Raw genomic sequence first — 72,089 nt, forward strand, 5'->3', positions numbered from 1 at the left:
CATATATTGCTCCAAATATATGCATGTGGGTTCCGAGAATTTAGTATTAGAACCAAACATAACCATAAACTTTTGATGAAAAAATATTGTTTATATACTTTTTAATTTATCGTGCTAATAATCAGAACTAATGCCAAAACGGATATACCTGAATTTATAATTATTCTAGCCAAAATAGATATAAAATCTGATTAACTAAAAGTATTTTGTTCATTCTTAACCTTTTAAATTCGTTATCAACTTTTAAAATCTGAAATCCCTTTTAATTTTTAAGTCTTACTTTAATGTTTCTTCTTTATTAACCCACTTGTGCGGGCGTGTGCATGTGAGTGTTGCATGTGTGTGAGCAGATACAAGTGATATTTTGATGCATGTAAATATTTTATATTTATTTAATATTATGTTTTTTAAATACAAAACTTTATTTTTTATGAATATTTGATTTTTTAACATATATCAAATAAATGTAAATTATTCTACCATTATTCATATAAATAATTATTACATATTTAACATGTGGTTTCCGAGAATTTAATACTAGAACCAAACTTAACCATAAACTTTTGATGAAAAAAGTATTATTTATATAGATTTTAATTTATCATTCTAATAATATGAACTAATGCCTAAACAAAAACGAATATATCTGAATTTATAATTATTCTAACAAAATAGGATATGAAATCCGATTAACTAAAAACATTTTGTTCTTTCTTAACCTTTTAAACTCCTTATCAGCTTTAAAAATCTGAAATCCCTTTTAATTTTTAAGTTTTACTTTAATATTTCTTCTTTATTACAACACTTGTGCGTACAGACATGTGTATGTGAGTGTTGCATGCGTTCGTGCAAATAAAAGTAATATTTTGATGCATGTAAATATTTTATATTCATTTAATATTTTTTTAAAATTCAAAAATTTATTTTCTATGACTATTTGATTTTTTAACATATAACAAATAAATGTAAATTATTTTACCATGATTCATATAAATAATTATTACATATATAACATGTGGTTTCCGAGAATTTAGTATTAGAACCAAACTTAACGATAAACTTTTGATGAAAAAATATTATTTATATAGGTTTTAATTTTTAAGTGTTACTTTAATGTTTTTTTCGTTATAACAATACTTGTGTGTGCATGTGCATGTGAGTGCCTGGATGAGTGCATGAATGGTGCAGATAAAAGTGATATTTTGACGCACGTAAATCTTTTATATTCATTTAATATTAATTTTTTACATACAAAAATTTATTTTTTATGACTATTTTATTTTTTAATATATATCAAATAAATGTACATTATTCTACCATTCTTCTTGCTTCAACCACCCTTCCGACAAGCCTCCGCCTAGTCTTGATGATTTTTGAAGCTCCCAAGTTTCAAACTAGAGCTCTGGATACCACTATTAGAAAGATAGAGAAAAAGGGTTTGAGCCTATTGCACAGAACCGAACGGTCTGAGAATACCTACATTGAACGCGACTTCATCCCAAAAAATGAACCAACAAAGTACTATTACACCGAACCGAACAGTTTGAGAACCCATTAAATATAATCACTCTTTAATTATCTCATATTAAAGATTCCATAAATTTTTAGATACATAACTTTTGTAATAATACTTCCTCGTTTTTAATTTGATATAACAGTAATAATCTTTAATATAAAATTATTTATAATTAGAAGATTAATGTTGATATTTCTGTCTATATATTGTGTATGTCACAATAGGTTTACCCTATTTTAATACTTAAGGGTCGAAACATCTTAGATGTTATATTTACATAATTTTCTTTTACTAATTAAAAAATCCCTTAAATGTAAAAGACGAGCTTGATTTGGCCAATTAACATAGTTACAGAAGTTGATTGAGTAGGATAATTAGGTAAAGGGTGACGAAGGGAATAACCTATTAGATTGGTGCCTTGTATGACTAAGAAATAACTCTATATAATATTTCTAAGTTGTAACAGATGACACAAACACAAACTATTTTAATCACTTCAACAGAGCTGGCGAACCTTTAATATGTGTGGACCACTATATAAGGTCATCTAATGTGAATAGTTTATGAATATATAAAATAATAATTAATGAAAGGAAAAGAACTTACCATCTTGCATGCATTTATAGGTATGATGTGATAGCCATTTCATCAGTTTTTTGGTCTCTCTTTTTATTATTATTTTTCGTTCATGTTTCAGACACTTTATATTAATAATATCCAGTTTCACAAAGTTTATTCTTCTGTTTAGTAAGAATTCCACTATATAAACTACCTGTTCAAGCATTCCCCAGCTTTTCTCACGCTTCTTCACCAATGAAAGTTGCTTACAGATACAGATAGGTAAATTTCCAGCACAATATTACAACCTCTGCCATATGCAAACATATGATCAACCAAAAAAAGCTCATTTTATATATACACCTCCAAAAAGCTTATATAACTGATCTCAACTTTCTTTTCATTTTATCAGTAGCTCTGAATGAGTACCTTTCTCTTTCTCTCTATGAAAACATAAAAAAAATAGACATAGATAATTTCACACATCAATTAAAAATAAAGTCAATTTACAATATATAAATTTATACAAGCTTAAAATTTATATAAATTTACACAAATTTAAAGTTTATTTCTTAATACTATTGTTTCAGTAGGGTTGAGATCCCTAATTTAAAGCATTCGAAGTTATCCGTTCCATCCCTCAAGTTACGCTGCTCTCTCTTTTCTCTTTATCCTAGCAATGGGGGTGTTTGCAGAAGACACTTTGCTCAAGTGCCTTTCCTGTACAAATATTTATAAATATTAGGATGAGCTTACCATTAGGTTTGACTCATTAATTATTAATAAATGACATTATTCCTATTAATTATTAATAAATAACAATTATTTCATTAAATTTCCATCCATTACTCAGATTAATCTCCAAATTGGTGGACCATTGTTAGATCTATTATTCAAACTCTTATTGGACCATCTATTAATATATAATTTTACATGATTTTACATGATGTACATGTATCAGAATAGGAGATGTGTTATGAAAATCCGACGTCAATTAGAGATAAATTCGATTTATTGTATAAGTGAGTATAGTCTTTATATTATAAATTAGTTTTATAAAGATGAGATAGAGTTAAAATTCAGTTATTAATAATATATATATATATATATTTCTTTTGTTTGGGTAAGTATCATATTTTTTTATGTCTGAGTAATTGTGAAAGGTTACTTTGTAAGGGTTGAGTTACATTTAGCCTAAGCTAAAGGTGGATAAAAGTGTGAAGAGTTGCAAAAATCAAGCAAAACAGAACAGAAGAAAACCAACGTTTGGTTCACGCTTATAGGTAAAATATAAAAAGGCATGTGTAAGTGTGGGTGTTGACATGTGTGTTTTGAATTTTGTGAGTGACATTTAGTCGTCGAGAAAGACAGAGAAATGAGAAAGGTGTCGATATGTGTTGAAACATCATGGTACTGGTGCAAGAAGAGCAGCATAAACTATGGTTAGTTGAGTGTTAAAGAAAGGTAAAGAAATGGAAGACAGTATACTGTTGATGGTGATTAAAGAATTATTAGTAAAGTTAATGAATAGAGTGTGGACCAGTTGGAAAAAAAAGTGATCAAGTTTGAAAATAGCATAGCATGTGAAGAGCAGCTATTGCATCGAAGGAAGCACGATGGTGCATGTTCTGAGTGTTTTAGAAGGCGCTTTTCACTGAAAGTGCTCACACATCTCTTGTCTTCCATGGAAAGCCAATCCAAACCTTTCAAACTTATCTTAATTAATTCAAACACCATTACCACCTTATTATTTTAAGCCCTAAACAACCGACCAAACTGAACCCTTCATGTGACAGATTATGATAGATTTCGAACCTTTCTTGTCATCATGCACCTGCTTAAATATTGCTACTTTAATTAATTCATTAATTATTTCATTATAACTCTTTTTATTAGATCAAGTTTTGCAAACATTGGTGCCATAATGTCAACGATTTTCCTTCTCTTTCATTGGTGCCTGCATGCTCCTTAGTGCCAATCTTAACTTGTTCCCATTATCATGTACTTTCAATTATTATTTTTTTTTCTTCTTCTTCTTCTTGGTTTATTTAACTATGGAGTATGCTTTGAATTTGAATGCATTGAACTTTTCTTGTGTAAGGCCTCATTTATTGCCGGGTCAACATTATTAATGAGCCTTGCTGTTTAAAACCTTATCCTCTTTGCAGATTCAATCTCTGCAACACAGCCAAAACTTAAAATGCTGTTTTTAGTTTTGTTCTTGCAAAAAACAAAAAAATTGAGTTTTACTTTGGTAATTTGTGATAAAAATTTCATTAAATAATGTTAATGTAAGTTTTACCCACTAAAACTCTTAATCTGATGGCAAAATGTTATGACAAATGCATATATATCTAAGTTCTGTGTTTAGAAAAAAAAAATCTCTTTATTCTTTTGTGCTTACACAATCATTCAAATATTGGTCTAGAATAATAACTTATTACTCAAACTCTCTTTAAAGGTGGTTTTTCAATAAATTTAAGGCCTATTTTAGTGTTGTGTTTGCTATTAGGGCATCATGTAGAAATATATGTTTATATTTAATTAAACTTATTCGAGAAGGAAAAATTAACAGTCCAATTTTGAGATGTTAATAATGTAAAAATTTTATAACATTTTTTACTAATTAAAAACTGGTTTGGATATAAACTTTTAAAAATTAAGCTTTAAAAAGTTACCAATTTATAACTACACAACAATATTATAAAAATGATAATTTTAAAAGAACATCGTTTAACGTATAACTTAGTGTCTATATATATATATATATATATATATATATATATATATATATATATATATATATATATATATATATATATATATATATAGAAGATTTAATGATGATAGAAATCAAAATTTTATATGAAGGAATCAAATTAACCATTCCCACATGTATGTATGAGAAGTAAATATATGGTTAATCAAACATATTTAAACTATTATAGTATTATAGTTAAATTAAAAAGTAAAGAATCTTCACAATAGGAGTAAGTTCGTCTGTGAAGCTCTCATATATAATTCATTGGACATAACAAAAAAAAACCACCGTACTATGTTTGAGGTATCGTAGTTTATGAAAAGGAGTGGTAGTGAAAAATATAATATATATTCCTTTGGAGATGAATTTTATATTTAGATTGTATTCTTATATTTATATAAAATAAATAATTATTAATATAGGGTGATTCGCCTAGGAGAAAAAAAGGAAATAGTAGGAAGCTTAAAGAATTTAGTTCCCACATATTTGGAAGTGCATGCAATTATATAGTTTAGAAACTTCTATGGGAAATTTGAAAAGTTTAGTAGTAATTAAATTGAGGTTTGTTGGAGCTTAGGGAACTTATATATAATAAAGGATATATTATAATAAAGGAATGTTGCAAGAACACATTGGTGTTTGATATTATGTATGAGAAAAGGAATTGTCTTTAAAGAAATATACACACTTGAAAGAATGATTACTTAGAAACAAACATGACTAGGTAGGGTTTGTTTAATACAATATTAATATTCTTGTTTAAGCTATCAATAAAAAGTGTTTTTATTTTTATTCAATAATAAATGTTTTTGGGCATTAAGATTTGTATTTTGGGAGGAATCATTGTTGGTAGAAACCTTAAACAACTCAATAGATTAATGTGTAAGAGAGTAGTGAAAGTGTCACAATATCCGCATTTGGTAATTACTTTAAAAACATGTGGATTAAGCAACTTGTGATATAAAATCCACTCTTAGCAGAGTATGTTTTATTTGATTTGATTTTTTAATCTCTAATTTAATTAATAACTTAGAGATTGTGAGATAGATATATCTCCTTTTATATATCATTCTTGTCCTTCTCTGTCCAATCAAACTAACTTAAAATAAGGGTTTAATATGATTTATAGAAGTTAATCATCTAAACATGGATTAGGCTTGTAAATAAAGCGATTAATTAACCATTTCATAGATATCAATTTGGTTGAGTAAATGTGCAAAACATTTATATATACAACCCTAAATTATGGAGTTTCTAGATGATTTCAAATCATTTAATAGGGTTAGGGTTGTTATACTTAATTTAATATTTTGTAGTTCCATAGTTTTTTTTTTCCTTAAAAATGTACATTATTAAGTTAAAGATAAAGCTGCTTACAAATTTTTAGTATATTGGAACAAATTATTGATATTTTTACTCTTAAATTATATAAATTTTGTGAACAGCTTATAATCAGGATTTCTAGAGAAATTTTTAATCACAAAATATTTCCAAATTAAACAAAATTAAAAATTATATATAATCTTTCAAAGAGAGATCATAGTAATATATTTATATAACAATAATTTAAGATTGGTTTTTTTTTTTTTATATTTTTTCGTGGACGACGAAAAAAATCATTACAATTTATTGAAATGCTTAAAGTTGAATAGTAAAACTTTAGTTATTAATTCAATTGAGGTGCAGCTAGCCTATCTAGTTAAAATTCTTAGATTTAGGGTTTTCTTATAGGATATCCAAATTTGTCTAGTTAAAATTCTTTGGTTTCTATATTCTCAAATTTTTCTAAAATCATTAAATACTTTTTGAAATTTGACTAGAGTAAAAATCTAAAATTTAATCTCTTTTTCTTATATTTACGTCTTCACAATACGTATCATTATTCTCAAAGTGTTGTACAACACACACATTCATAATTTTTCTTTTACTTTTCACTCTCTTTGTCATCTTGCACCCCTTAAAACACTCTTTTCCTTTTTCACTTTCACGATAGCATTTAGATATTTTACTCTCTCCACACGTTACACCTTATTTGCTCCAACATCTTTTTTCTCTTTTTTTAACACGACAAGATCACTCCAAGTAATCAAGTCCATTTTTTATTGTTTATTTGAGGATAGTATTCTGATGAGAAATAAATGTGATATTTGAACTAGATGTTGAAATCCATAGTCGATTTGGGAACGAAAAGTGGATTTAGCCTTTAGGTACCAAATTTGGAAATTATGTTAAACAAATATTTGAATTTAGAAATCCAGTTAAGAGATTGGATTTCAAAATCCAATGTAGGGAAAGTACCACATTTCTTAGGTGTATTGTTTTTAATGTTTATTTGAATTTGTTTGTTATAAAAATGACAAGAATACGAGGTGCCTCTACATACTAGGTTCAAAGTTCTACACAAGGTGAGGTGAGGCTAGAAGGAGACCTATGGCATCAACTTATAGATGGGTTATTTTGGTGAAGTTAGAGAAGCTACAACGTTAGCTGGTATTGATGTTGATGATCAATAAGAAGATGTTAGTAAGCAACACAAGGATGTTTTTCACAAAGAAGATGAAGAAGTTAAATATCTTAGAGTTCCACACGACAATTCTTTGCTAATAAGTTATGTTGATCACGTTGCATTTGCATTGTGAAAAGGAAAAATTAGTAATGTTTTTCTTTTCTTCTTTTTATGGTTGATGGTTTGTTTAAATTTTATGGTGGGAGATAAAGTTGGTCTCCTATGAAAAAAAAATGAAACAAATTTAGAACATGCATCTTGTTATTCATAATTATGTACTAAAATTTGGTTTAATACCTTTATGTGATATTTCGTACGATTATGCTGATAAGGAGTTGATATAGGTGTTTGTTGAGAGATGACATAGAGAGACAAACACTTTTCATGTCCTTGTTAGTGAGATGATCCCCACACTCGATGACATGTCGTCATTCTTATATCTGCCTAGTGGGACAATTTTGTCCGAATGAACTTTTAGACTTTGAAGTAGCTTTGAAAACTATCATGGACATTTTGGACGTAGAGTGAACAAGGGTTAAATCTAAGCTTAGGTAATGTTGTGGTCCCTATATAAGACTGAGTTGGTTGAGAGATATATACAACTACTGTCGTGAGAACCAATAATGGGATTATGTTGCATGGACCTATTTGTTGCATCTTGCTAGATGCATAATTTTTGCGGATAAGAGCACCACATACATTTATGTATCATATTTAATGCACTTTAGTGATCTGCAGTCATGTGATAAATATGTCTGGGAAATTACTGCACTTGTCTACTTCTACGAGCATTTCGTGACTTCCTAAATCGAATTTCCAAATCTAATGAGTTCTTAAACTGGATTTTCAAGTTTAGTGTGTTTCTAAATCTAATGAGTTACTTAATCGAATTTCGAAATTCAGTGTTTTTCTAAACCGAATTTCAAAATCTAGTAGTATCCTTAACCAGATTTTGAAATCCAATAACTTCCTAATTCAGATTTTGAAATTCGATAATTTCCTAAATTGAATTTTGAAAACTAATACATACTAAAATCCAATAAATTATTTAATCGGATTTCAAAATCTAGTGTTTACTTAAGCTCAATTTCGAAATCCAATTAATAATTTTATAAATTGAAGTTCAAAATGTGACACATACAAAATATAATAAAAATAAATATCAAATTCGATCTATTCTTGTTGAAAAATTAAAAAAAAAAAAACATATAAGTAAAGAAGAATGAAATGAATACATACTTCTTTGTTTCGAAGTTTCAAACGAATGAAGACGAACCAAAATGAAAAAACACACACAAATTTAATTGAAAGAGAAAGAAAGTTAAAATTTAAGAAAAGAGCATTAAAGTTGCTTCTGAAAGTGACTTAGGAGGGTCAAGATTAGTAAATATAGCACGTTCTGCATTAAATAGATTTGGTAAACAATAATTACCACTTACCTAATTAATTTAATATATTTTATATAGTCAGGAGACATATTTAGAATCGCAATAAAATTTAGAGCTGCAGGAAGAAAAATTAGAGATAAAGCGACCTTAAATTTTGAAACCCTTTTCATGATGGGCCAAAGGCCTGCCATCTACTTATTTCTTTTTGAACCTTCGTAATTTCAACCTATATTCTAATAAAGGTAATTTCTTCCTACACCTGCATAACCTATACTTTCTTTCTGTAGTCCAATAATTTTTTTCATTTTCCCCTTTTCGAATTATATAATTTCAAACCATTTTTTGACTTCCAAGTAATCAAAAGTTATTCTTTCTCTTAAAAAATAGTTTCAATTTACATAACTCCGGAGTTAAAAATGATTTTATATAATGTAATTTGAAAGTTTTTTTTTCTTAAAAAATTTCCAATTAAATAATCCAAAATTTAAAAATGATTTTTAAACTGTACAATCTGAAATCTATTTTTGAAAAAAAAAAAACTCTTTAAGTTGTAGAAATCAAAAGTTAAAAAGTAATTTTCGGATTGCAAGAGAAAAATGAGAAAACAATTATAGAGGTTGAGGAAGAAACTTATGTGCAGGAAAACAATGTTTTGTATTTCGAATTTTATTTTCTGAAATACAAAATAAAAAATTCATTCGAAATTGTATAATTTAAAATAAAATAAACTTTAAATACAAAGTAAAAATCTATGTTAAATCGTATATATCAAAACACAATCTATATTTTGAATTGCACATTTTATAATACTAAAATTTAGGGTATATGGAAAAATGAATGGTAGTGCAAAAAGTAACTGTCTCCTTGTTCATAGAAGTTATTGGCCCAATAAATAAAGTATTTACTAATTTATCGTGATTGGTATTACTTCCTGCGGCTGGTGTTTTTTATTACTGGACCCTACTAAACAAGTGAAATACCACAAATAACCTTTTTACGTTTTTTACTTTAACCCTATTTTTTTAACCGTTTAATATTCATCGAGGCAGCTGCAAAGTGCATCTCCTCATCGAGATAGCTTTTTTTTCTTGCAGCAGGGAAGAGGTACTGCTCGCGCAGATTAGTCATTGGAGCAGAGAACAGCAGCAGTGGTGGCTTCCTTCCGGCGTGCACACGGTGGCTTACTTCACCGGAGAGGTATGTTGTCTTCAAAAAGGATGTGCAGGAAGAAAGCCCAAAATATGGCCCAAAACATTCAATCTTGGGTTTTGTTTTCTGTACCCAGTGATTACTAGTTGCACTCTATGATTTTTAAAATTATATTTCTTCCTTTCATAATATATTTTAATGTGACTGCTACATTACGCAATTTGAAAATTTTTCCGGACAAGATTTTCAAAGTAAGAGGACTACTCCTTCCACCATCCCACATTGTTCACTGTACTATTATATTTTTAAAAATTTTAAAACTATCTTTTAAAAAATCATATATCTCTATTTTTTTTTTGAATGAATTTTAAAATTCGTTGAAGAATTTTTTTTTAACAGATTTCAATATCCGTTGTTGAAATCCGTTGAAAAATTTTCCAAAAACAGATTTTCGATATTTATTTAAAATATTTTTAAAAATTTTAACGGAAAGGAGCAATATGAAGTAGTGTAAAAAGTAACCCTCTCAAATTAAACTTCAAAACAAACTTTTGGAAACATCATTTGAAAAAAACAATGACATTGAAAATGGAATCTAAGAAACTGTTTTTTACTTCTCGTACTCCCACAATTTCTTCATGCACTCCCTGAAATTTTCAAAATGCATTTTTCTTTCTGAAATAGTGACCTCTAGATTACATGGAAGTTTTCCGAAACAAGATTTTCAAAATTTCTGAAATAATATTTTTGGAATAAAATTTATGAAACAGAATTTTTGGGATAAATTTTTCAAAATGTGATTGTTAAAATGGAATGTTCAGAACGTATGAGATCTGTTTTGGAATAAATTTTTTTTCTGAAATTCATAAAATGTGTTTTGAAATGTATTTTCTGAAATATTCATACATAAATATGTTCTCGAAATTATTTACCAAAACACCGTGAAATATTTTTCTGAAAAAACTTTCGTTGTTTGAATTTTTTTTTTTCTAGTATTATGGAGGCGCAGTTAGTAATCAGGGGTGCAGAAGCATTAGCCTAAGAAATTGTGATAAGGCGACTAATTATTGATATATATATTATGGTAAAAAAGATATTATCAAATTCACAAAACATAAATAAGTACTTTGATAAACAAATTTTTTAAGTTTATTTTATACAATTTTGATTTATTTTTTATTTTTAAATGTGTGTCAGAGGACAGCCTATCATTTTCCTTTTCTCCAAAACCATTATATCCATAATTTTTCACCTCAAAATGTGTGAAAACTCATCTCCTAAAAATGTACTCATATTTTTCATTTCCTACTTAAATATCTATTTTTTATTTCTATATCTGTCCTTTCATTATCTTATAAATTTATTATTTGTTTTTTCTCTTTAATTATATATATATATATGAATATTCTGAAGGTTTATAAAAGAATTTCATTTTAAAACAAGAAATCACTTAATTGATAAAATAATTGTTTTGGTATACGTATACTCTTACATTCCTTTCCAAATTTTACGGTATTCAAGATAACCACAATTATTTGGAGTCAAAACTAGATTTTTTTTAATAATTCATAATGTCAATAAATATAATTTTTAAAATTAAAAGGTGTATCAATTTAAAATGGATGAATAAAAATCTAATTTTCTTCTTGATAAGAAAGAAGTTTGTGTCGTGTAAATCTCTCATTTTACAATGGACAATGATATTTTAACAATTTATTTTTAACAATTTTTTGACAACAGGACACGTGTTACAATTGTATTGATCTGTTTAAATTTATTCTAAAAGAATATTTGAAACGGACCAATAATAAATTATACATTGTCAAAAAAAGAGTTATTAAAGAGATTTTTTGCTTCCAAAGTATATACAGAAGAAACAGAAACAGAAAAACAGTTGAAACTCTAACTTGCAACTCCATTTCGCATCATGCATCGAAATTCTTCAAAATCTACAAAGCCATCTCCGTTCTTATCAATAGCTTTGATCATTCGTTTGCAGTCTCTGAGGCTGCAGTTTTCACACCCTAGATTGAAGAGAACTCTGTGCAGTTCCTTCGCTGAGATGAGGCCATTCTTGTCAGTATCAAAGACAAGAAAAGCATCCATCAGATAACCATTAATCATTTCTTCTTCTTCCTTTTCTTTCTCCATGCCATTCATGACAACAACCATGAACTCATTCAAGTCCACAAACCCATCTCCATTGAAGTCCAACACTCTCACCATGCCTTCAGCTTCCTTTGCAGCAGTGCACTTGTTGTATCCAAGGCATGCAAGCACTTCACTTAGCTCACTGCTTGAGATCTTCCCATCCCCATTAGAGTCAATCAGCTTGAAAACTTGATGAAACTGAGAGGAAAGCTCCATGTGAAGGAAAGAAGAGGTTGTTGACAAGCCAGAAAATTTTCTCTTGATTCTTGGTTGCTTCAACATAGATTTGGCCTTCCTGAGAAGAAAGGTGAAGAAAGTAGTGAAGGGTTGCAACATAGTTGATAAAGAGAGATTGAAGATAAGAACTGTGATGATATATAGTTGAGTTGAGCATATATGTGTAGTGTAGGGTAGGGTGACTTTATTTATGACATACCCTTTTGTCACCTTGTCAATTGTATAACACTTTGCAAAAGGCTGAACGAACCCTTTCTGAGACAAAACATGGGGTCTGCATATTCTCTTCTCTTTCTTCTTTGTGTGTTGCATCAGCTGGTTTTGAAACTGTGGTTGATTAAACCAGACACAACAGCATTAGATAAGGATTAGAAAAGTTATTAGAGTGATGAAGGTCTTGATTGGTGGCTGATGTACAAAAGTCATCAAGTATTATTATCATCAACGTATAATTACTATGTGCTACCAACTTTCGCTTTCACAGGCCTACAATATCTGTTGTGGTTTTCGAATTAAATTGACCAAGCATTTCTCATTGCTCACTGTGTATTTGGATTCAAGAAGACAATTTAATCATCTTTTGTCACCAACTTGTGTTCTATGTTATAAGCAGTATTATAAAATGGTTATTTTGATTCTTAAAGTGACAGGTTCTGTTATTCAGACCAGTTACTAAAACTGAAATATGTAATGGAATATAAATGGTAGAATGAAACACTTTTATATTCATTTATTACATAATATAAATATAAATTAGTTATAAAAGTATAAAGTTTTGTATTTTTTAAGAAAAAAAAAATAAAAAGTAAAAAAAAAAAGATAAAATGTAAAAAAGTTAGGTGTGTCACGTAATATTTTTCATTGTAAAATTAATAAATGGTTTAATTATGTTTTTTGTGTGTAAAATATAAGAAAAAAAATTGTAGTTTTGGTTGCTCAAATTTTAAGACTCTCTTTGGTTCTTTTAAATTTCATGAAAATATATGAAAATAAGATCAAACATTGAACACTAATTTTAAATCTTAAAAGACTTATATATCTTAGTTTTTTTTTAAAAATTAACTAGAATATTTTTTTTCTCATTTTGAAGAACTAAAAAAGTTAAAATTTGAACAACAAAATCATAGTTGTTTCAAATTTCAGAAGTTTAAAATATAATTCAATCTTAATATTATATATTACTTATTTTTGTCTTCAAATATTTCTAATGTTATCATTTTATTCATACTTTTTATTTTTAATCAATTTAGTTTTTATTTATATTCGAGTAATTATTGAGAATTACATTATCATGGATTAAAATATCGGGAAAAGAAACTTGTTTCCCTGATCTTTTAGTTCTTTATGGTTGCATTTATTTTGTTTATTTTTATTTCAATAAGATATTAATCATTCAAATTCAAACAAGAATAAGATTGGTGTCGATTCTTTTAAGGTAATTTTCATATAATAATATCCCACCTGGTAGTGAGAATGAATAGAATGAAATATTAATATTTGCAATTGCTATTCCCTTGTATTATTAGCATGGCCGGCCTAAAACTGTTGTATATAACATCAATCATAACGAGTTAATGAAAGAATTTTATTATTATTTATATTTTATATTTTAAAAATAAAAAAAATATAAATCTATATAATATGGTCCTCCTCAAAAGTCACTTTTCAATTTATAATTGATTGGTACTTTACATTACATTATCTTTATATTTTTGTTAACTTGTATGGGAAGTGTTATTTATATAGATGAACTTTACCCATCAATAGTTCAGCTAATAAAGACATTTAGTTTGTGGTATCTCTCATAAATATAAGGATAATGATATTTTGACAACACTTTTTGACAACTTTTTTTATAACGGGACGTGTATTATCATTTTATTTTTTTATTTAAATTTATGTTTAAAAAATATTTAAAATAGATCAATCACAAACTACCATATATACATTGTCAAAAAGTTGTTAAAAAGAGTGTTGTTAAAAGAAGTTTTTCCTAAATCTAATGATATAACTAAGACAAAAAAAAATAGTAATGAAATATGTCATCATTTAATACTCTAACTTTTCAAAACAGAATTTTCCTCTTTTCTGAAATGATTGATTGAGGATAAGTTGTATTGGTTGAACTCCAATAAAGGTATTTGTGGAGTTCAATGAAGAACGAGAAACATGACTACTCAAATATCCTTAAAGTTGATGTTAAAGAGTAACATGCATAGTTTACCTTCAAAGTCTTTATAGATAAAAATGTTTGTTTGATACTCTTCCTAAAAATACATTCATTTTACACTCTTTTTAATAATATAATAATATGTATTATACTTTTAAGTTAAAAAAAATAAAATAAATGTAATTAAAATATTATTATTTTTTAATGTCAAATATGTAATTTTCTTTTTCATATAACCATCAAAAATGGAAAAAGTTTATTTCACATTCTTGTTTAAAGATTCGAACATATATTTTGGAGTAACCTAAAATCAAATATTAATATTTTTAGTCAAACATTCTCGTACAAAAAGTAAAACAAATAAAAAAGGTAAAAAAAATATAATAAAATCATATTTGAAAATCTTAAAAATATGCTAGTTAAAGATAAAGATTTATAGGTCAAGGAGATATTACACATATTATAAAACTATCATTACATACCACAATCATCTATAAAAGAGAATCATTTTGACTTACATTAGGAACATGTGTCCTGATTTCGATTGAAATGAGTGAAACATCTTGGCGACAATAATTTGACAACATATAGTTAGACACAATCAAATATTCTGTCAGATATTTTATCATTTATAATTTTTGATTTTCATGATTCATAATATAATTTTTTTTGTGGTGTAATGTTATAGTAATTACTGTAATTATTCATTAGCATCCTATTTAAGAAAGTATTTATCCATATTTAAACAATACATGGTGAATGCATATAAACACATTCAGTACCATTTTCTATCTTGGTATCAAAGTTATCAAGCAAACAACTATTGACCCATAACCACAACCATCCTATCATTTGCTGCCAATCAGAAAAAGGACATACCTCCTACAATCTCAATCAAGTTGGACAGAGACAATTATCCATTACGAAAATCTCTAGTCTTACTAGTAATCAGAGGATGTAAACTTGATGGTTATATACTAGGAACAATAAAATGTCCAGTCCAATTCATTGTTGTAGAGAACATGACAATAAAAGACAATCCTAATTGTGAGGATTTACAAGCCCAAGGTCAAGCCATCATAGGATGGCAGATGAATTCTATGTCAATTGATATTGCAACTCAATTGCTTCATTATGAAACATCCAAACAACTTTGGGATAAAGCTCAAAGTCTTATGGGTGCATACACCAAATCCAAAATCCTTTATTTGAAATCTAAATTTCACAGCACGCGTAAATGAGACATAAAGATGGAACAATATCTTGGCAAGATGAAAAATCTTGTTGACAAGTTAAAGCTAACAGGTTCACCAATCTCTAACTCTTATTTAGTGATTCAGACACTAAATGGTTTGGATTCTGATTATAATCCAGTGGTTGTCAAGCTGTTTGACCAAATTAACATTAGTTGGGTTGAATTACAAACTTAATTGTAAACCTTTAAAAGCATATATATTAGATCAACTCAATAATTTCAACAGTTTTAACCTAAAATGTCTCTGCAAATTTTCTTCCAAGAAGGAGTCTAGAGAAATAGATTTAGATCCCAAGGTGATTGGAGAGACTGTAATTTCAGAAGCATGAAAGGTAGCAAAGGAAGAGGTACAATGTTAAAACCAATATGTCAGGTATGTATAAGGATTGCCCACATTGTTATACAATGTTATTATCGATTTAATAAGTCCTATACAAGAAAAACTAAATATGTTGAAAGTGAAAAACTAAATCTGTTGAAAGTGAAAAACAAGGAACACACAGTGCATTCATAGTTTCACTTTATCAAGGTCAAGATTATGAATGATATTTTGACATGGAGCCAACAACCATGTGATTCACCAAAGTGACAAAATTCAGGAACTTGGTGAAAATAATGGTATGAATTATTTACTTGTTGGTAGGTGTAAGATTGGAAGTAATGGCCTCATGATCAACCAAATTGAATAATCTTCATCTGCATAATGTTCTTTGTATTCCAAAAATCACCAAAAATTTGCTGAGTATTTCAAAATTGACTGTTGACAACAATATTCTTGTTAAGTTTGATGAAAATTGTTGCTTTGTGAAGGACAAATTGATAGGGAAAGCTCTTCTAAAAGGGGAACTTATGTATGGCTTGTATCAACTACGTGACAATAAAGACTCTTCTAAAAGAGGTATGGTCTAGAAGTGAGGTAAATCTTTCACACCTGATAGTTTTTGGTTGTGCTTCATATACTTTATTAGACTCTAAGAGTAAAGAAAAATTGGAACTTGAGGCAAAATGATGTTATTTCATTGGTTATGGATCTGACATGCATGAGTACATGTTTTGGAATGACATAACAAGAAAATTACCAGTAGAAATGTTACTTTTAATGAAAACATAGTATATAATGTCAAGACTGCAAAATCCGTAAATGAAAATAAACAATCAAAGCAAGTATCATTAGAAGAAATTTTAGAAAGTGATGTAGTTAACAAAGACAAAAATTGGAGGTAGAGCCCGAGTTAGAACTTGAACACATAGTAAAGTCAAAAACTCTGAAAGTCGTGATTAGAAGATCTAATAAAACAATTGTACCAGCATAAAGGTATTCTCCTTCATTACACTACTTGTTTGTTAATTCATGTTGTTGAACCAAAGCATTTTGTTGAGTTTATGCAGGAAGATGAATATATTAAGAGGGAACTAGCAATGAAAGATGAAATAAAGTCTCTTTAGAAGAACAAAACATGGTCTTTAACCAAGCTACCAGGAGGAAATAAGGTTAACCAAACATATAGGTTAAAAGATGAAATAAGGTTAAAAGAAGAACTAAATGGAAATAGAAGATATAAGGCTAGACTCAAAGTAATAGGATTTCAATCGAAACAAGGAATTGACTTTACAAAAATTTTCTCTCCTATTGTCATGACTACCATTAGAGTCATTTTAAGTATAGTGGTTGTAGAAAATGAGTAGTTAAATGTCAAAACTACATTCCTACATGGAGATCTTGAGGAAGAAATCTGTATGGCACAACTCGAAGGTTTTGAAGCACAATGCAAAGAGAATCTTGTATTCAAAATTCATAAAAGCTTGTATGGATTGAAACAAGCACTGAGGCAATGGTACAAGAAGTTTAATGAGTTTATGACAAACTTGGGATTTCACATATGTGAAGAAGATTATTATTCTTAGCAAATTTAATGTTGGAAATGTTAAAACTAGGAATACACATTTGAAAACTCACTTTAAAGTTTTCAAAAGGATAATTTTTGATGAAGAAGTAAATTACATGTCTAAAGTGCCATATGCATGTGTAGTAAAGTAGGGTTTCTATTTAATTTTGGAAAGGAGCATTGGGGAGGTGTGAAATGGATATTGAGACATTTGAAGGGCACTTCAAAGATGAATTTGTATTTTAGAAGAAGCAGTCTCACTTTAGAAGAATGCAGACTTAGGAGAAGATCTGGATGGTAGAAAAGGCTTACATTTTTACATTGAATGGTATAAGTATCATTGGAAGTCTAAACTTCAAGGAAGAGTCTCCCTCTTAACCATTGAGGTTGAGTATGTAGTTATCTCAGAAGCAACAAAATAGATTACATAGTTGAAGAACCTTCTAAAATAATTATGGAAAGAGAAATATGACTCTCTATTATTTAGTGACAATGAGGGTGCTATATATCTTGCTAAAAATCCAATTCTTCATTTTAGATGCAAGCACATTGAATTGAAGTATCATTTTTTGAGAAACCTAATAAATGATGAAGACTTGACTTTTTCAAATATTCCAAGTGTAGAGAATCCAAATAATATGTTAACCTTGTTAGAACAAATAAGTTGAAGATTTCTATTGCCTCAACTAACATTCAAGAGTAATTAATGATGAAGACAAGTATACTAGGTAATAACGTAAATCAAATTTCAAGAGAGAATGATTAATATTATGGAATTTGATTTAGTCCCACATTATTTAGTATTGTGAGATGTTCTTCATTTTCCTTTATAAGCAACACTATGTAAGATTTGAAAGATACACACAAAAAATGAACATATTTCCTAATGTAGTGTGAACATAAATATACACACACTAGTGCAGTCAGGGGATACGACACCGGTTATTTTTGCTAATAGGCATCGGTTCCTGAACCGAAGCAATAACATTTTATCTTTTTAAATATTTTTTTTCGCCGGACTTTATACCTCGGTTCCTTGGTGAACCGAGGTCGTTTCTCCCACTCTACTGCCTCAGTTCAAGCTCCAATCGAGGCAGTAAGGTCCCTTTTTTTTTTCTTCTATAGCCAGCCTTTATGCCTCGGTTGATGACTGAACCGGTGCCATAGGGTTACTTTCTGCCTCGATTGTGGCATGAACCGGTGCATATTCCCCTGTTTTTTTTTAAGAACAGGTCTGTTTCTGCAACATTCCCAACTGCAGAAATAGACCTACATATAATTTTACAGTCAGAACAATCCAAAATAATCCAAAAGCATATATTTTGAATGAAAATTATATTAAAACACACATACATTTAATGTAATAAAAAATCAACTTCTTGGAAGCATAAATCAATCCAATGTAATCATAAATCAATCCAATGTACAAAGTTAAAGTAGTAATGATGTACAAAAGCATACAAAAACTTAGAAGCATAAACTTAGAACTTACTATATCCTAATATGTACTACATACTATTATATAATTGAGTTACATATTTAGCCAGTGTTTTCCTCACGAGTTTAAGTGTCTTCTCTGGAATTGGAGCAGTTATATTGAATTTCTACATAGAACACAATGATTTCAATTAGTGCATATGAAATCTAAACTATAGAGAAAATAAAATTCAAACCTAAATATTACTGTTTCCCATCCACTAGTGTAATGTGCACGAATAGTGGTCATCATCCAAACATGACATAGTAACCACATTCATATGACCTCGTTTGTCTATTACACTACAATATAACATCATAATTATAAAATTTTAAGTAACATCATTGGAATGGTACAAAATGTAACAAAGTATGGACTAAAATACCAAACCTTAAGAATACTATTTAATTATATATTTCTCTCTCATAATAAATATATATAAAAAAGTTTAAAAAGAAAATCATTAAATTACACTGAAAATGTGGTCCTTGAATAAAAACATTTTATGAAGAATAGTAACTTTTGTGAATTTCAATATGTAAAATTGTATCTTTTCTTGGCATTTTGGATGACTTATAACATTGCTTGCAAAGTATGGGAAATGAAAAACTCATACACTTTGATATTGACAAAACTGGAATAGGGCACAGTTGGTTTGACCGTGGATCAAAACCACATATTTAATATTTAAAATTTTGAGTTATCTTTCCCACAAAAGCATCTAATAAATCTATTTCTGTGTGGCTGAAGCCTTGCTTCTTGCAGCATGTCTATAATTTATTTTTTAAAGAACTGTACATCCACTCTTTCCAGGCCCACTTTCCACTTCTTCATCATCTAGATCATTCCTTTTCCTTTAATTCTTTAATTTCTCCAATTCTTTATTCTGTACATCCACTCTTCCCAGACCCACGTTCCACTTCTACTTCATCTAGATTTTTCCTTTTCCTTTCATTCTTTTATTTTGTTACCTTCTTCCATCTTTCAACACATCACGTTAAAAATCATTATTTATTTTCTTAACAGATATAACATCACTAGTAACATTTTATTTTCTTAAAACAAGTTATTTCTTCTCTTTGTTATGATATCCCAGAGCACAATACAATAGCATCAGTGGTAACAATCAAGAATTTCTCAGCTACACTCATCTATAAAGTTAGAAGGCTTTTCAAAATATTTACCTCGAAGGAGAAGAATCGGCTGCAAAGAGAAAGATGAACGCGAGAGCAACACGGCCAAAGGAAGTGGTGCAGCAGGGGCAGAGCAACGGGGATGGAGCAGCGGGGGCGGTGCAGCAAGGGTGGTGTGGCGGGGGCAGTGCAGCGGCTGCATCGACAAGTCAAATTGAGGCACCAACGTGAGAAAGATGAACGCGAGAAGCACCAATGCGGGATGCACCTTGGACGTGAAGAACACGAGAAGCACCAGTGAGAGAAAAGCTTCGCCGCCGCTAGGGAAGAAGAGCCTAGGAAGGTTGCGAGAGGAAGTTCCAAAACTACGAGTTTCGTAAGATAAAATTTTTAACCCTGGGTAATTAAAACCATACTATCTCGGTTATACCTTCACCTGAGGTAGTAAAGGATTACATGCCTCAGTTAAACAGAGCACCCAATGCCTATTCCCAAAAAAAAAAGAATAAAAAATCTGAAATGACTATATGCTTTGGTGATCAGACATGTCAGAGGTTTGCAGAAGACAGTACATCGGTTCCCTGCATAGTCGAAGTAGAAGGTTAGTTATATGCCTCGGTTCTGAGTCAACCGAGGCAGTAAATCATGTTCAAAATCCTATCAGGCAAAAAGGTCAATTCTAGAGGGACTTTAGGCTTCAGTTATGAGTTTAGCCAAGGCAGAAAAGCCTTTTGACACCGGTTCCAGCATAACCGAAGCATATAAGTTCCACGAAACTATCAAAATGCCACCGTGTTTATATAGGTCTCTGTTTCTCTTAATCTGGGGCCTATTATGCGAGTTTAAATACTGTTTTTTTACTAGTGACATTGGAGGCCGAATCACGTTAAATACTTATGTTGTTTATTTTTATCTCCTTCTGTTGAAGTATAATGTCTTTATTTTATTATTAATATTATTTATGTTAGGGTTTTGTTAGGGGCTTCCTGCCCTTTTATCTTTCAGACTGTCTTCTATAAATATAGTAGTAAGTTGTATCAGACTTCCTTAATCAAAATATAAGACTTTTCATTTTCTCTCAACTTCAAGTTGGTATCAAGAGCTAGAACCTTGTGTTTTCTTCATCTATCGTCGGTGGCATCGTCTCTCTGTCATTTTCATTGTTCGCTCCACTGTCCGCCGCCGCCCAACGTTGCTTTCTCCGGTGAAGTCAAGGGTTAGGTGCGCCTTGAGAAGCGCAACCCAACCTTGGTGGTCCCGTCCTCCGAAGCCTCCACACCAGCCGCCACGCACCGCTTCTTTCCGTCCAGTCTCGCTCGCATGTTTTGTACGCACCGCCTTCCCGATGTCAGAGTTACATCGCGTCACTGCAGATCGTCTCGTTGGGGCTTCTTGAGTGTGTTTTGGTTCCTGTTTCTCCGTTTCGTTGGCTTGGGCTCATACTTAGGGTTTTCTCCCTCACATTTTTGAGACCCTAAGTCCCATTTCTTCTCACAGTTTTAAAATGGCTTCTTCTACTAGAAGTAATTCCTCTTTATCTGCTACCCTTATCATTACATCTACAAAACTGAATTGGAAAAATTATTTATCATGGTCCTCTGTTGTGGAATTGTGGTTTCTTGGTCAAGGACACCATAATCACCTTAAACAAGATATTTCTATGGTCCCAGATGAAGAAAAATCCCAGTGGCAGAAATTAGACTTTCAGTTATGTGCTGTTTTGTGGCAATCGGCTGAGCAAGAGGTTCTACATATCTTGAGACCCTATAAGACATGCTCCTCTTTTTGATAAAGGGCCCAAGATATTTTTGCTAATGATGTGAACGTCTTTTCGATGCAACCTAAAGAGCAACTTCTCTCAAACAAGTCAACCATGATATGGTTTCCCATTTAGCAAAAGCTCGGGCTGTAGTAGAAGAGTTAAAGAACTTCTTTGTAGCTGATTCATTACAAAATATCAACAAAAAGCTTGACAAGTTTTACATGGTCCTAATTTCGAAAATTTTACACTCTGATTTTGATCATGTACGTGATCAAGTTTTAGCTGGTGATCAAATCTCGTCGATGGATGACTTAGTTACTCGACTCCTTCGGGTACCTACATTGGTAAAAGATGAGAATTTAAGTGATGCTATTGAAACATCAACAATGGTGACACCACGAGGAAGAGGAGGAGGTAGGAGAACCACGTCCTCAATGCTCATATTGTAAGAGAATGGGTCACACCCAAGTGTCGCAACCGGGATCGTGACGGGACGGCGAACCAAAAACAAACAGGTTTAAGAAAAGATTTTGGGAGTCACTACCATAATTTATTCTGGAAAAACTATGGAAAACCATAAAATAAGACATGGTCTACGAAAAATAGATTTGAGGTTCGGGAATCAATTACGCGGAAGGAAGGTATTAGCACCTTACAACGCTTGCCCAAAAGTAGTACCTTTAATTAAATGTATAAAGTTGATGTGGTTTTTCAAAATATTTATTTTTCCATAAAAATAATAATATAAAGAAACTATTAAGAAACAAAAAATATTTTTTGTTTCTTGAACCCGACAAGGATTGATCTTGCTCCTATGTATATCCATTTTAAAAAATCATATTTTTCTCTTTAGAAAGAAACCGATGCAGCAAATTATATCAATATATTATTTTAATTATTATTTATCATTATTGGCCTAATATTGATTCAAATTATTACCATATTAAACTAATATTTTAAAATTACGTATACATTTTTTAAGGAAATTAATTTGTTATTTTCTCCTTCCTTTTTTCTACCCATCATTAACTATTATTTTGTTATTCTTTAATTTTAATTATTTACTTTCCGGACGAAATTGGGTGTTGACACCAAGATAAATGTTATTCCTTGCATGGCTTTCCAGACAAAGCTGCTCATGTGTCTAAATCTGATAATTCAGAGTATAGAATTTCTGATGAAGAGTACCAAGAGTTTTTGAGGTAAAAGTTTGAAAAATCTTCTAATTTTGGCCAATCTTCCTTAATGTCAAATGTGTCAACTGTTTGCATCTCTCAATCTGTGGAAGGTCATAGTCCATGAATTCTTTACTCAGGTGCCTGAGATCATATCTCTGGTAACATCCCTTCATTTTCTTCCATGTCCTCTCTAAAAACTCCTCATTTCATTACTATTGCTAATGGATCCAAAGTTGCATCTCAGGGGATTGGCAAAGTTTCCTTATCTCCTTCACTAAAATTGAATTATGTTTTGCATTGTCCTTACAATTTAATTTCTTTGAGTCTATTGACTCGTTCCTTAAATTGTTCTGTAACCTTTTTTGCTAATTCCTTTGTTATAAAGGAACATGGTATGGGTCGTCTGATTGGAGAAGGACATGAGTCATGAGGACTTTATTTCTTAAAACCTAACTCCTCAATTTTCTGTTTTGCAGCTTCATCCCCAAAACTTTTGCATGATCGGTTAGGTCACCCAAGCTTATCCAAGTTGAAGATGATGGTTCCAAGTCTCAAACACATTTAAGTCTTAGATTGTGAGTCTTGCCAGTTAGGAAAACAAGTTAGATCTTCCTATCCTAAAAACTTGGAGACACAATGTAATTTTGCCTTTTCAACTATTCACTCTAATATTTGGGGACCAAGTCGTGTTACTTCTTTTGGTTTTAATTATTTTGTAACCTTCATTGATGAATTTTCTCGATGTACTTGGGTTTGTTTAATGAAAGAGAGATATGAACTTTTGGCAATATTTGTGTCTTTTTTTAATGAAATTAAGAACCAATTTGGAAAGACAATTAAAATCCTCAGAAGTGATAATACTAAGAAATACTTTTTTTGCAACATTTTCTTCACTTTTATCTTCTCAAGGAATTTTACACCAGTCAACATGTCCCCACACTCGACAACAAAATGACTTTGTAGAGAGAAAGAATAAACATCTCATTGAAACTGCACGTTCCCTGATGTTGAATACTAATGTTCATGTTCATCATTGGGGTTGTGTAGTCCTTACTGCTTATTTTCTGATCAATAGGATGTTTTCTTTCTCTCTTGAGAATAAAGTACCTCACTCTGTCATTTTTCCAAATGACCCTCTTTACCATGTCTCTCCTCGTATATTTGGGTGTACTTGTTTTGTTCATAATGTTTCTCTAGGTCTTGATAAACTCTCTGCAAAAGCTATTAAGTGTATCTTTTTGGGACACTCTCGCCTTCAGAAAGGGTATAATGGTTATTCTCCCTCAACCAAGAGGTATTATATGTCTGTTGATGTCACATTCTTTGAAGATACATCTTTTTTCTTGTCCTCTATGGAGGACCGTTCATTTGTTCAACAAATGTTTCTTCTACCATCATGTGATCCCTTAGTTACTTCTACTTCTTTACCTCAAACTTGAAATGCAAATGAAATTGTTCCTCCACCTCTTCTCACATATCAACGTCGGACACAATCTCAAACTCAAAACACTGAAGATCCTTGAGACTCAGATCCTCCTTCATCAGATTCCCAAACCATGGATCCTTCATCCTTTTCACCCTCTCTTGACTCAGATAATAATTGGCCTATTTCCCTTCGGAAAGGTATTCACTCTACTCGTAATCCTTGTCATGTTTATAATTTCTTGAGTTATCGTCATTTGTCTCCTCCATATTTCAACTTTGTTTCTTCCTTATCTTCCATTAAGGTTCCTAATAATGTTCACGAGTCACTTGGTCATTTTGGATGGCGACAAGCCATGATTGATGAAATGCACACACTTGAACACAATGGTACTTGGGACCTTGTTCCTCTTCCTCCTGGTAAGAAGCCTGTTGGTTGTAGATGGGTCTATGCTATTAAGGTTGGTCCTACCGGTGCAACCAATCGCCTCAAAGCTCGTGTGGTAGCTAAGGGATATACTCAAGTCTATGGCCTTGACTTTTGTGATACCTTTCCTCTTGTAGCTAAAACCAATATTGTTCGTATTTTGCTTACTATGGTTGTCATTCGTCATTGGCCCCTTTACCAATTGGACATTAAAAATGTCTTTCTTCATGGTGATCTAGAAGAAGAGAAATACATTGAGCAACCTCCTAGGTTTGTTGCTCAGGGGGAGTCTGGGTTAGTTTGTAAATTACATCGTTCCCTCTATGGCTTGAAGCAATCACCTCGAGCTTGGTTTGGTAAATTTAGTCGGGTTGTGTAGAATTTTGGATTGAAACAATGTGAGGCGGATCATTCAGTATTTTATAGCAACCCTTCTCCTGATAAATGTATTTATCTTATGGTCTATGTTGAAGATATTATCATTACTGGAAATGACATCACTAGAATTGTTTAAATAATGATTTGTTCAACCACTTTCAAACCAAAGATCTGGGTCGGCTAAAATATTTCCTTGGTATTGAAGTAGCACAATCAAAGGAAGGTGTCATCATTTCACAAAGAAAATATGATCTTGATATTTTAGAGGAAACAGGCCTGACAAATTGCAAGCCTATTGATAGTCCTATGGACTCAAATCAAAAGTTAATGAAAGACCAAGGTGAACTTTTCTNAGACCCAGAGAGATATAGAAGGCTTGTTGGAAAACTCATCTATCTTACCATAACAAGACCTGATCTTTCTTATCCGGTGGGAGTTGTGAGTCAATTTATGCAAAATCCACATGTTGATCATTGGAATGCAGTGATTTGCATTCTCAGATATGTAAAAGGGAACCCAGGACAGAGATTGTTGTATGAGGACAAGGGAAGCACTCGACTTGAGGGATATTGTGATGCAGATTGGGCCGGTTGTCCAATTGACAGAAGATCTACCACATGATATTGTGTTTTACTTGGAGGGAACCTTGTATCTTGGAAAAGTAAGAAACAAAGTGTTGTTGCTCGATCTAACTACATGTGAACTTGTGTGGATTAGACAACTCCTTCAAGAGTTGAAATTTTGTGAAAATAAGCAGATGAAGTTGTACTGTGACAATCAAGCCGCTCTTCACATTGCCTCCAATCCAATGTTTCATGAAAGAACAAAACACATAGAGATTGATTGTCATTTTATCAGAGAAAAGTTATTGTCAAAGGATCTTGTTACTGAGTTTGTCAACTCTAGTGAACAACTCGCAGATGTTTTGACCAAATCTCTAAGGGGACCTAGAATTCAATTTATATATTCCACACTTGGTGCATATGATCTATATGCTCCAGTTTGAGAGGTGTCGCAACCGGAATCGCGACGGGACGACGATCCAAAAAAAAGAACCATTTTGAAAAAGAGATTTGGAGTCGCCACCATAGTTTATTCTGGAAAACTACGGAAAAACCATAAAATGATAAGGCATGGTTCATGAAAACCAGATTCTAGGTTCGGGAGTCGGTTACATGTAGGGAAGGTATTAGCACCCTACAACGTCTGCCCGAAGGCAGTACCTTTAATCAGATACGCGAATATGATGTGGTTTTCAAAATGTTTAATTATCCCCGAAAAAGAATATATAAATAAGCAAAAGATATTTTTTTATTTTTTTGAAAAATTGTTGAGAAAATTTGTTTGGAAAAGATTTGGATTTTTGGGAATTGAACCTAACAAGGGCTAGTCTTGCTCCTACGTATCTCCATTTTTGATGAAGAATCAAGGATCACGTTGTTCTGGCCGTGAGATCCTTTTTTCTCTTTCGTGGTGATGATGAATCAATGGTGGTGGTGAACCTCTAGTGCTCAAGCTCTTTATGACGAGGTGCTAGAAGTGGATCATGTGGTGAAGGTCCTCTCTAGGGCGTGGTAATGAGATACCCTCCAAGCTTTCTAATGAAGCCAATTCCCTCTCTCCCTCTCTGCTTTTTGGATCATCAGAACGTATCATCTGACTTGGGATTCCTTTCTTGTCTTTTTCCTTCATGTTTTCACTCTATCAGCTGGTAGAAGCTTGTTCAAAAAATCCTTCCCCTTTGATGTATGTTTGTTTGTGCTTTGTATTGCAGGAGAGTTGAATGCGTTGTGTTGTAAGGAAGCTTAATTGGTGCTTGGTGATTGCGTGACTGAGAGTATTTATGTTAGAATTTTGTTAGGAATTTCCCACCCTTTTATCTTTCAGAACTACTATCTTTTATATATATATATATATATATATATATATATAAATTAGTAAGTTGTATCAAACTTCCTTAATAAAAAAATATAAAACTTTTCATTTTCTTTCAACTTCAAGTCCTTATATTGTCACCTCCATTTGATTTTCACTCATAATTAATTAATGTTCTTTCATGATTGGAATCCACATATTTACAAAGCTTAAAAGATTTCAGGTCATCAACAGCTTGTTGCATGCAAATAAATAATACATATAAGTTACTACTTAGTTGTGTTTAATAATTCTGTATGCATAGTTTTTATTTTATATAAACTACTTTCATAATGACATCTGAGTCAACAATTAGTTGAACCTACGCCGCAGGAAAAATCAGATTATTATCCCACCCGGTTTTGTAAACACTGTGTACAAGTTGAAGGAGTCACTCCGTAAAATTGAAAAGCTAAAAAGCTTTTATGAAGGGAACGTGTTACCTATTCCAGCAGAAAACTTGGACCACCATGCCATATAATAGCACAAACTAATCTTATAATTTTATAAAAACCAGATATCTTTTCCCTCACGAGGTATAAGATTTCTTATAGATTTTAAACATAAATCATTTATTAAAATAAAACAAATTCAAATGAGAGACAACTATTAATTAGGACTTCCCCTGACAGTATATAATGCTGCAAAACTAATTCTTTTTTTCTAAAAAAATGAATAAAACGTAAAAAATACAACATTGAGACTCATGGTAATACAAATCAATTCCGACTGGAGAAGTTAGCTTCTAAAATACAGAAGTTAGGAAGGTGTGGCTAGGAGAAAATACTACTACGAACTTTTCATACACTGTCATGGTATATTATTGACACGTAATCCAAGGCAAAGGAGAGCAGAGAAAATTATGAACAGAAAGATTTAAACAAAAAAATCGTACATCTGAAAATTCAGGGTGAACTTTACCACTATGATCCATCAACATGACTGTAGCAAAACAGGACCAACTGATAAAGTAAGCATGTCACTGAGAGCAACCTGGACGTCCTTGGACCCATGCTCACAGCTTATCAAGCTAGAAATAAGAGGGAAGAAATGAGACAGGTTCTTCTCAAAGGAAACATCTCCCAAACTACAAATAGCGTGCAGAGTAGCCACAACGAGAGGTGAACGAGAAGCCAATTCTCTACTCTTCCCGGAGCCCAAGGGAACATACCAACGTGGCGCTCGACCATGAGAATATTCAGATTTTAGTCCAAAACCTGCAACTTCAATATAAAACTCCAAAACCTCTTGACAAAGCTGAATGAGATGAGATTCGACCTCATGCGCTTCATAACTAGTAGGCTTGTCAAGGACAAGGGTTTGTAAAAATGTAAGGCAGATCTGATACGATTCATTCTCAAGCCGTAAGAGTGGAGGGTCTTGCATTTGACTCATAGAACCAAACTCTAGGAGCTTTGAACGTAATATGGCATTGTTGTTAATCTGATGCGCGTGTAACGCTATTTCGTGCAACGCATCAAATAGGACTAGCATGGCTTTTGCTGAAAGGTGAGAACGATACATGTTATAGATCTCCGTCACCGCCTGCCAATTTCAAAAATGAGAGTTAATATCATTTTTCAACATTACATACATAAATTTTGACTGGGACGCAATAGGAAGGACACAGGCTCCCATCAGGTGCATAAATTAGTAAGGATTTAGTGTAACTTTTAATAACAAATCATCTTAACCAAGCAGTCCCAGACCTTCTGAATAGACTAAATACCACAGCAACAGCACTTGGGCTTCCCCCATTATATCTTTCTACTCGGCATTCTAATATATTTTGGGGGAACAGAATATAAAATTACCTGAATCAGTAAAAGCTGAACAGCAGCTCGACACTTTGCATCAGTTAAATGAGCATAAACACCACGAGTCCTCAAGTGTGCTAAATTATCTGGGAAGCCAGATTCAGCAAAATCTCTATCATCAGCGATTGAAGCATCCTCGTCACTTCCAGTTAAGTCCTCGATTTCCAGAAACAAAAAGTTAGGAAGTGTTGCCTTTGCTGCTGCTTTTAATGAGAAAACTACTTCTAACCACTTTTCATCAGAAAATAGCTCCCCCGAATGAGTCATCAAGCGAACAAAAGCCGCAATACCAATGCCTGCAAGGCTTTGATGAGGACGATTTATGAAATTAACCAGGAGCATCAGCACCTTTCTCAAAAGTGGATTGACAGTGTCGTAGAAGTTAACAAAAAGATCTACAACCAATTGGAGGGCCAATGTGCATGTCTCGTAAAGCCAGACATCTTGATCAAGCTCACCATGATCCGCCTCTTCTTCATTGACTGGTGAACTACTTCCTGAAGGATCAATACCATGTCGAACATAATCGAATATTGGAAATAAGACAGACTCAAATACTCTTTCCCATAAAGTTAGCGAAAAGAGATGGCCATAGTTACGTAAGGTTTCAAACAGGACTTCCAAGGCACTCTTCCTAATCTCAGGTCTTGGGTCAAAGCTAAGCTCAGACAAACCTGCAGAAAATAAGCAACAAATAAGTATATATCTGTAATAGCTAAGCTTCTTAAGACATGAAGCAAGACTATAGCAAAGGAAGCACTAATCATTTGACAATGATATGCAACATAAGTTTGTTACTTTTTCCGTTATATTTATGCCTAGATAAACTTCATATAATGCCTTCACCTGCCAATAAAGGAAACCAGAAATAGAGATGATCATCCTTGTCAGCAGCCTCTCCATTATCATTTTTCCCCTCCTTTGCTGTTTGAAGTGAAGATGGGGAAACCTTTCCAGAAAGTTCCTTATCCTTATTCCTTGATGATGAGCCAAGGTCCCCCGCTGCTAGTTTTGTTGCACAAAATCGGAGAAAAGCAATGGCATTTAGGCTAATCTCTTTATTGAATTTACTAGTGGTAAACGCAATTAGACAATTTACACAGTCTGTGAAGGTTGTAGTTTCAGTCTCAGTGATGTAAGGGAAGTAATCGCGAATAATCTTCTCAATAATTTCAAAAGCCAAGAGTACAATGTTTTTGTGGTCATCGTAAGCTGCTGTTGTGAATACCTGAAATCAGGTCTATGAGCAATAAGTACATTAGATAAAAAAAATTCAACAAACATTTTGTTAACTGAAGCTCTCTATAGACAATAAGAGTTTATCAGCTATACCATGAACATGCTCTTCCATCCTGATTTGACATTGTTGACACGTGATAGAACCATTTGAGAGACACATCTGATAATTAACTCTCTAATTTCAACCGCGCTACTCTTTCGCATAACAATGACAAAAGGCTTCATAAATTCATTTTGAAAATTATAATTAGCCAGCTCTTCCCGCTCCAGAAATTTCATTGACAACTGACGCAAGGAATCCATTGCAAAAATTGCAATTGAAAGGTTTGCTGAACAGCCAATAGTTACAAAGAAATCCGAGAGAACATGCCAGATGCTTGACCACACAAGCCTTATGCGGTTCATATTGTAGTGCCTGTTATATAATAATCATGTCAAATAGTATAAAAAACAGTATATAAAAATCAATCAATCATGCAAAACAAAAAAATCACATGTTTCATGCTCTGCCCAAACATTTGTTTTCCAAATCAATCACACTTTCCCACCTTGATCTTTGGGCACACTTATAATGTCCTTCTTTTCAACAAAATTAAGCACTTTATCCCTTGGCTCACCATCTGAACCAAAACTAAGCGTCAAAACACATAGGTGACCTCTTGACATGCAACCTCGTGATATTTTATCAGAGTTCAACAGAAAATACAGTTCAATTCAACAATTTGCTCAGGCTACAAAAATGCGAGCAAGAGAGTTGGGGATTTAATCAACCAAAAAGGGAAAAACAAGTTGCCAATATGCTCAGTTTATAAACAATAAAATAAATATTGTCCAGCACTATTAACTATGCTTCTCTTGTAGAAGACCCCAACCAATGAACCCCATGATCCATGAGAAGTTAACAGTTTAGATATAAGACAAAGACGTAACATGCTTGAAGTACTAGGTGACAAATACTTACGCAATCTCAACAATCTTTGTAAGGCTAAAAACACGTGGATCAGATGGAGATCTCAGTTCCTCCATGGAGACCTTGCACAGAGCCTTAACAAAGTCTATTATGGCCTCACTGTTCAACTTCTGACTCCGAGTGAATATACGGCTCATTTCAGAGTTTCCAACTTGTTCCAACATATTTAAATTAGAAACTAGATTGTTCACCTGTTCTGAAGTGACTCCAGAACCATTACTACCAATTCCAGCACTATCATATGAACCCCGCATCAATGAAGCAGCTGCATACTGCATTCTCCCAAGTCCCTTCTTCTTCAAAACAGGAAGAATGGTTGACTTCGCTTGCTTTGTTTTTTCTGAATCATTCTGAGGAAATGCAAAGAATGTGGCATCTGGTGGAGCCCCCTCTCCAAGAAGATGTAAATGCTCAAACCGAGAAACACAAGTCAATATATGTTCCCAAGCTTCTTGTAAGTAATTTCCATCTTCATCAGCAATAACAACTATTGCCTAGTAACAAACAGATGGTAAGTTTAGTCATATAACGTAATCATTAAAACCTGAACATTGAGTTCAAGTACCACGAATACATTATCCATAACTTAAGAAAGATCCAATAAATAATGACTATAATATGCCTTTAGACATTGTTCCCAGAACCATTTTCAGCAAATACAACAAACCTCCACAAAAATATTATGTTAATTTGGTAATTATCATATATGCAGAGACTGAAGTCAAAATGCAGAGAGTGTAGCTTTGGACAGGATAAAATCATGCACTAAAGGGAAAAGTGTACGTATGAACTTGAAATGATAAAAGATGCTATGGCAATGTAATAATATACCAACAACGATGCATTTTGAAATGGGAGACTACGAGTATGAAGCAACATAACACAATGAGAATTGCTAATTGATAATCACTTCAGCTTTCATGTTGTTCATAAGTCAGGTAGAAGATAAGTTAAACTTTACCAACCTTAATTGCATCTATATTTTTTTGCTTAATGTCAGCTGGTGAATGTAGTGAGGTAAACTTTGCTAACGACGTCACAAAAACATCTCTGTGAGTCGTCATCGACATTACTGAAGTAACATGAATAGCATGGCGGAAGCCTTCAAGACATAGAGATATTAAAACTTCATCGTCACTTTGATCAAGAGGAACACTAAAGGCGGCTAACATAGGTGCCCAGCACACCTCAATCATGAATCTCAGGATTACAACATCTGTAGCAGCATAATAAATTGATCTGCAAATTGCAATTAAATGCATATCAAATAAATATAAAAATAAAATAAAAAACCTACGAACTACTTTTGTTTAACCAGTCAACTTAAAAAATTAGCAAACAAGTGATCTAACTGTCATTAAAATATTAGAGAAAAAGAAAGAGTAAAAAAATTGGCGAAAATTTTAGCTAGATACACCTCACACTTCAAACAGACATGAATCATGTAAAAAGCGGTTAACTATTGGATATGCCAGGATCCATAACAGCCTCTAGCCAACAGCAGATTCTTCGTATCAAAAACAGCAGGTTAAATGTTTTGCTCAACCTGAGAAGATTTGGAAAGCAAATTATCACTTCCAGAGAGAGGGAAAAATACAAACATACTCAGATCTGCGAGCTTTTTCTTTGAATTGTTCTTGCATATGACGGATAAGATCATCACTGGTCTCCAGACTCTCTTCACGTTTACGGATCACAATATTCAATATACTATCCAAGCCTAAGAGTCGATTAGGGCTCACAACCTGTTTTTGTTGAGGAGCCTCGTCATTTTCTTTCATTTTGATTTCATTTCTAGATATTCTGTCAAACAAGGACTTCAAGTATTCCTCAGGAAGATCTTTTCCATCATCAATGCCACGATTATTTCTTATGAAATCATCAGGAGACATCTGCATAACTCAACAACCAAAAAGAAATTAAGCCATTGTGACTGTCATCATTATTTGTATATCATTTTACGAACATAAGAACTGTGACCATACCTTATTCTTCACCATGGGATTGTGAGCATCAGTATTAAGCATTATAACAGAATAGGCAAGGACATAAGCAGTGTCAGCACTAGAAAAGGCCTTTGGATTACATTTGCAGTAACGTTCAGCAAACTTTTCCATGATCCTATCAATTTTCTGTGCCTCACCAGGCAGTCTAAATCCTTGAAGAAAGACCCTGATTGCCTCGTCAAACTCCATATCTTGAAAGTTAAAGGAATCCACATAGGCATGCATTACCTTCAAGGCTAACTCTTCTCTTTCTCCCAGATAATCACCAATCCTAGTCTTGTTCAACCCAGATGCTTCTTTAAGAAAAGCAGCTATATCCTTTGGTGAATCACCCACCTTGTTGGCATTGATGAGAAATTCAATTCCTTTTTCAGGCCTCCTATTGAAAAGTGATATACCTTCCTGCCATCCACTTGCATTAGCTTCATTTTAAAAGGCCATAGCAAAAAGATATAATCTGTTTATCGGTAAAAAAAACTTGTTCATTTATTTACCTGGAGTTCCAGTTTATAAGCCCGGCGTTGCTCAATATTTGAAACATCAGAAGCATCATTGGAGACTTCTGATTGAGTGTCAGATCCATCTGGAGGGTCTTCTCCATTCCCATTTACCATGGTAAAACCTCCAGTTTCAGGGCTGTCATCCAAAGCTTCAACTTTCTTGGCTGAATGAGAATCAGGAATGCGCAATTGTTTGTTCATCCAGTCCCCCATTGATTTTAGAACTGCAATCAAGCCTTTCATGGCTTCAAGTTTTAGTGTTGCTTCCTGGGGTGGCAAAAGCGTGCTTGTTACACCAGGGGGCACACCTTGAGCAGTTTTAAGGAGTCCATTGACCATCCTAGGAGGAATATAACAACTAGATATAAATTATACAGTGTATACTACGTGACAATGAAGACAACCGTAGCCACACCAGCATGACCGGTGAACAGTGTATGATAAACAATCCAACACAGAAATGCTATTAAACTAGATATCAATATTCAAAACGTGAAATTGCACATATTTTTAATGTAAAGCAAAATAACTATAAAATAAATAAAATAATAAATAGCACACCTCTCAAATATGTTTGATGAGTTGACATCACAATCATAGTTAATAAATATGTCAACCAATATCTGTGAATCAACGCAAAGCTTTTCCAGAAATCGAAGCACTATCATCTTCTGCTGAAAATTAGGCTGAGAAACATTTTCTAGGACCCTGAGAACAATCATAGGGAAAAATACTCCAATTTCTGCTTTCAATCCAGCTCTAAATCTTGACACTAGACTGATAAAAATGGAGCATGACAGCTGAAATACAATTAAAAGAGTTGAAGCACTGTTCTTCAACAAGGATAAACATAAGTACTGTTTGATGGCACCTAAAAACCTGCCCAAGCACAATCAAAATTTAATTATCAGTACTATTTTTTGTCATTTATTAAAATTAGATAGAAAACAAAACATAGTTTCAAGTAGTGCATAGAGTAGTATCTATCTTAAATTCAAGAGTCCAAAACAAAAAGATTATGTCAAAATACAGTGATAATCCATACTAAAATAGTATAATAGCAGAAGATGATGCACGTGCAATTCATACACGGCAGGTGCACTAATACTAGTTTCTGATGAATCAGTTATGAAGACAGAAGGGGTGGGTATTCAAACGTATTTTGGCACAACAAAAAATGTTAAGCTAAATTAGGAAAAAAGTATGCATGGTCAAAGTTATGGCAATACAATTGTTTTTTTAACTTAACAGGCAGCTAGCTACAAATAGAGTTTGCAAAGTGATAGGTTTAGTGGCAAGGTCTATGTTAGAAGAAATAAAGGTAGTAGGTCGTTATAACCTCGTACAGTTGTGTTGTATAACAAACTATCATATATAGTATATGTTAGGGTTTTGTAAGGGTTTTTCTTTTATAGTTTTGTGTAAAGGGAAAAGTCGGGAGAGACAGGTTCTTTCAAAAGATCTTGAGTGTTATACGTGGTTGTTCTTGTTCTTACCACATTGGTAGAACAACTGTGTTCTGTTTTCTAATAAATCATCCAAGAATCTGTCTTGGAATTTTCTAGTAATTATGGATACTTATCAATTGGTATTCAGGGCTTCTTTCTTGGTCCCATGGATAGAAGAATTCATGCAAGACCGTGAAAGACAGGAAAATCAGAATCATGAGCGCTTCCAGCGTTTGGAAGACATGATTAGAGGGCTCACCATGGTGGTAGAAACAATATCTTGCAGTGCTAACAAGGGAGAAACTGTTTCAGTGATGCATTCCGGCAATGGGTCACGTTGGGAGGAAGAAAAAAGTATACAGCAGTGTCTTCCTCAAAATGGAGAAAACTGGACATCCTTATTTTTGCAGGAGAAGAGGCTTATGGTTGGACTAACAGACTAGAAAGATATTTTCGATTGAAAGAAGTGAGGAGGAAAGAATACAGGCTGTCATAATTGCTTTAGAAGGGAAAACCTTGAATTGGTTTCAGTGGGAAACCTGCAATCCAAATCCTACATGGGAGGCATTCAAGGTGGCTGTTGTCCACAGGTTTCAACCAACTATGCTTCAAAACCTCTTTGAAATTCTGATTGCCTTGCAACAGACAGGTTTAGTGGAAGATTATACTGAGCAATTGGAACAATACGCTGGGTTCTTAAAGGGGATTCAGCAGGATTATTTGATTGGCATCTTCTCGAATGGGTTGAAGGAGGATATCAAGGCTGAGGTTAAGTTGTATGAACCTAGAAATCTTGTTGATTTAATAATGAAGGCTCAAATGGTGGAAGAAAAGGTCTGATAGTGACTCAATAGGAGATGGAACAATAAACCCAACAAACAACAAACTTCGTTAGGATAAGCTCTAAGTCATGACTTTAATACCATGTTAAGAAGTATTGAGGAACCAGAATTAAAGAGTATGCTATATATCCTTATTTGGTTTGATTGTCAAGAGTTGATGGAAAATATTCAAGAAGATAATGAATGGAAGAAAGAGATAGAAGAGCTACAACAAGGAAATAATGATAAGGCCACTAGGTTCACATATAAGCATGGGTTGGCAAGATGATACACAAGAGAAGATTGGTTGTTGCTTAGGAATCACAATGGATTCCAAGGTGTGTAGAAGAGTTTCATGCCACTCCACAAGTAGCACACTCCCATTTTTATTGGAAAGGGTTGAAAAAAGATGTTCACAAATTTATCCAAGCCTGTGATACTTGTCATATGTAGATATACATAACTACTTCTCCTTGAGGATTATTGCAACACGTTCAATTCCTGAGAGAATTTGAAGGATTTAAGCATACACTTCAATGCATGACTATTGAGGGGATTCAAAGAAATATTAGTAGTTGTGGACTGATTAACTAAATATAGCCATTTTGTGGCACTCAAACAACCCTATAATACTCCTAGAGCAATTCCTGAAGTTTTTGTAGAAGAGAAAGTGAGGCTCCATGGCAAACCTATTTCAATGGCAAGTTATAGGGATCCATTGTTCATTCAATTCATTTTGGAGGTAGTTTTCCAAGATGCAAGGGAGCATGTTAAGGATGAGTACAACATATCACTTCATACGGATGGACAAATGAAGTGATTAATAGATGTCTTGAAACTTATTTATGGTGTTTCATTACAAACTAACCCAAGGAGTGGGTTACATACATCGCCACCATGGCTCAAAATTTTGGTTCAACACTGCATTTCATGAGTCTACACACCATTTTGAAGTTGTGTATGGCTGTCAATCTCCTACGATAGTGCAAGTTGTACAAAAGTTGTTAAAAGAGAACTCATGGACAGAGATGAACCTTTGAGGCAATTAAAGAAGCATATTGTTAAGAAGTAGACTTTAAGCCTAACTCAACCCCAAAAAACCGACTTGTAAGGTAAAGTTTGCATCTACTTGGACATCCAACACACCCCCCTCACGCCGAGGTATATGTATCTCGAGCGTGAAACTGGACATTAATGAGTAGTCCGATAACGGTCAAATAGCAGATGGAACAATATACCTAACAAACAACAAATATTGCTAGAATATGCTCTAATTTGACTCTGATATCATGTTAAGAAGTGGACTTTAAGCCAAACTTAACCCCACAAAACCAACTTGTAAGGTAAGGTTTGCACCCACTTATATACTATATATTGGTCTTATTTCTAGTCGATGTAGGACATCCAACACATATATTAATGGCACAAGATAGAATGAGGGCGCAAGCCAATAAAATCATACAAAGAGGAGTTTAAGGTTGGTGACATGGTTTTCCTTAAGCTCAAATAGAACCATCAAAACATTCTATGAGAGTAAAATAAGCCCCAAGCTAAGTGCAAGGTATTATGTCCCTTTTGAGATCCTAGAGAAGATTGGAGAAGTTGCCTATCATCACCACATGTTCCATGTTTCCTTACTCAGGTGACTATGAGGCAAAAGATGGATTACATACCGGACTAGAAAATGAAAATGTGGAAATCATTGAGCCTTGTTCAATATTAGATTCAAGAAGCATTATGAAGCAGGGGGAACGAGTTAACCAGTGGTTGGCTCATTGAACATGGAAGATAGTAGAGGAGGCCATATGGGAGGATGAGATTTCTTTAAGAAGTCAATTTCAAGGATTGAATGTTGAGGACAAGATAGTTTATTCAAGAGGAGACTATCCCAAAGAGTTAATGGTCTAGTGGGCCTTTAGCCAATGAATTGAGTCACAAGTCAAGACGGGGAAGGGTGTGTGTGAGAAAAAAAGTAGGGATAGTGATGTGAGATGACTAGGAAGAGTAGTTAGTAAAGGAAAGAGAGAGAGAGAGAGAGAGAGAGAGAGAGAGAGAGAGAGAATATTTTCCGTTATTGGCATCAAGTGTGGGGAGTGGGGGGGTATTATGCTTTCCTACTTGTTGGATAGAAAACCTTGTTGGTTTGCCCTAGAGGAGCCTAGTCTAGGCCGTAGGATTCTTCATCCTTCTGTATTTCTTTTTCTTGCAATCAAACAGAATCTCAGAGTTATTCTATTTCTTTTGCTTAATCTGTGGTGTGGATCTGTATTAGTATTCACATGATTGAGAAACTCCAAGAGTGAATACCGGTGGGAATTCTTCTTTAATCCTATTAATATGGGAATGAAGCCAAAAATGGAACAATCATTTTCAACTAGGAAAAGGACCTTTATCATTGTAGTTTGCATTGCATTCCAGATAATAAGTTCTAAAGGAGGGGAAATATCTTGAAGGATCAAGATATATCAACAACAACAACAAAGAGTATACTGTCCATGCAAGTATCGATGAAGTATCCAAACCTATGAATCACAAATACTTTTATGATGACAATGATTTATAATTTTTTTATTTTGGAAATGTCCAAGAAATATGATTGGTTATTTGGGTTAAAATCTTTATCGACATACAAGTGTATCTTGCTCTACCTTCTTAAAATCTATTCTGGGCGAGTTTAAGTACAGTTATAATCTGCCATGTCAAAATTCTAAGACTTTTATGATGACAGTGATTAATAATTTTTTTATTTGGGCAATGTCCAAGAAATATGATTGGTTATTTGGGTTAAAATCTATATCGACATACAAGTGTATCTTGCCCTACCTTCTTAAAATCTATTCTGGGCGAGTTTAAGTACAGTTATAATCTGCCATGTCAAAATTCTAAAAGACTTTCATCCCATAAAGCACTTTGTTATAATATTGGTGTCATCATGTTTCTAAATCCTTAACTTTATAACGTACAAGCAAGAAAGTAATTGTTATGACTTAAGTTCACTCCCAGACAGAACATCAAGACAATGCAATGAAGTCTGCCCCTTCATTACTATGTTCAACACAGAAAATTCTCCGTCTGCATCTACCAGCAAAAATAAAATAATACACAATACCTGAAAATGAATTTCAGTAAAACGCAATACCTGTCACTAGTCCTGAACACAGCACCAGCATTCTCCAGCAAAATCTTCAGCAACTCCAGAGCCACGATCTTCCCCTTCATCAACTGCGGGTCCCCTACCGCCTCCTTCGGAGGCGTCTTCATGGACAACTTACAAAGCGCCCTAAACACCAAAAAAGCATCTCTCCTCAACTTATTCCCAATCTGAACCTCTAAATCATCGTCCCTCTCCACCACTTCCCCATCCACAAGCTCCCCCTTCCGTCCCTCTAAAGCCGTCTTATACATACTAATCTCCCAATACTTAGCATCCAACATGTCTTTATCAGTAGAATCCAACAAATCAGTAGGGTTCGTAGTCTCCACCGTGGTGGTCTCAAACGCACCGTCGTGCCCACCTAGCAAATTAACCTTCCCGCTCGGGGCCGTAGGGTTCAAAACGCCGTCAATGTCATGCATTATCTTCGTTATAAAGCCCTGCACAAACTGCGTCATTGAATTATCTTCATCGGATTTCTCCGCAGGCTCCATCAGTTCCGCCACTACGATCGGTTGAATAGGCACAGTCGAGGAATCCGCCTCCATGCGACGGAACACGATCACCAGCATTTGGACCAGCGACGCCTTCGCGGTCGTCTGATTCACCACATTCTTGCTCACTAGATATATATCGTAGCAGGTTCTCACAATGAGAAGCAAGGAATCACCGTGGATGCGGAGCGAAATTGACGTCACGGCTGAGAGCAAAGTCTTGAGGACCAGCAACTCCATCGCATCGTCGCCGAAATCGTGGCATTTGCAGACCGATTCAATGAGCTTGGACAGGAGTTTCGCCTCCGGCGCCGCAGCACCGGAGGCCGGCTCCGCCTCGCCGCGTATGAAGCCATGTGCAATGAGCTTCTGGATGGCATCGACCGCGGGATCCGCGATCTTGAGGACTCCGGAGCCGGCAGCATTGACGAGAGGCATCAGGATCGACTCGGACTCTGCCAAGGAGAACTCCAACGGACCTCCGTCATGGAGCGGACCAGGAACGTCCGGTTCATTGTCGGAGGGAGATCCCGGCATAGGAAAATGCTGGTGCTGGTGGCCGAGCCTCTCAATGACGGATTTGCACTCATGAGTGAGTTTGGCATGCTTCCGCCACGACGCGTTCTTGATTATCTTCTCAAGCGCGGGTACCACCACCAGCCTCAGACGGGAATCGGCTTCCGAAGAAGCCATTCCCGAACTCGGAGCGAGTTGCGACTCGGCTACTTCGCAGAAGTTGAGATCTTTTACGAGAATCCAATGCGGACGCGTCTACACTATGACGTCGAAGCCATGAGCTGCAAATGTTGAACGATCTGAATTTCAGAGAACGGAAAATGTTACTTGATGTTTGAGCTTCTCAAATCGTTTTTGGGTATGGGAGGTTCTCACTCTCAGCATGAATTGACAAAAAAACCCTTCGTTAGTTATGATGTTACGAGTTGATTGGACGGAATGAGAGGGAGATCGAAAGGGTAGTTATGTGTTTTCAACTATCTCAGATCACCGGAGACGTTGAAAAGCTTTTAATTATTGTTCTTCTATTCTTCATTCTTGTAAGGATAATATTTTATATCAGGATTCTTTTGTCTTTAACTACTTTATATTTACATTAAAAATTACTTAATAATATTTAATCAGGTTAAGTATTATATTATAATTTTGAAAAGGTTGTAAGAATTGAATTTGAGCCCGCCACCCTAGTACAAAAAGTGTCTGCAACATTTTGATATTTGAGAATTGGTAATAAAATTATTGGTGGAAAAGCTTCATGATTATGTCAGACAAACAAATTATCTATTGCTGTCAAAAATGACCGGACAAAATATAATTTATATATATATAAAAATATAAATATATTATCATAAAATTTTAAATTAAATAATATAACAATTTCTTGCATGAAATATGGTTAATATTTTATTTTCATTGAATTTATGAAAATATCCTTTTCGAACTCCCATAAAAAATGTTTTACATGTGTATATTTTCATTCCTCTGTCTCTTTCCAACATCTGATCAAAAATTGATATTTATATTTTTCTAATTAACTTATTCTAACTTATTTTATATTTCAATGTAAAAATATTATTTTATTAATGTTGAGAGGGTGTAAAGGGTTGATTTTTAAGCAAACTTAGCCTGTATTTCTATTGGATTGTCTTAGAGGGAAACAAGTAGAAGGAAAGTGAGAAAAAGAATGAATAAAAACCTAATCAAAAAGGCTATATATTTTCATAAATGAAGATATGTGTAAAGTAAGAAATAATATATTATATGTAAAAGTTAACAAATTATTTATAATTTTAAAGTTAAAGAATAAAATAATATAATAATAATACTAATAAATTTAAAAATAGTAATAAGAGTAAATTATAATTTTTGAATAATAATAAATTCTAATTTATTATTTACTTAAACTAATTTATAATATTTTTTCAATTTTTTTTATATTAATAAAACCAATTACCCTCTCTACAATCTGTTATAAACTTCTTTTTTTCTTATTTTTTCACTATATTTTTTTATTCAAAACAACTTCACTTTTTTTTTCTTAAATCTATTGATTTTGGCTTCCTAAATCCATGCAATCTAAACACATATTAATGTTTTTATAAAATGTGATATTATAAGTATTTAAAATTGTCTATTACCTGTAATAATAAAATGCACTAATTAAATGAGTTTCAAACGCGTTTCTCAGTTAACATTGAAGCAAAAATGTGTCAAACAGTGTAAATAATCTAAATGCTATAATGAAACGTGCTTGAAACAACAAATAAAGTTAAAAAAATTTGGTAAAAAAAACTAAAACCAGAGTTTTCTAAAGTTGAAGGACTGAATTGTACCTTAATTTGAAAATGGACTAAAATCAAAATCGTCTTACACTAAAAACATATTTAACCCTAAAAGTAACTACAGATAGTACTTTTGGATTTTTTTTTTATAAAAATATGAAATTAAAACTTCAATTGATAGAGGTTAAAATAAAAGTTTATTTGACTCAATAATTAATTTCAAATATTTACATTTAGTTTAATTAAATTAAATATCTTAAATTATATTATTTACATAGCCAAACCCATAAGTGTTTAATTCTTAAAAGTTAAAATTATAAAAGTGACATTTTTTAAAAATCTCTTTGTAAAATAAATGAACTATTATCAAATCATATATAAAAATTATAATAACATTAAAATTAGTGTAATATTAAATGCATATAATATACATATTGAATAATAATTATAATGAAAGGATGGAAATATACTATTGCATTTGTGAAAATAAAATTATTATTATTATTATTATTATTATTATTATTATTATTATTATTATTATTATTATTATATATATATATATATATATATAATTTTTACACAAATTAGATATTTATTTCTCTTTCAATTTTTTGAGATGTTTTTTAATAATAAAACTGTGATAAAACTTCAGACAATAAAATGGGTAATACCGAAAATACAGTAATTAACTCTAATCATATTTCTTGGCAAACTTGAAATCAGAGCATTGATGTTGTTTGTGAGGACAAAATCTCTCCTAGCCCTCGATTGGAGGACTTGTTCTAATACACCCAATAGTCACACATTTTTTCTAGATCAATGGCAGTTTAAATACCTCTTCTTCCTTTAAGCCTCTAAGATGCATTTAATAATCTCTTGTTCTCCACATCTTTTAACATGAACTGGTAATTAGGGACATGCTTATTCATCAAGGGATCGGGTTTAGGTAATTTAGTGAGAGACGTTGGCATTAATGCACAAAGAAGAATTCTTATATACATGAGAGGGAACTTTATGAAATTTAACCCCAACAACATATCCATCTCATATAAATCAACCTCTGTTCATCTCTGTGCTCCTTTGTCATTGATCAATTGCATTTTTATTTTATTTATTATTTTTGCCAAACCCAATGATCTCTTTTTATTTTTAAGTCTTAATTAATCTTGTTATCACACAACTGTTCAGCGCCGAGAGTCCTCTGGGATACGATACTTGGTCTTACCATTTTATATTACTTGTGCGACTCGCTACACTTGTCGATCCGTCCCAACAAGTTTTTGGCGTTGTTGTCGGGGACTCACGGTTTAAGCTATTCTATTTGTGTGATTCTTGATTGATTTTGACTTTATTTTCTTATTTTTATTTTTTATTTTTCAATCTTTAATTTTTTTATTTGAGTTCTATTTTGTTTATTTTTATACTAACAATATTTTCTAGAATTTTTGTGCAGGACACAAGACTAGTAGCAGGCCTCACAATATGATCTAACAGGATGCAATTCTACCAAGATAATTTCAACCACTGGTGGGAACCTTACTCAAGCACAAATCAAAGTCAATATGGGCAAGTTGGTGGACTATTCACTAGACCACCACAAGCTAACAGTGTCACAAGGCTTGAAGAGACCCTCTAGTGGTTCAAGCAGGAATCTCTCTCAATTCAAGAAAGCACTCAAATAGCATTCGAAAGGATGGAAGCACAGTGCAACTTCATAATTCAAGAACTGGATAATCTTGAAAGTTATTTGAGAGATGACCCTGGTAAGGAAGGTAGAGATGTTGTCATTGAAAGTGGCAAGGTGTCAGATAAGGAGAGAGAAAAAGAAGAAGAAAGAAAGAGGATGAGATAAAAATAGAGAGAGAAGAAGAAGAAAGTTTGAGTGAAAAGGAGAAAGAGGTAGAAAAAGAGGAAGATGAGAGCGAAAAAAAGAAAAACCTGAGTGAAAAAGAGGGAGAAATAAAAAAAGAGAGGGAGAGAAAAGAAGAGGAGAAAGAAAAGGATGAAGAGACAAAGGGAGAAAAGGAGGTTGAAAGAAAAAAAGGAAAGGGTGTCTAGAAAACCTCTGCCTTACTCAAAGAAACATCACACGAAGAAGATAGACAAAAAATTTGAGCAATTCATGAGAATCTTCAAGATTTTGAAGATAAAACTTCTTGTGAATAGAAAACTGCAACAAGCTCCTGGTTATATCAAATTCTTGAAGAAATTCAACATAATGAAGAAATTGCTCAGAAAAAGGAATCACTTAAGACATAGGGCAGCTGCATGTGATCAAGTGTCTATTGAAGGATGCTACTGATTGGGTCAAGCTAATGACATTAAAGAAGCGCTTCCTGGGAGGCAACCCAGTGTTTTGATTTGTTTATCCTTTTCTTTATTTTATTTTTTTTAAATTCTGTTTCTATGTGATTGTTTGAACTGAATGCCTAAGGGGTGGGAAGAGATTAACTGCTTAATTTGAGTGTTGTGAGAGTTAAAGACAGGGAACTCGAAATTTTAAACTAAACCTGAAGACTCCTGGACAAGAAAACCCAAAAATAGGGCAAAAATCAAAAAGGGAAGAAGTGTCACTTGACGCCCGGGCAGCCACTTTGACTGCCCGGGCGGCGACTGACGGGTGTCGCGGCCCATACAAATTTGATTGCAATTCAGAAATGCAGTATAATGCTAGGGAATGACCCCTAGGTCGTCTCTCAAGGACCAACTGCGGTTCAGAGTCAAGTCTAACACGAAAGGGGGGGTTATGAAAAGTGTTTTTGTAGTGAACACGGAAAATTTAAAATTCACGCTGGAATTGGACAACTCTGACCTTTGCTCAATGTTTTATCCATAACTTTTTCTACAGAGCTCTAAATGAGATGAGGTTTTTTTTTCCTGGAAAATAGACTCAAATATCTTTCATTTGACATATAAAATGTAGCATTTGGACCTCTGGTGTGGTTGCAGTTATTTTTTTAAAATCGAGTCCAGAGAGTGAAAATGCTAAACCAAATACTAGACTAAACAAATATCTAAACACAGGTAAATTAAATTAAATGCAAAACTAAATTGAAAAAAATAAAAGCAACTCAATCTACTATAAACTAATTTAAAACCAAAGAAATAAGCAAACCTAAATTTTTTTTCCTACCAATTTACGTGACCTTCCTTGCTTTTGAGGTAAAGAAAATGAATTCCACTCTTCTTCCAAAGATTCAACGTCAGCCTATTTTTCATTCAATGAAAATTAAGTGACCCGTGCCTCCCAAGTGAAATTGAACCTGTGAGGTCAAGATGTGCTCTTCCCGCTGGATGTGACAACATCTCCTACTACCTAATCTCTTCTTCTTACTCAATGGCTTTACGGTGTAGCCCATCAAACAAAAACAGGCCCTCCTTTTGCCCAATAAAAAGAAGAAAAAGAGATATCCAATGTTTGCAACGTGTCTTCCCTGCACACCTACTCTCATTCTTCAATTGAATAAAGAAAGGCATTGTTATATTTTTCTGCCAACCATCCATTCACGTAACTCCTCTTTATCTTCTCTTCATTCTAAAATAATAAAAGCCTAAAGACAATACCACACTACACCTATGGCTGTTTTACCTATTCTATAATAGAAGTCAAAGCATCACATTGAATGAAAAAAATGAAAAATAAACTTGAAACCATGGCCCACATCTTCCAGCCGTTCAACTCTAATGCTATGGATGTGACAACACATTGNTTTCCATGAGATCACTTCTTCAATCATGTGATTTTGCTGCAGCATANCAAACAATTTCANCCACCACAATGCTATATTAAATAAAAGAAAGTGCTTCTCCAAATGTATAAGTTGATGTGACCGTATGATGAGCATTGAAGGCATGAATCAAATAAGAAATCATCTACAATCAACTTTTTAAACTACCAAGAAAGAAAGTGAGCCTTGAATTCAATTGTAACACCGTGTGCACATAAGAAAAAAAAAGAAAAATTGTTGCTCTATCATTCAACCCAAGTAACAGCATTGCAAGAAGAAAAAGAGAAAAAATATATTCTATTCATTCCTCCAAGAATGCTAAAAACCGTGAGCACCATCAGCATTTTTCACAAAAAAAAACGTTGCAGCCTCTGGATTTCCATTGCAAAGTGTATGACGACTCAATACCAAATTACCGAGAAAGAGAGAGCCCTCCTCCATGTGACGACTGTAGCTCCCTACTAAGAGGCCAAGTGTTGCCTCTAAAATGAGGTGGGGTCCACCCTTTTGCAAAACCCTAGGTGCCATGTCATCTATTCTAACATTTTGGGCCTAAACTATTTTACCAAAAATTGGCCTATTGTTTACAAATTTAATTAAAATTATCTAGACTACTAAGTTTCAAAGTAATTAAATTTGAAATGTCCATGTGAAGAGTCTTGACTTTATTTTGTCTCCTCCAAATGTCCCAAATTGTGTTTCCAAAATTTTCCCTGCAAATAATAATGCAAATAATTAGCTCAGAAAATTCAAATTAATTAAAATTAGAATTTCCGGTCAAATTAAGCATATTTAGGAAAAACGGGAAAATACCGGAAAATTAAGCACAATTCCCTGATTAATTCTAGCACAATAAACTAAGTAAAGTCAAGAAAATATTGACTCATCAGCGACGTTGCAGTTTGGGATTTTAAACCTGCAGCACAAGCAGGCTTGGCCCATTTGCACCCCTTTTAGTCTTAGGGTTCTCTCCCAAGCCCTCATTTTCAGATCCCCCTCAACCTAGCTTCTCTAAACACCTCTCCCAAGTGCCCTCTTCACTCTTCCCCTCTCCTAATTCACCAAAACCCTAAGTTTCCACCACTTTGCACCATCCAAGAAGCCATGTTTGGGGTTTTCGAAAGGGTAGCAGCTAGGATCTTGCTCTCCATCCAATTGATTGTTGATTCTTTGCTTCCATCCAAGTAAGTCATGCAAATTCATGCTCTAATTTTTCCGTTGATGAAACTTTGATGAAGATGCATGTTCTTCAAAGGGGTTTTATATTAAATGATGAAATTGATTGATTTTTGATGATGGGTGCTACTCAAACTTGTTTTGTCACTGTTTTGACCGATTAAGGTGTGTTAATTTTGACTGGGATTGAGATAAAACTGATTTGGAAAGGGAATTTTGAGCAATCCCTCGTCTGGCAGAAACGTCTACTGCCCGGGCGGTGAATTTGGCTGCCTGCACGGCGAACATCTATGGCAACACCCCTATTTTTCTGTTTTCTGGCTGTCTGACCCTGTGTAGTTGGCACTATTGGTTACCTATGCCATCCTAGGAACAATGGCACTGTGTCACTTGATTTTTGGACTAATGCTTGATATATTTTGGCTTTGTTTATGATCCTCTATGTGTAGGAATGACATCATCATCAGGTAGGAGAGTGAAGACTGCAGGTAACAAGAGGAAAGAGAAAGAGCAGTTCTACTCTCACAGGTTCAGGACAACGGCCCACGAGAGATTCTTCCCAACAATCGAGGCCAAGAAACTACTCATGGAACGTAAAGTGGGCCTGATAACCGCCTTAGCTCCTTAGTTTGGAAGGGAGATCACCACCAGAGGCTGGGTAAACCTAACCACTTACCCTGCTCTATCCAATGTTGCTATTGTGAAGGAGTTCTATGCTAACACTAAGGCATTAGGAGGTGAGCAAGAGACGTACTATAGCTATTTAAGAAGCAGAAAGATCCCCTTTGATGTAGAGACCATCAACACCTTTTTGGGCACTGATTGGGAAGGAGGACAGTGCCAGTATGAGCAGGCTATGACTAAGGGGGTCGACTATGAGGATGTAGAGAGGACCCTATGTTTACTTGGTGGGCACTTTGAGCGGAGCATGGCAAATGCACCCATCCACATCATGAGGATATTCTAGACTCCAATGGCGAAGTATTGGATGACCTTCTCCCAAGGCAACATTCACCCATGCTCACATATGTCTGATATCACCAACCCGAGGGTCGTGCTCTTGTATTGCATTATGAGTGGTCGGAGCGTTAACATCAAATCAGTCATTGCTGATGAGATCAAGAGCTACTCACGTGCTTTACATACTTGGACCCCCTTGGGACACCCCTCTTTTATCACGCATCTGTGTGAGATGATGGTTGTGGATGTCTTGACGCCACCACTGGAGCGTCCGAGGAAGGAGCTGAATGATGCTTACTTCACTTTCTACTGTGCGACTAGTGACAACGGTTCAAAAATCGTTATTTTCATACTTAAAATTGACATTAAACACACCCTTTATGACTTAGAATTAGCTTGAAATCATGCAATTTGCTTAAGTTAGAGAATAAGAGAGTCAAAGTTGGTTTTCTTGGTTTTATGGTTGGTTTTTCCATGATTTGGCAGGATTTATCAAGAATTGAATGAAGGAAGTTGAAGAAGATAGGAGTTGGACTTAAGAGAAGGTGGAAGAGTGAAGTAAAGAAAAGTCGCAACTACCGCAGGGCAATGAAACCACCGCCGAGCGGGGTACTTTCTAGAGACTCTCTATCACACGCTCAAGCGACACCGTTGAGGGGTGAGTACAAGTGTCGACCTCACTGTCGAGCGGTGATGTCACCGTCGGGCGGTGGAACCTTCAGGGAACTCTCTGCCAGACGCTCAGGTGGCAGCGTTGAGGAGTGATGTCAAGTATCGTACACACCGCCGAGCGGTGGACTATTGGGCCTGGGCCAGTTTCTGCTTCGATTTAAGAACTTATAAATAGATTTTCACGACCTAGGAGGGGGATCTTTTGGCAGAAAGGACGCAGAATCACTTTCTTCATTCCTCGAAGGTGGATTTTGGATGCAGAAGCTCCAATTTATCAATTCTAGGGTTATCTTTTCATACCTTTCATTCTTTTCATCTAGTTTCACCATGATTATGGTGAACTAAACCCCTTTCTTGTTGGGGAATGATGTAATCCTATTGAAACTCTTATGTATTGAAATTCTTACTTTAATTCATATGCTTTTTCCCAATTTTTAGGTTTTGCATCCCTGGCAGAGAAGAGCATAACAATACACTCTTTTTCCCAATTCTTAGGTTGTCATTCTCATTCTTTCTTCCATTGTTCACAGAGTTCCCCCATGTCTATGGGGAACTAATTTCTATTTGTTGTTGGGGAATGATGTAACCTTGTAAACTCTCATGTATTTGAATTGATTCTTAATTCCATATGCTTTTTCATTAATTGTTAGAGTAATTCATTTGTTTCTATGCTTGCTTATACAATAGCATGATTTATGAATTGGATGAGTGTCGGGAGGTTCCTTTCAATTCAGGTTCTTATTTAATTACTCCAAGGGTTATATTTCTCAAGGATGAGGGTATGAGTCTTGGTCGTCTTAATCTCTCGTTCTTCACATCTTTTTACCAAGAATGCTAGGAATTGTATGAACTTGTAATTAAGGACAAGCTTATTCACTAAGGGATTGGGTTTAGGTAATTTAGTGAGAGACATTGGCATTAATGCATAAAGAATAATTCTTATATACATGAGAGGGAACTTGGTGAAATTTAACCCCAACAACATATCCATCTCATATAAATCAATTTTCGTTCATCTTTGTGCTCTTTGCCATTGATCAATTGCATTTTTATTTTATTTATTATTTTTGTCAAACCCAATTATCTCTTTTTATTTTTAAGTCTTAATTAATCTTGTTATCACACAACTGTTCAGCGCCGAGAGTCCTCTGGGATATGATATTTGGTCTTACCATTTTATATTACCTGTGCGACTCGGTACACTTGTCGATCCGCCCCAACACTCTCGTATAATGTCACGAATTATATGATCATCACGGTCACATGCACAAACAAGCAAGGGTGAGCTAACTAGATTATAGCGTAACATATCATCATTAAACATACTCACCCTATATAATTCAAACATACATCATAAAATTCATACGCATAATAGTTCTAAAGCCATTAATTTAATTTGTTGTTATATTTCCTTTCCCTATAACATACTGTCACTCTGGCCGCTCCCAGAGTCATCCTGACTACTTCCATAAGCATCTCCTATATACCACCTTTAAGCCCAAAACCTTACTGACAAACCGCTCTCTGCTTGCTTCCATAAGCCTTACATGTATACCATGCTTAAACCCAAAGCCTTACTGACAGGATTTGTTTCCCCTACTTAAAAAAGACTTACAAGTACTCTGTTTTTGTTAAAGCCTTATGGTTAGACTGCTCTCTGCCTGCTTCCATAATCCTCCTGAGTCACTCTACTAAAGCCCAAAGCCTTACCAGGGAAACCAACAAACAATCTTAGCTTTGCAGTTACAAAAATACAAACATAACACATGAAAATCATCTGCCTCAACAGATCACAACTCAATCATACTCATTCTAGATTTAACATCTATCATCAACCTAGATCATCCAACTTATCAATAATTCACAACTTTATCAATACACACACACATCATATAGATATATCCATCACATTCACGTCATTCCCAATCATGATTCCAACAATCAACATAATAACACATCACATAGAATCGTTCCTCAGTAATAACTGAAAAGACATATCACCCTATTATCTTGTTGTTAATCACAACAACATTCAACCATCACAAAAATGTTCATACTCATCTCATTTACATTCATCAGAGTTGCAAATTTATCCATGTATACCATACAACTTTTGTACAAATTAAAAGCTAAAGGTTAGCTCCTCATTCACAGTTCAATAATAATACATTTCCACACACAAACATGTCAATTACCTAAAACAAATCAGCCATACACACATATTGACAAGAAAAATATCCCAAAAGTCACGCTAACATCATTTTCAGACTTGTCATGCATTCAAAACTATCAAATGAATCATAACATTAGGGAAATATTCACTGAAATCTGAAATCACAAACACTGACTCTCTCAAATTCATTTCTAGAAACCAAAGCTCCTAGCTTTAAAATATTAATACCCAAAAGCGTAACTCAACAATTAAAAAAAAATAGTAGTTTATCTGGTCAAGGAAATTTTCCCAGAAATTATTCATGGATTAACTTCATAAACACACAATCTTTCAATTTAAATATAATTTTGAAAGAATTTCAAGTAAAACATTTCAACCAAAATAACAGAAGGATGAAACACTAATTTTTCAAATTTGTCCATGGTTTGTAATCAATATCAAAACACATATTCATTGTACTCATCAATTATTTTGCATTTTTGCAAGAGGTTTTCTTAAAAGAAATAAGTGAAAAGCTTGTTGAGTAGACTTTCAGAAAAGATATGTGTGCATCAATGGATAACTTAAATACTTTATCTTTTCTTAGCCAAAGTGTTCCCCAACAAGTTTCACAAATCTCACATCCATTTGTATACACCATATTTCAAACAAAATTTAATAAACTTACACTTTAAAACACTCCATATACCATCACTATATTGGCCAACAATCAATAAAATCTCATACTTAACAAAACAACAATTGCTGAAAAGGTATATTTTCCAAACAACAACCAACATTCATGTCCAAGAAACAAACTCATATCATCATCCATTCACAAAAATAAAGAGACATGGTTTAGTTCCCCTTACACTAAACCAACTTTAGATCATTCATGCATATTACAAGATAATAATAGAGAAAGGTCTTGCACCTCACTTTCAAGCTTTTACAATAATCCAAAATTATACAAAAAGAAAAGAGAAAGGTTAGCCCCCATTACCTCTTGATGGACTACTTTGATCATTTCTCTACGAAATCTGAGTAGCATCTCTCTTATCTACCCTCTATACTCACAAAGGCAACCCAACTATCTCTACAACTCAATCCAAACACCTTTTCAGAAGCTCTCACAACCTTCTCTATAACTCAGATCTTAACCCTTAAATTTCTTTATCTGCTACTAAATTCTTGCTCTCTTTTTACATTTTTCACTCCCATGATGAAAAACATCATTTCTTCACCCCTATTTATAGTTTAAGTTAAGGTTACTATAGTAGTACTATAAAATTACTATATTTTACTATAACAATACTATAGGTGTACTACATTTTTACTGTAGCAATACTATTGGTGTACTACATTTTTACTGTAGTAGTACTATAGGTGTACTACATTTTTACTGTAGTAGTACTATAGTTGTACTCCATTTTTACTATAGCAAAACATGTTGCACAAGGTATTTCACTTTATCCAATGATTTATTCCTTCTTTGTTGTGTTTTCTATTTACAGGTCCTTCTTGATTTTCGTTCATTTCTAATGGCATCTTCAAGGAATGCTCAAAGATCTTTAAGGAAAAGGAGGACCACTAAAGGTTCCTCATCTAAAGATCCTTGGAACTTTGATTTGTCAGACATCATTGTGACGTATAATCAACACAAATGCTCCCCTGAGACTATTGCTAAGAGATTTGATAAGAACAGGTGTAGGGACTCATTGCTAAAAAAAATGTCAAACTCATTGTGAGAGAATATGATGAATTTAGATTGAATCTAGAACGATGTGGATGGGATCATGTGTTGGGTGATTTGCCTAACACCACTAATGAAACATTGGTTCGTAAATTCTATGCTAATGCTTAGGATCCTCAGTCGCAAGGGGAGATTCCTTGACAAGCAATGGTATGAGTCCAATTGATGCATTTTGATGGGCATATTATTAATAAACTTTTGTAGTTGCCTATTCCAACAAGTCTGGAAGCACTCAACAGATTTATAAGTGGACACAAGAATCACGATGAAATTGTTATTATGTAATGTGTTCCTGGTGCAGGATATGAAGTGGGAGTTAATGGCAATCTTGTGCGTATACTGAGAAAGAATTTAAATGTTGAGATGTGAAGTGTTTTCTCCTATAGCAATTTGAGGCCCAAGTCTCATACTTCTAATGTGAATTTGGAAAGATCTTATCTTATTTATGGGATAATGATAAATGTGAAGATGGATATAGGGGCTCATACTTCGTTGGAGATTGAAATAATTGTTATTAGTTCTAGGGAAAATTTAGGGTTCCTGCCCTAATTACTACATTGTGTAGAGAAAAGGAGCTTGATTCAGATATTGTATTACATCCTCTTCAGGCCACCATCAACAAGACCTTCATCAGGATACATTGTGTTCCTATAGTTGCACAAGCTCCAGTGGTTATTGCATCAGCTTTCAATGAAGTTGGGCCTTCTAGATGTTCACAGATATCTATCCCACGACCCTAGTCACATCAATTGTCCTTTACTTCTCCTTATCTCATTGAAGAGACTTTTAATGTAGCCATGGCATTACGAGCTGCAAGGGAGAGTATGACCAGATTGTTTGATATTTGAGTGTTGCGAGTTTGAGTATAGAGAGTTGTGAAGAAAGCAATTATTTCCATGAAATTGATTTTTGCCTGATTTTTGTTAATACAACCACATAAATGGTCAGATAGGATAGAGACAATTGTTTTGGATCGTGTTTAAGGTACTTGGCCAAATAGTCAACCCTGATATGTGTTAATCTTTTGCAAACCTGTTTTACCCTATTTGTTTCATTCTTATACTTTAGCCTTTTAAGAACATATATCTTGTCCACACCCTAGCAGGTAAATGTTGAGTAAAAGTATGGGATCATATAAGATTGGGGGACCTAGTTATGAAATTGAATAAGTTTAGGGTAAGGTGTAAATACCCTATCCAATGTTTGAAATATGATGATTGGAAAATTCTTAAAGCCACTTATTATTATGTGTGTGTGTGTGAGAGAGAGAGACAGAGAAGCTAACATATTACACGTGATGAAAAAAAGGGTTGAGTTATAAAAAGGATATGATTTTTTTTAGAATTACTGATAAAGAATACTAGAATACCTTAGAATTATATATATTTAGTTGTTCTCTTCGGCTCAAGGGTGTTTTTGAATCCTTGAAAAACCATATTTCTTATAACCAATCCTCATTACAACCTATAAAAGACCTTTTTATTTAACCAAATGTGTGAATTGTGTAAATTAGATGATGGAAAAAGTTGATGAAGTGGTTTTATAACATGCTAATTATGAGTGGTCATTTCTAAACACTTGTGTGCAAAGGGAAACACTAATTCTTTGAGTCATTTTTTATTCAATTGTATGGTAATCATTTCTTATATTGTTTTGAAGATTGAAGTGATATAAAGAATCATGTTAGGTTATCTTAGGGTTTAGAGATACAAGTGAAATTCTCTTCTGTTGCATAATAAGGATTGAAAAGTCATTTGCCTTTGAGTTATTCTAACATGTTGAGGTGAGTTTTTCTGACTTAGTAGTTTTAACTTTCATGAGGACATGAAAACGTTTAAGTTTGGGATATTTTGATAATTTGCATTATCATGTTTTTATTATGTTTATTTTTTTTCTTTTACTAGTATTTTATTTGTTATTTTTTAGATAAAAAAGGTTTTGTTTAATAAATTTGGAAATAGAAGCATTTGCATTTTACTTGTGAGATATTTTGTAGAAAAATTTAAATCTAAAAGGATTTAAGAAGATTAACAACAAAATTAGATAATTCAATTATCAATTATATAGAGATGGATACTTCAATTATAAATTCAAGTAAAAATTTCATAATACATCAAAAATGTATTAAACATTTTACTTAATTTATCTCACACCAAATCAACCAAATGTTTTATGCATGACAACCCTTTGACTTGACTATCCAGATTAGTATGAATATTGAGTTATGACAGTTTGTGCACTTGTTGTCGTGAAACAGCTGGCCCACCCCAAGCTATCACCCAGGGTTACTCCGTTATCACTCGCCTTAGACCAAGGTAAAGCCCCTAGATTAGGACCTCCTGTTATTCTCACAACATGCCTCACCCTTCTCTACTTGAGAATGGATGACCATTAGAATGTCAGGATGAACTCCAAAACTGAGCTTCCGATATTCATACTTATAATACTTGAAACCACCACTAAGAAGTTCCTCCTTCCATACCTTTGAAACCATTGAGATCACTTCACATTCACATAGTACACCAATACATGAGACTAGTGATCATACATTAAAGAAATAAAAACATCCATACAAGTCATCAAAAATCACACAATAACACAATTTCTTCATGGCATCTTGATACTCACATTTAGGTAAGGAAAACATTTTTCAAACTCTCACCAACAACTCTGGAAGGGTCCAAAACGACCTAAAGAATGTCAAAAACCGATAATCGAAACCCCGAAAACTCCCCAAAATTGTTGCAATGTAGTCTAGTGGCGCTTGAGCACCTAGGAGCAAGCGCTTAACGCTAGCACCATTGGAAATGGGCGCTCAGGCGCTATCAGTAGATATCAAACTCAATTTTCTTACTTTGAACACTTTACCCCCAACTTCTAAAGGTCTCTAGGACCCTCTAGACCCTAAGAAAGCTCTGAAAACACTATTGTAACTTAAAATGACCCATTAAAACCCAATTTCACTTCTATAAGCTACCCAAACTCAATTATACACTTTCTAATCTCCATACCAGTTTACAACTTGCATAAACAAGTCTAAATACACTTGTTAGCCCACTCTAATACCCCAGTTTCATCCCAACTCTCCTACTTTCCATTTCCAACCCTTAAAACCTATAAAATGGACTAAAAACTCAACTTATGAAACTATGAACACTTCTATAACAGATTTTACTGGTTTTGGCTCCTCAACAAGTCCTAATAAGTATAATAATAAACATCTAACCTTCCAAAATAGTTTATACTCATTACTCCAAAATCTCAATACTCAAAACTTCTTTTTTACACCAAAAATACTTGAAAACTACAACTACAAACCCTCCCTTTATTGCATAACAGTTTTCAACCATCTAACCCTCCAAACAATTCCCAATTTACCTCATGACAGTACCAACTCAGTTACCATAACACTTCCATACCTATTTCTCAATTTCACTTACCAAAACCTTCTCCTTTTAAGCTTGAAACCTAAGTGACTTAATCAATACTTTCAACAACCTTTTGAATTCAGTTTTAAACAATGAAACATCACTATCATACACAATTATAACAGTATCCAACATCACCATTTCATCACGCCAATTGTATGCAACACCATATTATCAAAACATCAATTTAACATACATAACATTTACCCAATCACATCAATTTCACTAAAACGTCCATAAATCCTAGAAATACCAAATTTATACTACAAAGAAAACTAAGACAAGGTCTAGCTTCCCTTACCTCACAAGAAACAACCTCAACTCAAAGAACGCTCCGCCAATTATTTGAACAACAAGGAATACCTAGACGAACCTACGAAACACCAAATTGAAAACAGACAAAGTCCTTAGAACTCTAGATGAACCAAGAACGAGTAGGAGAGGCATGATTACACATGCAACTGTACTAGATTCTTCTAAAATAGATTTGGAACAAAAGGGAAAAAGGATTCAAAACTTACTTGCTCTATGTAGAAATTGATCGACTAGAAATGTAGATCTCGTCGTCATGATCGATTAGACACCTCCTCATCGTTAACAAGATAACTCAGGAGTCAAAACTCTTAAAGAAAAGATAGAGAATTCTAAAAAAGTGGTTTCTAAATAAATGATACGATTTAAACTAATAAAACTCGTTTATAACAAAACTATTTATAAATAAACCATTTAATATTAAAATAACGAGTCTCACTATTTTTCACCTATCATCACTTCTAAAATACAATTTTATGAGATTTTACACTAACACATAAATTAATTATCATTCCCATGATCAATCTAAAAAAAGAGAGTAGAAACTTAAATTAAAAAATTTTAATTTATTAAAATATTTAAGATAAAAGAACAAGACGATTAAACACTAAAATAATTAACAAATGAGGACCAAAAACTAATTTAAATACAATAATAATAATTATTATTATTATAATTAAATTAACAATTACCTAAGACACCGATATTACACTATTATATAATTAATGCACACAAAATGTAAAACTCCAGTGTGTATTAATTTTCATTACCTAATATAAATTATATAATATTTTTGTAATTAAAAAAGAAAAATATTTATTTAGTGCAATTTTTTTAAAATAATGATTAATAAGTCCTTTTATTAAAATATTGTATTATTATTTTCATTGAACTGTATAATTGTTACTTTAAAATAGTATTATATTTTGACATTTTTATCTTTTATTATATTAAATACCACCAATAAAAAATGTTGATGAGAATTCATTGAAATATATGGACAAAAATATTACTTTTTTAAGTATTTATTTATGACATATGTTTAATTTATGTAAAATTATATATAAAGTCTTTTGATATATACTTTTACTTTTTATATTTTATCCTCAATAATATAATTATTAACTTATTTGTTAAAGATATATATATATATATATATATGGGGTGTTTGTTAACACGCGTACGCCTGTTTTTCAGTTGGTACGTTTTAACAATGTGTACCGGATTATACTAGACAAAAATACCTTCATTTATCATGGATTCTAAGTTTTAAGGTTAAGGATATTTAAATAATTTTCATTCTCAAAACTAAAAAAAACTCCCAAACCCTTACTCACCTCCCTCATTCCTCTCAACCCTTTCTCTTTCATCTCTTTCACTCCAACATTTTCTCTCTCATCTCTCTCACTCCAACTGTCATCCCTACTCTTGCCCCAATTGAAAAAAAAAAATCAGAAACCCTTTGTCATCAGAAAAATTTTCTCTCTCATCTCAACATTTTCTCTATCATCACTCCACCTTTTTTTTTCAATTGAAGATGGTGGTGGTAATTTGAATAAGAGATATTTTTAAAAATTGAAAAAATTTACTCTTTTATAATCATTTTATATTTATTAATGTGTGTAAAATGAATATAAACTTTGTCACTTTATATTACTCTTTCCAAATCTCAAAGGTAAAAAATGATTTTACTGTTTTTTATCTTACACAGTGGTTAAAGTTTATTCTAAACGCCTGTAGAAGTTGATTCAATGATAAAAAAGGGACATAAGGAAATTAAAGAAATAGGTATAGAAGAGCTCCCTAGGAGTACAATTCTTTCAATTCTAGGTTGTAATCTTACATCATGTATCCCATACCAATAGAGAAAGGAAAAAGAAACACTTTGTGTAAAGGGAAAATGACAATAGAGGGAAATATCCTGTTCTTTAAAAATATAATGAAATGTGGTGTAGATGTNTANATNATNTATGAAAATTTAATTGATTTATGAAAGTTTTATTTACATGATTTAATTTAAAAATGAAATTTAATAATAATAAGAAGGGAAAATATATAACACATCTTCCAAATGAATGAACAGCAAGAGCAACAAATTACGATGTCACGGGTTGTTGTGTGTGACTGAGGGAGAGTATGGAGACGAGAGAGAAACAAATTGGATAAGTGAGGAAGGTGGATTAGGGTTAGGCAAGGGTTTCTGATTTTTTTTTTCAATTGGGGCAATAGGGATGACAGAGAAAATGTTGGAGTGAGAGAGATGAAAAAGAAAGGGTTGAGAGGAATGAGGGAGGTGAGTAAGGGTTTGGGGGTTTCTTTTTTTTTTTTTAGTTTTGAGAATGAAAATTATTTAAATATCCTTGACTTTAAAACTTAGAATCCGTGATAAATGAGGGTATTTTTGTCTACTATAATTCGGTACACATTGTTAAAACGTACCAACTGAAAAACAGGCGTACGCGTGTTAACAAACCCCTATATATATATATATATATATATATATATATATATATATATATATATATATATATATATATATATAACTAAAATTTTTTTATTTTTTATTTTTCAAATTTGATTTAAAATTTCACTAAAGGATATTTACATTTTACTTGGTAATACTTGTACACTTCATACAACTATTAAAAGAGGTATCACCTACAAAAAGAATGAGAGGACAATTTTTCAAAAAGAATATATATGCAAAAGCTTATTATTGTTTTACAAAATTTCATACGGCAAGAAATCTAGCAACCTAATTTTAAACTTCAGTCATCCTACACTGAATCAATTGAAACATCTTCATCTACTTGCACCATTAAGGTAATAATTGCAAATAAGCAGAAACACAACAGGAAAGAAAAAGAAAGTGTAAGTTAATGTACCAAAAATAATCATACATTTATAGAATTAGACACATAATACAAATAAAACAATTAATCCTAAGTTATACAATTCTTCCCTCTAAACTTGACTGTCTGGATACATGTATTGGTGTTGAACTCTTGAGAGACATGCCTCGTGTGTGGTGAAACAACCCACCCACATCAAACTACCACACACCAAGATTAATCCATCAAATATCTATGACCAATACATAACAATCAGACTAAGGACCTCCTGCTACGAATCACAATACAATCATCTTTCTCTACTTCAGATTGGAAATTATTACGAGTCTCAAAATCATCCACCATTTCGGAGCTCTTACAACAATACATTACACTCAAGTAAAACGTCAGGATATTTCCCATGGAATTCCTTTTTACCACACACTTAAACTGAATACACATCCACCATTACCATTCATAATTTATCACAAACTATACATAACATCTTAAACATACAAACATTAAAGAGTGTAGAAAACATTTGGAGTTAGGTTGATTCAATTCTTATCACTAAGCCCCTTTTTTTGGTGTATCTAGATCATTTATGATAAGCATAATGCCAAAAAAAATATTGAAAAACCATAGAAACAATAAGAATTGCAAAACAAGAAGCTTGACAAAGGCTCCTGGCACTGAGCGACACACCCTTGCTATTGAGCATCATTCTTCTTGCAAAGTTAGTGCTTGAGCGCCACCTTTGTGCTATTAAGCGTCAAACCTCTCGGCTTTGTATTGCTTGGCACCCGTTGAACGCCATATCAAAATATGCAAAAGCTTTTATTTTGATTTGGCTGCATTCCCAACCTTATCCAAATGACCAAATTGGTATCCTTGACAGTAGAATTGATTAAAAAATATGTTTATAACTAAAACTAAGTACCAATTTGCTCATTTAGTCAAGAATAAGATTCATCATATCAAACCAACAACTCAAAAGCTCACAACTTAACTTCTACATGTTACAAACTAGATTTTAGTGATCTAAATGGCTAAAAAAAAGTCACAAATGACTTAAAAACATACCCCAAACATTTAGCTTCTCCCGAAAACCACTCTTTTAAAATTTCACATGCTAAAACTCCTAAATTAAACTAAAAATCAACCAAAAACTCTACTTACTGACTACATCAAGATGCTACATCAGATTCCAACCAATTATAACCTTAAATACATCAAATCAAGTGATCAAACATGATATATTTAGCAAGAACTCTCAACAAGACTCTTACAACATCAGATAACACATATTCACTCCAAATTCATGAAACCAAACTACAAAACAAAAATATTTCAGCAAGCTCACATTCAACCATTCCATATACCAATTCATAAATTCTAAACCAAATCAAACATGCAACGCAATTTAAACATTATCAATATCAAAAGTGGTAATTAGTTTGCCTTACCTATTAAGAAACCGAATGACTTTATAAAACCCCAAACAACTCCCACATATCAAAGAACACTATCTGCACCTACGAACAACAAAAACAAGATTAGGATATGTCGTTAGAACCATTGATCAGTAAAGAGTCGCATAGAAAACTCAGACGAAACATGCAACCATAGATGGTATGCATGCAAAAGAAAAGAAAACATACTAAAGAAAATAGTAGAAACTAACTTACTCTTTTGCAGAAACTAATCAGCTAGACTTGGCTATCTCGTCATAATTTCTCTTTTATCCTTATAGAGAAGTTAGAGAACTCTAGAAAAGTGATTTGATTTCTATAGAGATGTTATGTTTTAAAACAATGAAACTGATTCATAATAAAACTATTTATATGAAAACCATTTAATATTAAAATAATTCAGTTTCACTATTTTATTTAAACCACCATCACTTCTAAAATGTATTTTCTAAGATTTTACAATACTTTGCTATTTATCATACTTTTAAGGGTTAAATATGTTTTTAGTCCCTATACTTTGGGGCGGTTTTGGTTTTAGTCCCTCTTTCAAAGTAAGGTACAATTTAGTCCTCCATCTTTTGGAAACTTTGGTTTTAGTCCTCCAAAACTAACGCCGTTAAAAAATCCGCTGATGTGTCTAACCTTTGTCCACGTGTGTATACAGCTTTGCTGCCTCTCTCTTGACACGTGTGTATACCTCACCACGCAGATTCAAAAGCGATGTGGCGATTGTCAAAGCAATCAAGGAGTTCACCCTCCCACATCCTCAAAACCCCACCTTGCTACTCATCATCCCTACCCTCGAGCTTCTCCCAACTTCCATGCGAACTTCGCAACGCCACCGAGGAACAAAGCATTTCAAAATCCACAACCGCCTTACTCTCCAAAAGACTCTCCTTTTCATCATCCCCATTTTCTTCTCGTCCCTCCCCCGTCCTCTGTTGCTTTTCCAAATCCCCCATTGCCCTCGAAAACAAAAAGTGTAGCCCTTTCTCTTCTCTTTCCTTAAAGATCTTTGCTTTTCAATCAAACCCTCTCTTTCCAAGACACCCTTTGCGATTTTGCTTTAAGGAGTTTCAGAAAAGAGAAGGAAGAATATTTTTTTTTTCAGATAGAAAATAAAGACAGTGAGAATTGGGAATTCACGAACAATATATGTTGGTTGTGTCGTGGTGGCTTGAGTAGGTCATGCAATGAAAGCAAGTGGAACAATGTTTTTTCGGAAATAATAAATATAAAAAAAATAACAATACTAAACAATATGATCCTCAGTTGGCGAGTAATAATGGTATGTTGGACCTACAACCCTAAAAGTGAGTCAATTTGGATGGTAGTGCAGCTACCACATTGTGACGCGAATATAGCTTGGTGGGGTTTTGAGGATGTGGGAGGGTCAACTCCTTGATTGCTTTGACGATCGCCGTATCGCTCTTGAATCTGTGCGGTGAGGCTGAGGTATACACACGTGTCATGAGAGAGGCACACGTGTCAAGACAGAGGCAGCAAAACTGTATACACGTAGACAGACGTTAGACACATCAACAGATTTTTTAACGGCGTTAGTTTTGGAGGACTAAAACCAAAGTTTCCTAAAGATGGAGGACTAAATTGTACCTTACTTTAAAAAATGGACTAAAACCAAAATCGCCCCAAAGTATAGGGACTAAAAAAATATTTAACCCTACTTTTAAATTAAGAATAAAATTTGTACTATAAATTATTTACATTTTATTTAGTAATACTATGTAGGTTATACTTTCAAATTTAAATTAAAATTTTTATTAAAAACTATCTATATTTTATTTGCTAATACTTAACTTACATTCTTTTCATCTTTATAATTTAGTTACTTATACTAAATTAAAACTTTTAACCTATATTATTTATTTTATGCATAATTTTGTAACTCTAAAAATTTGAATTTTCTTTTAATAATTTCTTTAATTAGTCATTACTTTTAAATATTTTTAGCATCTTTATTGCTTATGGATTAAATTAATTAGATTTAAGAAATTACAATAACAATATTTAAAAAGTGTACACATATGCACTATAGGACATATGTTTACATTATAATTAGTTAATATTTATAAGACATGAAGGAGAAAACTTGAAATTTCATAGGTTTCTCTTCTCACAGGTTGAAGATCATTTTAAGCACCCAGAGTAACAAATCATTTTATAGAAATAATAATGGATAAAATATAGATTATTAATGAGATAAAATAATAATGGATAAAATATAATTAGTTCATCTCATGTAATATTTAATTTAATTGGAATACGTCACAACTAATTTAATTATATATTATATTTTTAATATTCAAAATATTTCAATCAATTTAAATATTACAACATTAATAGAAAAAACTATTTTTTTTACATTATAGTTTTAAAATAATTGAAAAATTCATTTTTTACAATTTATAATTATAAAATATTAGGATGTTGCTTCCTCCACCACCACACCTTTCATGCACCTCCCTAGTTTACTTTTTTTTTTCAAAAATAGCCTTAGGTTAAATGTTTTTATAATTAAATATTCTAATTTAATACTTCATTCGAGTGCACACCACTTCTTTCTCTTTTCCTTCTCTTTCCTTTCCATTACCCACACACATCATCTCTCTTCTTTTCTCCTCTCTTTTTCCATGTGTGGGTGACGGAAATAATGAAGGGAAAGAGAAGAGAAAAGGAAATATGTGTGTGGGTGATAGAAAGGAAAGAGAAGAAAAAGAGGAGGGAAGATTGTGTGCTGGAATGAAGTTTAAATTAGGATATTTAATTAAAAGTATAAAAATTAATAGTAAAAGTAAAAAAATTTAACCTAAGACTATTTCTGAAAAAAAAAAAGTAAATTGGGTTGGATGCTGACAAATGACTTTGCTACTTGTACACCCAGTTTATTAACTTCATCTCTATAATTTTTGAATAATCTTGTACCTTATAAGAATTTTTTTAAAATAATAATAAGTTTCGTAAAACAATTTTTTTCACAATAAAATATGAGAAGATTTTCAGAACGAATTTTTAGAAATAATTTTTTGGAATATATTAGATGTTTTCGAAAATATAATTTATGAAATAAGTTTTCTCATAATATATGTAATAATAAGTTTTCTGTCACACTCAATGTTTTACTTTTTTTTCCATCATCTTCTTCTTAAAGAGTGTTAAATAAGAAAACACAATGATGACTATAGTGACCCCTGCATGATAGAGTGAAAGAGACTATTTTAGTCTTTTTATTGTTAGTATGCGGGTGCAGGTGATAATCAGGGAAGTGCAGAAAGCAAGACCTTGCACACAGAAATGTCCACCTTTTGTTGGGCGCTAGCCCAGCAGCTTTTAATCCAAACTTTTAAGTCCAAAATTCTATAGCTATTATATATATATATATATATATATATATATATATATATATATATATATATATATATATATATATATATATATATATATATATATATATCTAAAATATATTGTTTTAAAAGAAAACAGTTTTGGTTTTATAAATATGGTTTTAATAGCTTTTTTAACATTTAAAATTTGTAAGTATTTAGAAGAAAAAATTAGAGTTTCTGATTAGTTTGGAGTTAAATTACAAACACACTCTTTCGAATATATTTTTTTATTAGCTAAACTTTATTAGAATCCGAGTTTATGATACATAATTTAACTAAAAAGATTGATTATTGTTCCTATTTGATTATATGAACAAGTATTTTTAAGTTTGATTATTCATTATTTATATTTATTCACATAATGGATTATTCAGTATTCATAATTCATTGTTTATGAGAAGAAACATTTTGAATTTGATTGAAATAATTAATTATTCACCTTTCTAAATTATGTGAGAGAAAAATGGATTTAGTTGATATAATAGACTGACTATTCACTGTATTGCTTTAAAAGAAATATTTTAAATTTCATTTATATAATCGATTTTTCACTGTTAATTATGTGCAAAATTCTGTAAAATCCAAGTTTGGTCTATTTTAAAATAAACAATTATAAAACTAGTTTTTAAGATGAAAATTTGCTTAAAATTATCACAAAAATTGATTTATATATTATATTTTATCAAACTAAAATAATTAATAATAGATAAAGAAATAATGCAAAAATTATCGAAATCATCATCTATGTTTTCTTATACTTTTCTAACAAAAATATATTTAATTTAAATATTGTGAATTTGTTCAATAGTAATAGTTATTATTATGGTTAAATATGATAGCATATTTAGTAAATCATGTTAATATTGAAAATAAAAGTAAAATACATAATTTACCAACTAGTTTCAAGAATTTGAAAGTACAGGTATGAAATTTTTTAAAACAAATTATTAGAGTTACAACAATATAAGTCTAATACAAATCTTTTTATTTTCAATACTAGTGGAAACACATATACTATGTGAAGTCTTAAATAATAGATTAAAAATAAAAAAAAAAGTTTATAAATAACACTAATATATTTTATCAGTAAAAAGTTAAAGCTATAAATAAAATTTCATTTAAACAAGTTTTATTTTATAAAAATCTTCATTTATTCTCTAAAACTCTTATATCTTTTCTCTGAGATTTTAATCTCCCTTTTCATATTTTTGAAGATCCAAGTATATATCAAGAATAACAAATCTATCTAATTGTATTTGTATTTAGAGTAAATTCACCTTTTTCTTTTTTCTTGAGTTTATTATAGAAATAGGTTATATATGGCATGTGATATGATTAATATGATGTTAGGTAGTTTTATTTGTTTTTTTCCCTTTGTGGTCATGAAGATGTGTTTAGATAATTACTTTGAGTCTTTTTTGTGTAATTAGAATTGCATAAGGATCTTTGACCTGTGTGTGGAGTCTTTCTAAAAAATGACTCTTCATATGATGTAAGGAAAGTAAATTATTTAAAATTGATTGTGTTTTGGTTTGAATTTGTGATTTAATTATGAGTTGGATTGACTGAAATTAATATATGATATGAATTGGTGGCTTGAGAATGTGATCTGGAGTTTGAATTAAATTGATGATTCGAGTAGATTTGGTATATGCAATCATGATTTAATAATGTGTTGCTTCAAAGATTTGCAAGTTTGATTCAATTGGTATGAAATGGTACATTTTATTTTGTAACATTTATTTTTGCTTGTAACATTTATTTTTGCTTGTGAGAAGTTAGAAAAATACCCTTTGAGTAAAGGAAGCATATTCCCAAATCTAATATGGTTTTCAAAATCATGCATATGAGTTTAGTGAAAGTTTCTCTCATTGAGTGAGATCACAATTTGCAAAGTCACAAAAGCAAGAAAGATCTCATTCGTTGGGCAAGCAATATACTCGTTGAACGAGAGATATATTTTGTGAAAGTCAGATAAATAACCACTTACTAGATAAGATAAGGATTGCTAAAGAAATTGTTTCCAATGATCTTGTTCGACGAATAGTGAAACTCTCATTAAACAAAATTTATGAATTTTTATTCTAGTGATTGCTTGTTGTATAAACAATTTCTATCACTTAGAAAAAAAAAATGAATTTTTAAATTGTTTATTTTAAAAGCATGAAAAATATTGTATTTTGAAAGGTTTTAAGATGAGTTAGAGGATGACTATATATTAGAAAAAGAAAAATGAGATGTTTGAAGAGATGAGAGTGTTCATGATGGTATGTAATGAAATGGATATGTGTGTATTACAATGAATTCCTCTTTATTTTTTTTTTAGAGAAACCTATCTATGTAAAAGATTTAAAGAATATAAGAATATTTTAATACATAGTATACTTAGTAATAATTATGCTTAATACGAATTATGAAATACTTTAATTAGTAAATCAATTCTACTAAACATGTGTTTCAATTTTTACCTTACGATAATAAATAAAAAATAATTATTTTAGAAGGTAAAATGATTAATAAGATAACGTTTTTTATAAGGGTAAAATGAACATGGAATATATACACACAAAAAATGGTTACTTAGCTATTACTAAAAATAATCCCCTTCATTAATAGTTATAAATATAATATTTTTATTTTCCTTTTTCGTCATTATTTTTTCTTTTAGTCTTTGCAAATATTTTATTTTAATTTATTTTAGACCCTATAATATAATTCTAATTTTAATTTAAAAATATACTTTTTTTATTTTAGTCTATATAAAATAAAACTATTGTTATTTTACTTGCTACAAACCTACTACTTTTTATTTTAGTTTTTATTAACATTATATGTTTATTAACATTTTTATGACCTGAAATTGATGTGTTATGTAATGATTTATTTTTAATATTATGACATAATCGTTAATTCCTTTACACTGTATTTGTTTGAAGAGAAATAACTGTTCACGCTGATATGCGAGGATGGATTTAGGGGATGGGCATTGTTCTCATGCGATGATTTGCGATGATTTGCAAAGATAAAAATCTACTGATTTGCGAGATTTCACTGTTAAACCCATCTCGTTAATTTGAAAGGATTTACGCTGATTTACTGGACAAAGACTTATATGCCCTGTACGAAAATTAAAATTCCACCACAAACCTTATTCGATTCTGATGCTTAATAACAGATCCCATGAAAAATAAAAATAAAAACCCATGCACTGTGCTTTCACGAGAAATAAGTCATGCACTGTGCTTTCACGAGTTTGCACCGGTTGCCCATGTGATTGTTGCAGGTAGAAGGTCTGTGATTTAAACGAAGAGCAAGACAATCCTTAATGGAGGAGCAAGAACGCTGTTGATGATGATGACGTAGTGGATGCAGATGTCCAAACGTGGAAGGAGGGATTGTAGAAGTGAAAAAACAGGTTGTGTATTCGGTTCAAAGAGCATTTTTAAGGAGTTCCAAAGCAGGCGTATCTGGATACAAGGTTGGCGTATCCGGGTCCAGCTTCTCCAACAACTTCCATGGGAGACGTATCCGGATCGAGCTTCTCCAGCAACTTCGCGTATCCGGATCCAGCTTGTTGAAGAACTTCGAGGGGAGCCGTATCCGGTTCGATCTTCTCCAACAACTTCCTGTATCTGGTTCCAGCCAAGGTGTGGGCGTGTTTATTCGTTTCTACCGGTGTCGTTTCCGGTTTGCTGAGGTCTGTGAGTGGTTTGGACTTGCATAGTTGCGTTCCTTCATCCGTGGTATTCATTTGTTAGCTCCAGCGTGTTAACCTTCGTGAATGGAAGCTATGGTGCCTCTGGTGTTGACGAGAAGGACGTTGGAGGGTGTGTTCTTACGAGCAGAAAAGCGTGCTTCTACCATAACTGGAGCTATTCCAGATTCACCTTTTTAGTGGATTGTAGAACTGTAGTTACAGTTGCTTTTGCACCCATTAACCACAAATGTTGTTCATGTTTAATTTCCCTTTTAGTTTATCTTTATCAATTTTATTTGAGTTAATTAAGTTCTTTTACTAAAAAGAAAAAATATTACATTTTATTGATTCAATTAGTAAGTTATAATCTCATTTAACTATAATAATGAATATAAAGGGTTAAACAATTTGAAGAATAATTATATATATTTAAGTATATTTTGAAAAAGTACATATTACAATTATTTTATTTATTTTTGAAAAATAAATAATTTTATATTAATATAATTATAAATAAAAATTTTATCTAATGTAATATTCCATCTTTGTTTAATTATTTCTTTCCTTAAAAATATTCAATTTTACTTTGATAACAAATATAATATTATAAAAATATTACAACTAAAAGGAAATTTGTTTTACTAAAATAATTTTTTTTGTACAATATTAAAATTAATCCTAATAATTAATATTTTTTTATTTTTATTTTTAAATATAATTTTTAATAATTATTTATAATTTCGGTCTCTTTATAAACATCATTAAAATTAAATATAACATTAAAATATAACATTTTATATTACTTTAATAACTAAGGACATTTTGATAATTTTCAATTTCTATCAATTAAACTAATTTTTTAAATCTGTAACATCAATCAAATCTTACACTAATTCTCACAAACTTTATCCTCAAATCCATTCTCAATTATCCACAAATCCACTCAAAAAAAACAACAAAAAAATTACCCTCAAATCCACTCAAATTCATTCAAATCATCTCCCACAAATCATCTCTCTCAAATCCATATAAAAGAACACAACCTTAAGGATCAAAAATATATTATGAAGATTATGTTAACTCATGTTTTCCTTCTTTTAACTTTTAGTCAATATATCTTTAGATTCAGGTCTAGTCTAAAACATTTTTTTATTAACCACTGAATAGTTTATTATTATTAAATAAAAACAAGTTTATTTAAAAAACTGAAAAATAAAGATATATTAAAATTTATATACAAATGAGAATTGTACACCAAATGTGAATTAAACTTTAAGAAAAGGTGTATCCAAATTCATCACTTTTACAAGTCATTATTAAACACGATCACAATTAATAAATTATAAAATTTAGCAGAGAGATTATAAACTATAGCATTTGTTTTCTGCAACAAATTCAGGAAGCAGCAAAAGTAAGTCAACAACATAACAGTACGATCTCATTATTGTTTTTAAGCGCAATTTCATCTTTTAAAATCTTTAATTCTTTGAAAATTTGAAGTAAAAAAAATAAAAAATGTCGTATTTATTTATGCAATGGTAGACAAAATTTGATGAAAGAGAAAATTGAGAACACCAAAAACTCACATCAAAATATTCCTTTGGTGTCAGAAAAAAAAAATAGAAATAAATGAACAATTTTTAGTAACAGTTGATAACAGTGTTGGCCGCGCCGTCCGGTGTGAAGAGAGCTTTCTTTGGCAGAGGCTTTAATTAATGTGAACTGTGCAAAGATGCATTTTTTGGTGCATCAAATGAATGCAAGCATAGTTCAACACTCACTCACTCCACCTTTTTCATTTCATTTCAATTCAATTCACATATTCAGTTAATTCCAAAAATATAGAATAATTCAATTTAATTCTTTCGATATTCATTAGAATACTTGAATTTAGATAAGATAAGACGAAAGTCATCCGATGGTTGGAGGTCGAATGGGCAATTTTAACACTAAAACACTTTTTAAGAAACACTATAAATCAAGATTAAGAGTAAGTATTGATTAGTGTAATGGATTGAGATTGAATCGTGATTAGGATTCTACTAATCTTAGGTCCATATCAAAATAAATAGAAATCAAATATAAGATGTAGGTAATCGTATTTATTGTGAATTTAAGACTTTTGTCTAACTTCATCCGAATTAATTACTGACTTAAGCATCAGAGTACCTTTGACAGGTACCCCTTATCGGTTTGGAGCGTTGACGAAGGAAAACTTAGACTAAGACGAACATAGTTACCCGTGCAACTAAGGAGTAAAAGTGTGTTCTATGAAATTACTCGATCATACACCCGAAACAATTCACTTTTATCATTTAAAATATTTTTTTAATTAATTAAACTTATTAATTAGTCGTTAACTTCCATAGCTTATTTCTCATTTTCTTCCATTTTTTACTATCTTTTTCTTAATCCAAACATCACTTTTACTTTTCTTATTCTTTAAACTCACTTATTCAGACCCATCTTGAAAAACAATTGTAGATTAAATGAGTTATTAAAGATTATCAACTCTAACGTATGACCGTCGACCTAAGTCAATGGATGGCATATGACAGCACGACCCAAGTCAGTGGACGACTGACTGACCGGTCCATAGCCAAAAACCAACCTCGAAAACGACCTCTAATCAAGTTTATTGGTATGTTCTACTTATTAGGTTTTGGATCGTGATTATAACGTTGTTAATCATAAGCCCAACTTGAAACCTATAAATACGAGTCAAAGTTAAGGAGGTAGGTGATTGAATTTATTACAATTTAAGATTTTTCTGTAACCTCCGATCGATTAGATTACTGACTTGAGTGTCAGAGTGCTTTTGATAAGTACCCATCCACACAGTTTGAAGTTCAGACATTGAGAAGGTGAAAGGAAGTTAACTAAGAGTGTTCAAGATATCTTAAGCCGACTCAGTGAAAGTGTGGAGTCTTTTGTGACAATCCTCGACCCTACACCTGAAACATCAATGTTCGAGTTTTTATATAATTTTATAAAAGTATAAGAAATCACGTTATTTATCCATTATTCTCACAAAAATCCTATTAAAGACAAATATTTGATTCATATCAATGTCTACCTACTCATTAATAATAGTTTGACATAAACAAAGTAAGGTTAAATTCAAAATTGAAATTCGATTTTGTTCTAAACTTTCATACCATTATGTTTGATTTTTTTCTGGGGTTGTTAGAATCGGTTAGATTACTGCCTAATTGCAATAATCATTTAATGTTGTTAGTTAGGGTTTTAAAGTTTCTGTTTTCCCCCTTTTCCCTTGAACCCTATATTTAGGGTTTCCCCTTCACCTTTCATTTTTGCAACACAGAACAAAAGAAGAAGAATATAGAACATGACAGAAATAAAAACTTGAGTTTTTCGTTCCTCTTACCCGTTTTCTCCTTGCCGTTGCACTGCTTTCGTTCCTCCATGGGTGAAGCTGCTTTCTTTCGTGATGGAGGAATAGTCGAGAGTTTTCTCTCTCTAATGTACCATTTCTAAAATGGTATCAGAGTAGGTTTAATGCCTGCTCTTCTTCCGTTGTGCCAGAATTTCTTTAAACATACTTCTTGCTTCATTCTTGACTCCTTATTGTTGTGATGGACCACACAGACCAGTCCACCAATCCTGCTAGTCCTTTCTATCTGCATCCTGGAGAAAATTCTAGTCTTACCCTCATCTCTCAAGTGTTAAATGAGACTAACTACTCTTCTTGGAGAAGGAGCATGAGAGTGGCCCTCCTTTCCAAAAACAAAATCAAGTTTATTGATGGATCAATAAGAAACCTCAAAGAAATGATGCTTTTTTTTATGCTTGGGAAAACTGAAATATGACGGTTCTTTCTTGTATCATAAAAACACTTTCTTCATAAATTGCAGAAAGTGTTATATATACTGAAGATGGTAAGGAGTTGTGGGACGAGTTGAAGGAGAGATTCTCAAAGGGTGATTATTTCAAAATTTCTGATTTACTCCAAGACACTCATTCAATCAAACCGGGAGAAAGAAGTGTAAGCCAATTTTTTTACAAATTTAAAGATTCTTTGGGAAGAGTTAGAATCTCTTAGACCCATACCTTGCTGCACTTGTGATATTCCTTGTAATTGTGATTTTTCAAGAATTTCTCTGAAGTACAGAGAAATAGAGCATGTTATATGTATTCTAAAGGGGTTGGATGACACCTATAATACTGTGAGGACTCAAATTCTTTTAATGGACCCTCTTCCCAACATCAATCGTGTTTTTTCTCTTATCATGCAACAAGAAAGATAGGGCACTGGATCATCAATCAAACTACAAAAACTAAAATATTGGCCAACACTGTTGATAAAAATAGCAATTGGAAACCAGACCAAACCTAGAGGAGCCAGGGACGTGGTATTGGGTCCAGAGGACAGGGAAGAGGGAGAGGGAGAAATCTCAATCATGGAAAACAATGTTCATACTGCCACAAAATGAATCACATTGTTGATGAATGCTATTCTAAGCATGATT

The 72,089-nt window shown here is 32.5% G+C and overlaps 2 protein-coding genes across 2 annotated transcripts; both read right to left on the bottom strand.

Annotated features, from left to right (window-relative positions):
- Positions 1-11,749: 11,749 nt before the first annotated feature.
- Positions 11,750-12,365, bottom strand: LOC106779443 (probable calcium-binding protein CML23). The gene has a single exon (XM_014667544.2). It carries the CDS (start codon positions 12,363-12,365, stop codon positions 11,781-11,783), a length of 585 nt encoding a protein of 194 aa, XP_014523030.1. The 3' UTR covers positions 11,750-11,780.
- A 15,539-nt stretch (positions 12,366-27,904) lies between these two features.
- On the bottom strand, positions 27,905-40,677 carry LOC106779444 (brefeldin A-inhibited guanine nucleotide-exchange protein 2). Its single transcript, XM_014667545.2, has 11 exons — positions 39,209-40,677; positions 34,362-34,679; positions 33,795-34,140; positions 33,280-33,702; positions 32,900-33,186; positions 32,260-32,533; positions 31,286-31,788; positions 30,418-30,739; positions 29,932-30,313; positions 29,083-29,759; positions 27,905-28,813 (listed from the first exon to the last, which is right to left on the bottom strand). The coding sequence occupies exons 1-11, from the start codon at positions 40,408-40,410 to the stop codon at positions 28,202-28,204; spliced, it is 5,346 nt and encodes a 1,781-aa protein (XP_014523031.1). The 5' UTR covers positions 40,411-40,677; the 3' UTR covers positions 27,905-28,201.
- Between the last annotated feature and the right edge of the window lie 31,412 nt (positions 40,678-72,089).

The sequence above is a fragment of the Vigna radiata genome, unplaced genomic scaffold (genome assembly GCF_000741045.1).
Source record: "Vigna radiata var. radiata cultivar VC1973A unplaced genomic scaffold, Vradiata_ver6 scaffold_281, whole genome shotgun sequence".
Classification (NCBI taxonomy): domain Eukaryota; kingdom Viridiplantae; phylum Streptophyta; class Magnoliopsida; order Fabales; family Fabaceae; genus Vigna; species Vigna radiata.

Coding starts and splice junctions, on each gene's coding strand:
- LOC106779443 (XM_014667544.2), bottom strand. CDS start 12,365: ATGTTGCAACCCTTCACTACTTTCTTCACCTTTCTTCTCAGGAAGGCC.
- LOC106779444 (XM_014667545.2), bottom strand. CDS start 40,410: ATGGCTTCTTCGGAAGCCGATTCCCGTCTGAGGCTGGTGGTGGTACCC. Junction 33,703..33,794: donor CTTATAAACTGGAACTCCAG/GTAAATAAATGA, acceptor AGTGGATGGCAG/GAAGGTATATCACTTTTCAA. Junction 31,789..32,259: donor AAAATATAGATGCAATTAAG/GTTGGTAAAGTT, acceptor GTTTGTTACTAG/GCAATAGTTGTTATTGCTGA.